Source organism: Pseudorca crassidens, unplaced genomic scaffold (genome assembly GCF_039906515.1).
Source record: "Pseudorca crassidens isolate mPseCra1 unplaced genomic scaffold, mPseCra1.hap1 Scaffold_46, whole genome shotgun sequence".
In the NCBI taxonomy this organism is placed as follows: domain Eukaryota; kingdom Metazoa; phylum Chordata; class Mammalia; order Artiodactyla; family Delphinidae; genus Pseudorca; species Pseudorca crassidens.
Genome location: NW_027136299.1, coordinates 6,765,159 through 6,837,247, shown reverse-complemented (window position 1 = coordinate 6,837,247; position 72,089 = coordinate 6,765,159).

Here is a 72,089-nt window from a genome sequence, read left to right as displayed (position 1 = left end):
CATATTGCATAGTACCCATTCCACGGGTTTCAACTACCCAGGTTTAAGGTATTCTACCTTCAGCGAAAACATGCATGTGGAAACTAGAGTATGATCAACCATGTGATCGGGAAACGTGTTCAAATATGTCTCAGTTTTCGTACCCTGGTACTCGGGTGCAACTTTCCAGACGCTTTACTAACACCCTCCCGACTTGGAGAGTCAGTCCCTTTAACCTCCTGTTTGGCCCAGTTTGCAATTTCTGCGGAAGATGAACAGGAATAGCGAGAACCAATGAGAGACTAGCTGGAGGTGTCTGGACGGGCAAATTTAACTCTCATTTCCCACCAGGAAGAGGAATTAACCAAAGGCTCAGCGTGCCGTGCCGGAACCAGATTAGGGCCTGAAGCCATCCTGCGGTGTTGCGGCCAGGTCACAAGAAAGCGAGTTGAAGAAAGGAGCTCAGGGGCACTGTAATTCACAAACCTGCAGAGTTATAAATGACAGCTATCGTCCAAAAATATACTGAAGTAAGGCTGCCAAGAGGACTTGAAAGCGGGGCAGAATTGCAGGAAACCGATTTCAGGAGGTAGACTGGAATTGCATTGAAAGCATAGGAAAAGAGGCAGAACGTCCACAATGATGCACTTGGCCAAAAAGGGCGTATGCGTTTTTTCCTGAATATATTCAGGAAAAACGCATACGCCCTTTTTGGCCAACCAAGCAAGCTTGCAAAGGAAATCTGCACTACAATGAAGTCTCACTTCCCCCCGGTCAAAAGGGCCATCTGAAAAAAGTGTAAAATCCAGAAAGGCAGGACAGGCCATGGAGAACTGGGAGCCTTGTTATGCTGATGGGCGGGATGTAAATTGCAAACAGCCACTCGGGAGAAGTGTATGGTGTTTCCTGAAACATCTAAAAAACAAAGCAACAGAGCCTAGGGCACTTCCACTTATGGTCCTATAGCTTAGGGAAATTAAAATCAAAAAGACACAGCCACCCCAAAGTTTGGGACGCCTCTGTTTACAAGAACCTCGTTTACAGTACAAGTTCAACATCGCAGAAAGTGAAAAATGGATAAAGAAGTTGTGGTATTTACTTACAAAGCAATATCACTCAGCAATGAAATCCATGTCATCAGGCCAATAGCAGCACAATGAGTGGATTCAGGTATGATGATTCTAACTGAAATAAGTCACACAGAAAAAGAAACATCATAAGATATCAGTAATACACGGAATGTAAACTTGGCTCCACAGGAACTGAATTACAGAACAGAACAGGGTCTCAAATTTAGAAAACCAACTTATGCTTGCTTAAGGGGAAAGGTGAGTTGGGGTGCTGCATAAAACCAGAGATTGAAATGAGCACAGATAAAGTTCCTTAAGCCAAATATGGAATAGATAAGAGCTACTCCTTGCTCAACGAAATGGACTCAACACCGCATATTAAACGCCTAAGAATGTACCTGACTAGTAAGTATCTTAAAACCTATGGATTGCTATGTCTCCGAAAGAGAATCAAGCATGTGTACAGGGGCATAAACGCAGCAGTGATAGGATTGGAGAGGTTCGGTGAGCAAATGAAGACCCTTTGAAGTCATATTGCATAGTACCCATTCCACGGGTTTCAACTACCCAGGTTTAAGGTATTCTTCCTTCAGCTAAAACATGCATGTGGAACCTAGAGTACGATCAACCTTGTGATCGGGAAACGTGTTCAAATATGTCTCAGTTTTCGTACCCTGGTACTCGGGTGCAACATTCCAGACGCTTTACTTACACCCTCCCGACTTGGAGAGTCAGTCCCTTTAACCTCCTGTTTGGCCCAGTTTGCAATTTCTGCGGAAGATGAACAGGAATAGCGAGAACCAATGAGAGACTAGCTGGAGGTGTCTGGACGGGCAAATTTAACTCTCATTTCCCACCAGGAAGAGGAATTAACCAAAGGCTCAGTGTGCCATGCCAGAACCAGATTAGGGCCTGAAGCCATCCTGCGGTGTTGCGGCCAGGTCACAAGAAAGCGAGTTGAGGAAAGGAGCTCAGGGGCACTGTAATTCACAAACCTGCAGAGATATAAATGACAGCTATCGTCCAAAAATATACTGAAGTAAGGCTGCCAAGAGGACTTGAAAGCGGGGTAGAATTGCAGGAAACAGATTTCAGGAGGTAGACTGGAATTGCATTGAAAGCATAGGAAAAGAGGCAGAACGTCCACAATGATGCACTTGGCCAAAAAGGGCGTATGCGTTTTTTCCTGAATATATTCAGGAAAAAACGCATACGCCCTTTTTGGCCAACCAAGCAAGCTTGCAAAGGAAATCTGCACTACAATGAAGTCTCACTTCCCCCGGTCAAAAGGGCCATCTGAAAAAAGTGTAAAATCCAGAAAGGCAGGACAGGCCATGGAGAACTGGGAGCCTTGTTATGCTGATGGGCGGGATGTAAATTGCCAACAGCCACTCGGGAGAAGTGTATGGTGTTTCCTGAAACATCTAAAAAACAAAGCAACAGAGCCTAGGGCACTTCCACTTATGGTCCTATAGCTTAGGGAAATTAAAATCAAAAAGACACAGCCACCCCAAAGTTTGGGACGCCTCTGTTTACAAGAACCTCGTTTACAGTACAAGTTCAACATCGCAGAAAGTGAAAAATGGATAAAGAAGTTGTGGTATTTACTTACAAAGCAATATCACTCAGCAATGAAATCTATGTCATCAGGCCCTTAGCAGCACAATGAGTGGATTCAGGTATGATGATTCTAACTGAAATAAGTCACACAGAAAAAGAAACATCATAAGATATCAGTAATACACGGAATGTAAACTTGGCTCCACAGGAACTGAATTACAGAACAGAACAGGGTCTCAAATTTAGAAAACCAACTTATGCTTTCTTAAGGGTAAAGGTGAGTTGGGGTGCTGCATAAAACCAGAGATTGAAATGAGCACAGATAAAGTTCCTTAAGCCAAATATGGAATAGACAAGAGCTACCTCTTGCTCAACGAAATGGACTCAACACCGCATATTAAATGCCTAAGAATGTACCTGACTAGTAAGTATCTTAAAACCTATGGATTGCTATGTCTCCGAAAGAGAATCAAGCATGTGTACAGGGGCATAAACGCAGCAGTGATAGGATTGGAGAGGTTCGGTGAGCAAATGAAGACCCTTTGAAGTCATATTGCATGGTACCCATTCCACGGGTTTCAACTACCCAGGTTTAAGGTATTCTTCCTTCAGCTAAAACATGCATGTGGAACCTAGAGTATGATCAACCATGTGATCGGGAGACGTGTTCAAATATGTCTCAGTTTTCGTACCCTGGTACTCGGGTGCAACATTCCAGACGCTTTACTAACACCCTCCCGACTTGGAGAGTCAGTCCCTTTAACCTCCTGTTTGGCCCAGTTTGCAATTTCTGCGGAAGATGAACAGGAATAGCGAGAACCAATGAGAGACTAGCTGGAGGTGTCTGGACGGGCAAATTTAACTCTCATTTCCCACCAGGAAGAGGAATTAACCAAAGGCTCAGCGTGCCGTGCCGGAACCAGATTAGGGCCTGAAGCCATCCTGCGGTGTTGCGGCCAGCTCAAAAGAAAGCGAGTTGAAGAAAGGAGCTCAGGGGCACTGTAATTCACAAACCTGCAGAGTTATAAATGACAGCTATCGTCCAAAAATATACTGAAGTAAGGCTGCCAAGAGGACTTGAAAGCGGGGCAGAATTGCAGGAAACCGATTTCAGGAGGCAGACTGGAATTGCATTGAAAGCATAGGAAAAGAGGCAGAACGTCCACAATGATGCACTTGGCCAAAAAGGGCGTATGCGTTTTTTCCTGAATATATTCAGGAAAAAACGCATACGCCCTTTTTGGCCAACCAAGCAAGCTTGCAAAGGAAATCTGCACTACAATGAAGTCTCACTTCCCCCCGGTCAAAAGGGCCATCTGAAAAAAGTGTAAAATCCAGAAAGGCAGGACAGGCCATGGAGAACTGGGAGCCTTGTTATGCTGATGGGCGGGATGTAAATTGCCAACAGACACTCGGGAGAAGTGTATGGTGTTTCCTGAAACATCTAAAAAACAAAGCAACAGAGCCTAGGGCACTTCCACTTATGGTCCTATAGCTTAGGGAAATTAAAATCAAAAAGACACAGCCACCCCAAAGTTTGGGATGCCTCTGTTTACAAGAACCTCGTTTACAGTACAAGTTCAACATCGCAGAAAGTGAAAAATGGATAAAGAAGTTGTGGTATTTACTTACAAAGCAATATCACTCAGCAATGAAATCTATGTCATCAGGCCCTTAGCAGCACAATGAGTGGATTCAGGTATGATGATTCTAACTGAAATAAGTCACACAGAAAAAGAAACATCATAAGATATCAGTAATACACGGAATGTAAACTTGGCTCCACAGGAACTGAATTACAGAACAGAACAGGGTCTCAAATTTAGAAAACCAACTTATGCTTGCTTAAGGGTAAAGGTGAGTTGGGGTGCTGCATAAAACCAGAGATTGAAATGAGCACAGATAAAGTTCCTTAAGCCAAATATGGAATAGACAAGAGCTACTCCTTGCTCAACGAAATGGACTCAACACCGCATATTAAATGCCTAAGAATGTACCTGACTAGTAAGTATCTTAAAACCTATGGATTGCTATGTCTCCGAAAGAGAATCAAGCATGTGTACAGGGGCATAAACGCAGCAGTGATAGGATTGGAGAGGTTCGGTGAGCAAATGAAGACCCTTTGAAGTCATATTGCATGGTACCCATTCCACGGGTTTCAACTACCCAGTTTTAAGGTATTCTTCCTTCAGGTAAAACATGCATGTGGAACCTAGAGTATGATCAACCATGTGATCGGGAGACGTGTTCAAATATGTCTCAGTTTTTGTACCCTGGTACTCGGGTGCAACATTCCAGACGCTTTACTAACACCCTCCCGACTTGGAGAGTCAGTCCCTTTAACCTCCTGTTTGGCCCAGTTTGCAATTTCTGCGGAAGATGAACAGGAATAGCGAGAACCAATGAGAGACTAGCTGGAGGTGTCTGGACGGGCAAATTTAACTCTCATTTCCCACCAGGAAGAGGAATTAACCAAAGGCTCAGCGTGCCGTGCCGGAACCAGATTAGGGCCTGAAGCCATCCTGCGGTGTTGCGGCCAGCTCAAAAGAAAGCGAGTTGAAGAAAGGAGCTCAGGGGCACTGTAATTCACAAACCTGCAGAGTAATAAATGACAGCTATCGTCCAAAAATATACTGAAGTAAGGCTGCCAAGAGGACTTGAAAGCGGGGCAGAATTGCAGGAAACCGATTTCAGGAGGTAGACTGGAATTGCATTGAAAGCATAGGAAAAGAGGCAGAACGTCCACAATGATGCACTTGGCCAAAAAGGGCGTATGCGTTTTTTCCTGAATATATTCAGGAAAAAACACATACGCCCTTTTTGGCCAACCAAGCAAGCTTGCAAAGGAAATCTGCACTACAATGAAGTCTCACTTCCCCCCGGTCAAAAGGGCCATCTGAAAAAAGTGTAAAATCCAGAAAAGCAGGACAGGCCATGGAGAACTGGGAGCCTTGTTATGCTGATGGGCGGGATGTAAATTGCCAACAGACACTCGGGAGAAGTGTATGGTGTTTCCTGAAACATCTAAAAAACAAAGCAACAGAGCCTAGGGCACTTCCACTTATGGTCCTATAGCTTAGGGAAATTAAAATCAAAAAGACACAGCCACCCCAAAGTTTGGGACGCCTCTGTTTACAAGAACCTCGTTTACAGTACAAGTTCAACATCGCAGAAAGTGAAAAATGGATAAAGAAGTTGTGGTATTTACTTACAAAGCAATATCACTCAGCAATGAAATCTATGTCATCAGGCCCTTAGCAGCACAATGAGTGGATTCAGGTATGATGATTCTAACTGAAATAAGTCACACAGAAAAAGAAACATCATAAGATATCAGTAATACACGGAATGTAAACTTGGCTACACAGGAACTGAATTACAGAACAGAACAGGGTCTCAAATTTAGAAAACCAACTTATGCTTGCTTAAGGGTAAAGGTGAGTTGGGGTGCTGCATAAAACCAGAGATTGAAATGAGCACAGATAAAGTTCCTTAAGCCAAATATGGAATAGACAAGAGCTACTCCTTGCTCAACGAAATGGACTCAACACCGCATATTAAATGCCTAAGAATGTACCTGACTAGTCAGTATCTTAAAACCTATGGATTGCTATGTCTCCGAAAGAGAATCAAGCATGTGTACAGGGGCATAAACGCAGCAGTGATAGGATTGGAGAGGTTCGGTGAGCAAATGAAGACCCTTTGAAGTCATATTGCATGGTACCCATTCCACGGGTTTCAACTACCAAGTTTTAAGTTATTCTTCCTTCAGCTAAAACATGCATGTGGAACCTAGAGTATGATCAACCATGTGATCGGGAGACGTGTTCAAATATGTCTCAGTTTTCGTCCCCTGGTACTCGGGTGCAACATTCCAGACGCTTTACTAACACCCTCCCGACTTGGAGAGTCAGTCCCTTTAACCTCCTGTTTGGCCCAGTTTGCAATTTCTGCAGAAGATGAACAGGAATAGTGAGAACCAATGAGAGACTAGCTGGAGGTGTCTGGACGGGCAAATTTAACTCTCATTTCCCACCAGGAAGAGGAATTAACCAAAGGCTCAGCGTGCCGTGCCGGAACCAGATTAGGGCCTGAAGCCATCCTGCGGTGTTGCGGCCAGCTAAAAAGAAAGCGAGTTGAAGAAAGGAGCTCAGGGGCACTGTAATTCACAAACCTGCAGAGTTATAAATGACAGCTATCGTCCAAAAATATACTGAAGTAAGGCTGCCAAGAGGACTTGAAAGCGGGGCAGAATTGCAGGAAACCGATTTCAGGAGGTAGACTGGAATTGCATTGAAAGCATAGGAAAAGAGGCAGAACGTCCACAATGATGCACTTGGCCAAAAAGGGCGTACGCGTTTTTTCCTGAATATATTCAGGAAAAAACGCATACGCCCTTTTTGGCCAACCAAACAAACTTGCAAAGGAAATCTGCACTACAATGAAGTCTCACTTCCCCCGGTCAAAAGGGCCATCTGAAAAAAGTGTAAAATCCAGAAAGGCAGGACAGGCCATGGAGAACTGGGAGCCTTGTTATGCTGATGGGCGGGATGTAAATTGCCAACAGACACTCGGGAGAAGTGTATGGTGTTTCCTGAAACATCTAAAAAACAAAGCAACAGAGCCTAGGGCACTTCCACTTATGGTCCTATAGATTAGGGAAATTAAAATCAAAAAGACACAGCCACCCCAAAGTTTGGGACGCCTCTGTTTACAAGAACCTCGTTTACAGTACAAGTTCAACATCGCAGAAAGTGAAAAATGGATAAAGAAGTTGTGGTATTTACTTACAAAGCAATATCACTCAGCAATGAAATCTATGTCATCAGGCCCTTAGCAGCACAATGAGTGGATTCAGGTATGATGATTCTAACTGAAATAAGTCACACAGAAAAAGAAACATCATAAGATATCAGTAATACACGGAATGTAAACTTGGCTACACAGGAACTGAATTACAGAACAGAACAGGGTCTCAAATTTAGAAAACCAACTTATGCTTGCTTAAGGGTAAAGGTGAGTTGGGGTGCTGCATAAAACCAGAGATTGAAATGAGCACAGATAAAGTTCCTTAAGCCAAATATGGAATAGACAAGAGCTACTCCTTGCTCAACGAAATGGACTCAACACCGCATATTAAACGCCTAAGAATGTACCTGACTAGTAAGTATCTTAAAACCTATGGATTGCTATGTCTCCGAAAGAGAATCAAGCATGTGTACAGGGGCATAAACGCAGCAGTGATAGGATTGGAGAGGTTCGGTGAGCAAATGAAGACCCTTTGAAGTCATATTGCATGGTACCCATTCCACGGGTTTCAACTACCCAGTTTTAAGGTATTCTACCTTCATCTAAAACATGCATGTGGAAACTAGAGTATGATCAACCATGTGATCGGGAAACGTGTTCAAATATGTCTCAGTTTTCGTACCCTGGTACTCGGGTGCAACATTCCAGACGCTTTACTAACACTCTCCCCACTTGGAGAGTCAGCGCCTTTAACCTCCTGTTTGGCCCAGTTTGCAATTTCTGCGGAAGATGAACAGGAATAGGGAGAACCAATGAGAGACTAGCTGGAGGTGTCTGGACGGGCAAATTTAACTCTCATTTCCCACCAGGAGGAGGAAATAACCAAAGGCTCAGCGTGCCGTGCCGGAACCAGATTAGGGCCTGAAGCCATCCTGCGGTGTTGCGGCCAGCTCAAAAGAAAGCGAGTTGAAGAAAGGAGCTCAGGGGCACTGTAATTCACAATCCTGCAGAGTTATAAATGACAGCTATCGTCCAAAAATATACTGAAGTAAGGCTGCCAAGAGGACTTGAAAGCGGGGCAGAATTGCAGGAAACCGATTTCAGGAGGTAGACTGGAATTGCATTGAAAGCATAGGAAAAGAGGCAGAACGTCCACAATGATGCACTTGGCCAAAAAGGGCGTATGCGTTTTTTCCTGAATATATTCAGGAAAAAACGCATACGCCCTTTTTGGCCAACCAAGCAAGCTTGCAAAGGAAATCTGCAGTACAATGAAGTCTCACTTCCCCCCGGTCAAAAGGGCCATCTGAAAAAAGTGTAAAATCCAGAAAGGCAGGACAGGCCATGGAGAACTGGGAGCCTTGTTATGCTGATGGGCGGGATGTAAATTGCAAACAGACACTCGGGAGAAGTGTACGGTGTTTCCTGAAACATCTAAAAAACAAAGCAACAGAGCCTAGGGCACTTCCACTTATGGTCCTATAGCTTAGGGAAATTAAAATCAAAAAGACAGCCACCCCAAAGTTTGGGAAGCCTCTGTTTACAAGAACCTCGTTTACAGTACAAGTTCAACATCGCAGAAAGTGAAAAATGGATAAAGAAGTTGTGGTATTTACTTACAAAGCAATATCACTCAGCAATGAAATCTATGTCATCAGGCCCTTAGCAGCACAATGAGTGGATTCAGGTATGATGATTCTAACTGAAATAAGTCACACAGAAAAAGAAACATCATAAGATATCAGTAATACACGGAATGAAAACTTGGCTACACAGGAACTGAATTACAGAACAGAACAGGGTCTCAAATTTAGAAAACCAACTTATGCTTGCTTAAGGGTAAAGGTGAGTTGGGGTGCTGCATAAAACCAGAGATTGAAATGAGCACAGATAAAGTTCCTTAAGCCAAATATGGAATAGACAAGAGCTACTCCTTGCTCAACGAAATGGACTCAACACCGCATATTAAACGCCTAAGAATGTACCTGACTAGTAAGTATCTTAAAACCTATGGATTGCTATGTCTCCGAAAGAGAATCAAGCATGTGTACAGGGGCATAAACGCAGCAGTGATAGGATTGGAGAGGTTCAGTGAGCAAATGAAGACCCTTTGAAGTCATATTGCATGGTACCCATTCCATGGGTTTCAACTACCCAGGTTTAAGGTATTCTACCTTCAGCTAAAACATGCATGTGGAAACTAGAGTATGATCAACCATGTGATCGGGAAACGTGTTCAAATATGTCTCAGTTTTCGTACCCTGGTACTCGGGTGCAACATTCCAGACGCTTTACTAACACCCTCCCGACTTGGAGAGTCAGTCCCTTTAACCTCCTGTTTGGCCCAGTTTGCAATTTCTGTGGAAGATGAACAGGAATAGCGAGAACCAATGAGAGACTAGCTGGAGGTGTCTGGACGGGCAAATTTAACTCTCATTTCCCACCAGGAAGAGGAATTAACCAAAGGCTCAGCTTGCCGTGCCGGAACCAGATTAGGGCCTGAAGCCATCCTGCGGTGTTGCGGCCAGCTCAAAAGAAAGCGAGTTGAAGAAAGGAGCTCAGGGGCACTGTAATTCACAAACCTGCAGAGTTATAAATGACAGCTATCGTCCAAAAATATACTGAAGTAAGGCTGCCAAGAGGACTTGAAAGCGGGGCAGAATTGCAGGAAACCGATTTCAGGAGGTAGACTGGAATTGCATTGAAAGCATAGGAAAAGAGGCAGAACGTCCACAATGATGCACTTGGCCAAAAAGGGCGTATGCGTTTTTTCCTGAATATATTCAGGAAAAAACGCATACGCCCTTTTTGGCCAACCAAGCAAGCTTGCAAAGGAAATCTGCACTACAATGAAGTCTCACTTCCCCCCGGTCAAAAGGGCCATCTGAAAAAAGTGTAAAATCCAGAAAGGCAGGACAGGCCATGGAGAACTGGGAGCCTTGTTATGCTGATGGGCGGGATGTAAATTGCCAACAGACACTCGGGAGAAGTGTATGGTGTTTCCTGAAACATCTAAAAAACAAAGCAACAGAGCCTAGGGCACTTCCACTTATGGTCCTATAGCTTAGGGAAATTAAAATCAAAAAGACACAGCCACCCCAAAGTTTGGGACGCCTCTGTTTACAAGAACCTCGTTTACAGTACAAGTTCAACATCGCAGAAAGTGAAAAATGGATAAAGAAGTTGTGGTATTTACTTACAACAATATCACTCAGCAATGAAATCTATGTCATCAGGCCCTTAGCAGCACAATGAGTGGATTCAGGTATGATGATTCTAACTGAAATAAGTCACACAGAAAAAGAAACATCATAAGATATCAGTAATACATGGAATGTAAACTTGGCTACACAGGAACTGAATTACAGAACAGAACAGGGTCTCAAATTTAGAAAACCAACTTATGCTTGCTTAAGGGGAAAGGTGAGTTGGGGTGCTGCATAAAACCAGAGACTGAAATGAGCACAGATAAAGTTCCTTAAGCCAAATATGGAATAGACAAGAGCTACTCCTTGCTCAACGAAATGGACTCAACACCGCATATTAAACGCCTAAGAATGTACCTGACTAGTAAGTATCTTAAAACCTATGGATTGCTATGTCTCCGAAAGAGAATCAAGCATGTGTACAGGGGCATAAACGCAGCAGTGATAGGATTGGAGAGGTTCGGTGAGCAAATGAAGACCCTTTGAAGTCATATTGCATAGTACCCATTCCACGGGTTTCAACTACCCAGGTTTAAGGTATTCTTCCTTCAGCTAAAACATGCATGTGGAACCAAGAGTACGATCAACCATGTGATCGGGAAACGTGTTCAAATATGTCTCAGTTTTCGTACCCTGGTACTCGGGTGCAACATTCCAGACGCTTTACTTACACCCTGCCGACTTGGAGAGTCAGTCCCTTTAACCTCCTGTTTGGCCCAGTTTGCAATTTCTGCGGAAGATGAACAGGAATAGCGAGAACCAATGAGAGACTAGCTGGAGGTGTCTGGACGGGCAAATTTAACTCTCATTTCCCACCAGGAAGAGGAATTAACCAAAGGCTCAGTGTGCCGTGCCAGAACCAGATTAGGGCCTGAAGCCATCCTGCGGTGTTGCGGGCAGGTCACAAGAAAGCGAGTTGAAGAAAGGAGCTCAGGGGCACTGTAATTCACAAACCTGCAGAGTTATAAATGACAGCTATCGTCCAAAAATATACTGAAGTAAGGCTGCCAAGAGGACTTGAAAGCGGGGCAGAATTGCAGGAATCCGATTTCAGGAGGTAGACTGGAATTTCATTGAAAGCATAGGAAAAGAGGCAGAACGTCCACAATGATGCACTTGGCCAAAAAGGGCGTATGCGTTTTTTCCTGAATATATTCAGGAAAAAACGCATACGCCCTTTTTGGCCAACCAAGCAAGCTTGCAAAGGAAATCTGCACTACAATGAAGTCTCACTTCCCCCCGGTCAAAAGGGCCATCTGAAAAAAGTGTAAAATCCAGAAAGGCAGGACAGGCCATGGAGAACTGGGAGCCTTGTTATGCTGATGGGAGGGATGTAAATTGCCAACAGCCACTCGGGAGAAGTGTATGGTGTTTCCTGAAACATCTAAAAAACAAAGCAACAGAGCCTAGGGCACTTCCACTTATGGTCCTATAGCTTAGGGAAATTAAAATCAAAAAGACACAGCCACCCCAAAGTTTGGGACGCCTCTGTTTACAAGAACCTCATTTACCGTACAAGTTCAATATCACAGAAAGTGAAAAATGGATAAAGAAGTTGTGGTACTTACGTACAATGCAGTATCACTCAACAATGAAATCTATGTCATCAGGCCCGTAGCAGCATAATGAGTGGATTCAGGTACGATGATTCTAACTGAAATAAGTCACACAGAAAAAGAAACATCATAAGATATCACTAATACACAGAATGTAAACTTGTCTACACAGGAACTGAATTCCAAAACAGAACAGGGTCTCAAATTTAGAAAACCAACTTATGCTTGCTTAAGGGGAAAGGTGAGTTGGGGTGCTGCATAAAACCAGAGATTGAAATGAGCACAGATAAAGTTCCTTAAGCCAAATATGGAATAGACAAGAGCTACTCCTTGCTCAACGAAATGGACTCAACACCCCATATTAAATGCCTAAGAATGTACCTGACTAGTAAGTATCTTAAAACCTATGGATTGCTATGTCTCCAAAAGAGAATCAAGCGTCTGTACAGGGGGATAAACGCAGCAGTGATAGGATTGGAGAAGTTCGGTGAGCAAATGAAGACCCTTTGAAGTCATATTGCATGGTACCCATTACACGGGTCTCAACTCTCCAGGTTTAAGGTATTCTTCCTTCAGCTAAAATATGCATGTGGAACCCAGAGTATGATCAACCGTGTGAACGGGAGACGTGTTCAAATATGTCTCAGTTTTTGTACCCTGGTACTCGGGTGCAACATTCCAGACGCTTTACTAACACCCTCCCGACTTGGAGAGTCAGTCCCTTTAACCTCCTGTTTGGCCCAGTTTGCAATTTCTGCGGAAGATGAACAGGAATAGCGAGAACCAATGAGAGACTAGCTGGAGGTGTCTGGACGGGCAAATTTAACTCTCATTTCCCACCAGGAAGAGGAATTAACCAAAGGCTCAGCGTGCCGTGCCGGAACCAGATTAAGGCCTGAAGCCATCCTGCGGTGTTGCGGCCAGCTCAAAAGAAAGCGAGTTGAAGAAAGGAGCTCAGGGGCACTGTAATTCACAAACCTGCAGAGTTATAAATGACAGCTATCGTCCAAAAATATACTGAAGTAAGGCTGCCAAGAGGACTTGAAAGCGGGGCAGAATTGCAGGAAACCGATTTCAGGAGGTAGACTGGAATTGCATTGAAAGCATAGGAAAAGAGGCAGAACGTCCACAATGATGCACTTGGCCAAAAAGGGCGTATGCGTTTTTTCCTGAATATATTCAGGAAAAACGCATACGCCCTTTTTGGCCAACCAAGCAAGCTTGCAAAGGAAATCTGCACTACAATGAAGTCTCACTTCCCCCCGGTCAAAAGGGCCATCTGAAAAAAGTGTAAAATCCAGAAAGGCAGGACAGGCCATGGAGAACTGGGAGCCTTTTTATGCTGATGGGAGGGATGTAAATTGCCAACAGCCACTAGGGAGAAGTGTATGGTGTTTCCTGAAACATCTAAAAAACAAAGCAACAGAGCCTAGGGCACTTCCACTTATGGTCCTATAGCTTAGGGAAATTAAAATCAAAAAGACACAGCCACCCCAAAGTTTGGGACGCCTCTGTTTACAAGAACCTCATTTACCGTACAAGTTCAATATCACAGAAAGTGAAAAATGGATAAAGAAGTTGTGGTACTTACGTACAATGCAGTATCACTCAACAATGAAATCTATGTCATCAGGCCCTTAGCAGCATAATGAGTGGATTCAGGTACGATGATTCTAACTGAAATAAGTCACACAGAAAAAGAAACATCATAAGATATCACTAATACACAGAATGTAAACTTGGCTACACAGGAACTGAATTCCAAAACAGAACAGGGTCTCAAATTTAGAAAACCAACTTATGCTTGCTTAAGGGTAAAGGTGAGTTGGGGTGCTGCATAAAACCAGAGATTGAAATGAGCACAGATAAAGTTCCTTAAGCCAAATATGGAATAGACAAGAGCTACTCCTTCCTCAACGAAATGGACTCAACACCCCATATTAAACGCCTAAGAATGTACCTGACTAGTAAGTATCTTAAAACCTATGGATTGCTATGTCTCCAAAAGAAAATCAAGCGTCTGTACAGGGGGATAAACGCAGCAGTGATAGGATTGGAGAAGTTCGGTGAGCAAATGAAGACACTTTGAAGTCATATTGCATAGTACCCATTCCACGGGTTTCAACTACCCAGGTTTAAGGTATTCTACCTTCAGCTAAAACATGCATGTGGAAACTAGAGTATGATCAACCATGTGATCGGGAAACGTGTTCAAATATGTCTCAGTTTTCGTACCCTGGTACTCGGGTGCAACATTCCAGACGCTTTACTAACACCCTCCCGACTTGGAGAGTCAGTCCCTTTAACCTCCTGTTTGGCCCAGTTTGCAATTTCTGTGGAAGATGAACAGGAATAGCGAGAACCAATGAGAGACTAGCTGGAGGTGTCTGGACGGGCAAATTTAACTCTCATTTCCCACCAGGAAGAGGAATTAACCAAAGGCTCAGCTTGCCGTGCCGGAACCAGATTAGGGCCTGAAGCCATCCTGCGGTGTTGCGGCCAGCTCAAAAGAAAGCGAGTTGAAGAAAGGAGCTCAGGGGCACTGTAATTCACAAACCTGCAGAGTTATAAATGACAGCTATCGTCCAAAAATATACTGAAGTAAGGCTGCCAAGAGGACTTGAAAGCGGGGCAGAATTGCAGGAAACCGATTTCAGGAGGTAGACTGGAATTGCATTGAAAGCATAGGAAAAGAGGCAGAACGTCCACAATGATGCACTTGGCCAAAAAGGGCGTATGCGTTTTTTCCTGAATATATTCAGGAAAAAACGCATACGCCCTTTTTGGCCAACCAAGCAAGCTTGCAAAGGAAATCTGCACTACAATGAAGTCTCACTTCCCCCCGTCAAAAGGGCCATCTGAAAAAAGTGTAAAATCCAGAAAGGCAGGACAGGCCATGGAGAACTGGGAGCCTTGTTATGCTGATGGGTGGGATGTAAATTGCCAACAGACACTCGGGAGAAGTGTATGGTGTTTCCTGAAACATCTAAAAAACAAAGCAACAGAGCCTAGGGCACTTCCACTTATGGTCCTATAGCTTAGGGAAATTAAAATCAAAAAGACACAGCCACCCCAAAGTTTGGGACGCCTCTGTTTACAAGAACCTCATTTACCGTACAAGTTCAATATCACAGAAAGTGAAAAATGGATAAAGAAGTTGTGGTACTTACGTACAATGCAGTATCACTCAACAATGAAATCTATGTCATCAGGCCCGTAGCAGCATAATGAGTGGATTCAGGTACGATGATTCAAACTGAAATAAGTCACACAGAAAAAGAAACATCATAAGATATCACTAATACACAGAATGTAAACTTGGCTACACAGGAACTGAATTCCAAAACAGAACAGGGTCTCAAATTTAGAAAACCAACTTATGCTTGCTTAAGGGTAAAGGTGAGTTGGGGTGCTGCATAAAACCAGAGATTGAAATGAGCACAGATAAAGTTCCTTAAGCCAAATATGGAATAGACAAGAGCTACTCCTTCCTCAACGAAATGGACTCAACACCCCATATTAAACGCCTAAGAATGTACATGATTAGTAAGTATCTTAAAACCTATGGATTGCTATGTCTCCAAAAGAAAATCAAGCGTCTGTACAGGGGGATAAATGCAGCAGTGATAGGATTGGAGAAGTTCGGTGAGCAAATGAAGACACTTTGAAGTCATATTGCATAGTACCCATTCCACGGGTTTCAACTACCCAGGTTTAAGGTATTCTACCTTCAGCGAAAACATGCATGTGGAAACTAGAGTATGATCAACCATGTGATCGGGAAACGTGTTCAAATATGTCTCAGTTTTCGTACCCTGGTACTCGGGTGCAACTTTCCAGACGCTTTACTAACACCCTCCCGACTTGGAGAGTCAGTCCCTTTAACCTCCTGTTTGGCCCAGTTTGCAATTTCTGCGGAAGATGAACAGGAATAGCAAGAACCAATGAGAGACTAGCTGGAGGTGTCTGGACGGGCAAATTTAACTCTCATTTCCCACCAGGAAGAGGAATTAACCAAAGGCTCAGCGTGCCATGCCGGAACCAGATTAGGGCCTGAAGCCATCCTGCGGTGTTGCGGCCAGGTCACAAGAAAGCGAGTTGAAGAAAGGAGCTCAGGGGCACTGTAATTCACAAACCTGCAGAGTTATAAATAACAGCTATCGTCCAAAAATATACTGAAGTAAGGCTGCCAAGAGGACTTGAAAGCGGGGCAGAATTGCAGGAAACCGATTTCAGGAGGTAGACTGGAATTGCATTGAAAGCATAGGAAAAGAGGCAGAACGTCCACAATGATGCACTTGGCCAAAAAGGGCGTATGCGTTTTTTCCTGAATATATTCAGGAAAAAACGCATACGCCCTTTTTGGCCAACCAAGCAAGCTTGCAAAGGAAATCTGCACTACAATGAAGTCTCACTTCCCCCCGGTCAAAAGGGCCATCTGAAAAAAGTGTAAAATCCAGAAAGGCAGGACAGGCCATGGAGAACTGGGAGCCTTGTTATGCTGATGGGCGGGATGTAAATTGCCAACAGACACTCGGGAGAAGTGTATGGTGTTTCCTGAAACATCTAAAAAACAAAGCAACAGAGCCTAGGGCACTTCCACTTATGGTCCTATAGCTTAGGGAAATTAAAATGAAAAAGACACAGCCACCCCAAAGTTTGGGACGCCTCTGTTTACAAGAACCTCGTTTACAGTACAAGTTCAACATCGCAGAAAGTGAAAAATGGATAAAGAAGTTGTGGTATTTACTTACAAAGCAATATCACTCAGCAATGAAATCTATGTCATCAGGCCATTAGCAGCACAATGAGTGGATTCAGGTATGATGATTCTAACTGAAATAAGTCACACAGAAAAAGAAACATCATAAGATATCAGTAATACACGGAATGTAAACTTGGCTACACAGGAACTGAATTACAGAACAGAACAGGGTCTCAAATTTAGAAAACCAACTTATGCTTGTTTAAGGGTAAAGGTGAGTTGGGGTGCTGCATAAAACCAGAGATTGAAATGAGCACAGATAAAGTTCCTTAAGCCAAATATGGAATAGACAAGAGCTACTCCTTGCTCAACGAAATGGACTCAACACCGCATATTAAACGCCTAAGAATGTACCTGACTAGTAAGTATCTTAAAACCTATGGATTGCTATGTCTCCGAAAGAGAATCAAGCATGTGTACAGGGGCATAAACGCAGCAGTGATAGGATTGGAGAGGTTCAGTGAGCAAATGAAGACCCTTTGAAGTCATATTGCATGGTACTCATTCCACGGGTTTCAACTACCCAGGTTTAAGGTGTTCTACCTTCAGCTAAAACATGCATGTGGAAACTAGAGTATGATGAACCATGTGATCGGGAAACGTGTTCAAATATGTCTCAGTTTTCGTACCCTGGTACTCGGGTGCAACATTCCAGACGCTTTACTAACACCCTCCCGACTTGGAGAGTCAGTCCCTTTAACCTCCTGTTTGGCCCAGTTTGCAATTTCTGTGGAAGATGAACAGGAATAGCGAGAACCAATGAGAGACTAGCTGGAGGTGTCTGGACGGGCAAATTTAACTCTCATTTCCCACCAGGAAGAGGAATTAACCAAAGGCTCAGCTTGCCGTGCCGGAACCAGATTAGGGCCTGAAGCCATCCTGCGGTGTTGCGGCCAGCTCAAAAGAAAGCGAGTTGAAGAAAGGAGCTCAGGGGCACTGTAATTCACAAACCTGCAGAGTTATAAATGACAGCTATCGTCCAAAAATATACTGAAGTAAGGCTGCCAAGAGGACTTGAAAGCGGGGCAGAATTGCAGGAAACCGATTTCAGGAGGTAGACTGGAATTGCATTGAAAGCATAGGAAAAGAGGCAGAACGTCCACAATGATGCACTTGGCCAAAAAGGGCGTATGCGTTTTTTCCTGAATATATTCAGGAAAAAACGCATACGCCCTTTTTGGCCAACCAAGCAAGCTTGCAAAGGAAATCTGCACTACAATGAAGTCTCACTTCCCCCCGGTCAAAAGGGCCATCTGAAAAAAGTGTAAAATCCAGAAAGGCAGGACAGGCCATGGAGAACTGGGAGCCTTGTTATGCTGATGGGCGGGATGTAAATTGCCAACAGACACTCGGGAGAAGTGTATGGTGTTTCCTGAAACATCTAAAAAACAAAGCAACAGAGCCTAGGGCACTTCCACTTATGGTCCTATAGCTTAGGGAAATTAAAATCAAAAAGACACAGCCACCCCAAAGTTTGGGACGCCTCTGTTTACAAGAACCTCATTTACCGTACAAGTTCAATATCACAGAAAGTGAAAAATGGATAAAGAAGTTGTGGTACTTACGTACAATGCAGTATCACTCAACAATGAAATCTATGTCATCAGGCCCGTAGCAGCATAATGAGTGGATTCAGGTACGATGATTCTAACTGAAATAAGTCACACAGAAAAAGAAACATCATAAGATATCACTAATACACAGAATGTAAACTTGGCTACACAGGAACTGAATTCCAAAACAGAACAGGGTCTCAAATTTAGAAAACCAACTTATGCTTGCTTAAGGGTAAAGGTGAGTTGGGGTGCTGCATAAAACCAGAGATTGAAATGAGCACAGATAAAGTTCCTTAAGCCAAATATGGAATAGACAAGAGCTACTCCTTCCTCAACGAAATGGACTCAACACCCCATATTAAACGCCTAAGAATGTACATGATTAGTAAGTATCTTAAAACCTATGGATTGCTATGTCTCCAAAAGAAAATCAAGCGTCTGTACAGGGGGATAAACGCAGCAGTGATAGGATTGGAGAAGTTCGGTGAGCAAATGAAGACACTTTGAAGTCATATTGCATAGTACCCATTCCACGGGTTTCAACTACCCAGGTTTAAGGTATTCTACCTTCAGCGAAAACATGCATGTGGAAACTAGAGTATGATCAACCATGTGATCGGGAAACGTGTTCAAATATGTCTCAGTTTTCGTACCCTGGTACTCGGGTGCAACTTTCCAGACGCTTTACTAACACCCTCCCGACTTGGAGAGTCAGTCCCTTTAACCTCCTGTTTGGCCCAGTTTGCAATTTCTGCGGAAGATGAACAGGAATAGCGAGAACCAATGAGAGACTAGCTGGAGGTGTCTGGACAGGCAAATTTAACTCTCATTTCCCACCAGGAAGAGGAATTAACCAAAGGCTCAGCGTGCCGTGCCGGAACCAGATTAAGGCCTGAAGCCATCATGCGGTGTTGCGGCCAGCTCAAAAGAAAGCGAGTTGAAGAAAGGAGCTCAGGGGCACTGTAATTCACAAACCTGCAGAGTTATAAATGACAGCTATCGTCCAAAAATATACTGAAGTAAGGCTGCCAAGAGGACTTGAAAGCGGGGCAGAATTGCAGGAAACCGATTTCAGGAGGTAGACTGGAATTGCATTGAAAGCATAGGAAAAGAGGCAGAACGTCCACAATGATGCACTTGGCCAAAAAGGACGTATGCGTTTTTTCCTGAATATATTCAGGAAAAAACGCATACGCCCTTTTTGGCCAACCAAGCAAGCTTGCAAAAGAAATCTGCACTACAATGAAGTCTCACTTCCCCCCGGTCAAAAGGGCCATCTGAAAAAAGTGTAAAATCCAGAAAGGCAGGACAGGCCATGGAGAACTGGGAGCCTTGTTATGCTGATGGGCGGGATGTAAATTGCCAACAGACACTCGGGAGAAGTGTATGGTGTTTCCTGAAACATCTAAAAAACAAAGCAACAGAGCCTAGGGCACTTCCACTTATGGTCCTATAGCTTAGGGAAATTAAAATCAAAAAGACACAGCCACCCCAAAGTTTGGGACGCCTCTGTTTACAAGAACCTCGTGTACAGTAGAAGTTCAACATCGCAGAAAGTGAAAAATGGATAAAGAAGTTGTGGTATTTACTTACAAAGCAATATCACTCAGCAATGAAATCTATGTCATCAGGCCCTTAGCAGCACAATGAGTGGATTCAGGTATGATGATTCTAACTGAAATAAGTCACACAGAAAAAGAAACATCATAAGTTATCAGTAATACACGGAATGTAAACTTGGCTACACAGGAACTGAATTACAGAACAGAACAGGGTCTCAAATTTAGAAAACCAACTTATGCTTGCTTAAGGGGAAAGGTGAGTTGGGGTGCTGCATAAAACCAGAGATTGAAATGAGCACAGATAAAGTTCCTTAAGCCAAATATGGAATAGACAAGAGCTACTCCTTGCTCAACAAAATGGACTCAACACCGCATATTAAACGCCTAAGAATGTACCTGACTAGTAAGTATCTTAAAACCTATGGATTGCTATGTCTCCGAAAGAGAATCAAGCATGTGTACAGGGGCATAAACGCAGCAGTGATAGGATTGGAGAGGTTCGGTGAGCAAATGAAGACCTTTTGAAGTCATATTGCATGGTACCCATTCCACGGGTTTCAACTACCCAGGTTTAAGGTATTCTACCTTCAGCTAAAACATGCATGTGGAAACTAGAGTATGATCAACCATGTGATCGGGAAACGTGTTCAAATATGTCTCAGTTTTCGTACCCTGGTACTCGGGTGCAACATTTCAGACGCTTTACTAACACCCTCCCGACTTGGAGAGTCAGTCCCTTTAACCTCCTGTTTGGCCCAGTTTGCAATTTCTGTGGAAGATGAACAGGAATAGTGAGAACCAATGAGAGACTAGCTGGAGGTGTCTGGACGGGCAAATTTAACTCTCATTTCCCACCAGGAAGAGGAATTAACCAAAGGCTCAGCTTGCCGTTCCAGAACCAGATTAGGGCCTGAAGCCATCCTGCGGTGTTGCGGCCAGCTCAAAAGAAAGCGAGTTGAAGAAAGGAGCTCAGGGGCACTGTAATTCACAAACCTGCAGAGTTATAAATGACAGCTATCGTCCAAAAATATACTGAAGTAAGGCTGCCAAGAGGACTTGAAAGCGGGGCAGAATTGCAGGAAACAGATTTCAGGAGGTAGACTGGAATTGCATTGAAAGCATAGGAAAAGAGGCAGAACGTCCACAATGATGCACTTGGCCAAAAAGGGCGTATGCGTTTTTTCCTGAATATATTCAGGAAAAAACGCATACGCCCTTTTTGGCCAACCAAGCAAGCTTGCAAAGGAAATCTGCACTACAATGAAGTCTCACTTCCCCCCGGTCAAAAGGGCCATCTGAAAAAAGTGTAAAATCCAGAAAGGCAGGACAGGCCATGGAGAACTGGGAGCCTTGTTATGCTGATGGGCGGGATGTAAATTGCCAACAGCCACTCGGGAGAAGTGTATGGTGTTTCCTGAAACATCTAAAAAACAAAGCAACAGAGCCTAGGGCACTTCCACTTATGGTCCTATAGCTTAGGGAAATTAAAATCAAAAAGACACAGCCACCCCAAAGTTTGGGACGCCTCTGTTTACAAGAACCTCATTTACCGTACAAGTTCAATATCACAGAAAGTGAAAAATGGATAAAGAAGTTGTGGTACTTACGTACAATGCAGTATCACTCAACAATGAAATCTATGTCATCAGGCCCGTAGCAGCATAATGAGTGGATTCAGGTACGATGATTCTAACTGAAATAAGTCACACAGAAAAAGAAACATCATAAGATATCACTAATACACAGAATGTAAACTTGGCTACACAGGAACTGAATTCCAAAACAGAACAGGGTCTCAAATTTAGAAAACCAACTTATGCTTGCTTAAGCGGAAAGGTGAGTTGGGGTGCTGCATAAAACCAGAGATTGAAATGAGCACAGATAAAGTTCCTTAAGCCAAATATGGAATAGACAAGAGCTACTCCTTGCTCAACGAAATGGACTCAACACCCCATATTAAATGCCTAAGAATGTACCTGACTAGTAAGTATCTTAAAACCTATGGATTGCTATGTCTCCAAAAGAGAATCAAGCGTCTGTACAGGGGGATAAACGCAGCAGTGATAGGATTGGAGAAGTTTGGTGAGCAAATGAAGACCCTTTGAAGTCATATTGCATGGTACCCATTACACGGGTCTCAACTCTCCAGGTTTAAGGTATTCTTCCTTCAGCTAAAACATGCATGTGGAACCCAGAGTATGATCAACCGTGTGAACGGGAGACGTGTTCAAATATGTCTCAGTTTTCCTCCCCTGGTACTCGGGTGCAACATTCCAGACGGTTTACTAACACCCTCCCGACTTGGAGAGTCAGTCCCTTTAACCTCCTGTTTGGCCCAGTTTGCAATTTCTGCGGAAGATGAACAGGAATAGCGAGAACCAATGAGAGACTAGCTGGAGGTGTCTGGACGGGCAAATTTAACTCTCATTTCCCACCAGGAAGAGGAATTAACCAAAGGCTCAGCTTGCCGTGCCGGAACCAGATTAGGGCCTGAAGCCATCCTGCGGTGTTGCGGCCAGCTCAAAAGAAAGCGAGTTGAAGAAAGGAGCTCAGGGGCACTGTAATTCACAAACCTGCAGAGTTATAAATGACAGCTACTGTCCAAAAATATACTGAAGTAAGGCTGCCAAGAGGACTTGAAAGCGGGGCAGAATTGCAGGAAACAGATTTCAGGAGGTAGACTGGAATTGCATTGAAAGCATAGGAAAAGAGGCAGAACGTCCACAATGATGCACTTGGCCAAAAAGGGCGTATGCGTTTTTTCCTGAATATATTCAGGAAAAAACGCATACGCCCTTTTTGGCCAACCAAGCAAGCTTGCAAAGGAAATCTGCACTACAATGAAGTCTCACTTCCCCCCGGTCAAAAGGGCCATCTGAAAAAAGTGTAAAATCCAGAAAGGCAGGACAGGCCATGGAGAACTGGGAGCCTTGTTATGCTGATGGGAGGGATGTAAATTGCCAACAGCCACTCGGGAGAAGTGTATGGTGTTTCCTGAAACATCTAAAAAACAAAGCAACAGAGCCTAGGGCACTTCCACTTATGGTCCTATAGCTTAGGGAAATTAAAATCAAAAAGACACAGCCACCCCAAAGTTTGGGACGCCTCTGTTTACAAGAACCTCGTTTACAGTACAAGTTCAACATCGCAGAAAGTGAAAAATGGATAAAGAAGTTGTGGTATTTACTTACAAAGCAATATCACTCAGCAATGAAATCTATGTCATCAGGCCCTTAGCAGCACAATGAGTGGATTCAGGTATGATGATTCTAACTGAAATAAGTCACACAGAAAAAGAAACATCATAAGATATCAGTAATACACGGAATGTAAACTTGGCTACACAGGAACTGAATTACAGAACAGAACAGGGTCTCAAATTTAGAAAACCAACTTATGCTTGCTTAAGGGTAAAGGTGAGTTGGGGTGCTGCATAAAACCAGAGATTGAAATGAGCACAGATAAAGTTCCTTAAGCCAAATATGGAATAGACAAGAGCTACTCCTTGCTCAACGAAATGGACTCAACACCCCATATTAAACGCCTAACAATGTACCTGACTAGTAAGTATCTTAAAACCTATGGATTGCTATGTCTCCGAAAGAGAATCAAGCATGTGTACAGGGGCATAAACGCAGCAGTGATAGGATTGGAGAGGTTCGGTGAGCAAATGAAGACCCTTTGAAGTCATATTGCATGGTACCCATTCCACGGGTTTCAACTACCCAGGTTTAAGGTATTCTACCTTCAGCTAAAACATGCATGTGGAAACTAGAGTATGATCAACCATGTGATCGGGAAACGTGTTCAAATATGTCTCAGTTTTCGTACCCTGGTACTCGGGTGCAACATTCCAGACGCTTTACTAACACCCTCCCGACTTGGAGAGTCAGTCCCTTTAACCTCCTGTTTGGCCCAGTTTGCAATTTCTGTGGAAGATGAACAGGAATAGCGAGAACCAATGAGAGACTAGCTGGAGGTATCTGGACGGGCAAATTTAACTCTCATTTCCCACCAGGAAGAGGAATTAACCAAAGGCTCAGCGTGCCGTGCCGGAACCAGATTAGGGCCTGAAGCCATCCTGCGGTGTTGCGGCCAGCTCAAAAGAAAGCGAGTTGAAGAAAGGAGCTCAGGGGCACTGTAATTCACAAACCTGCAGAGTTATAAATGACAGCTATCGTCCAAAAATATAACTGAAGTAAGGCTGCCAAGAGGACTTGAAAGCGGGGCAGAATTGCAGGAAACCGATTTCAGGAGGTAGACTGGAATTGCATTGAAAGCATAGGAAAAGAGGCAGAACGTCCACAATGATGCACTTGGCCAAAAAGGGCGTATGCGTTTTTTCCTGAATATATTCAGGAAAAAACGCATACGCCCTTTTTGGCCAACCAAGCAAGCTTGCAAAGGAAATCTGCACTACAATGAAGTCTCACTTCCCCCCGGTCAAAAGGGCCATCTGAAAAAAGTGTAAAATCCAGAAAGGCAGGCCAGGCCATGGAGAACTGGGAGCCTTGTTATGCTGATGGGCGGGATGTAAATTGCCAACAGCCACTCGGGAGAAGTGTATGGTGTTTCCTGAAACATCTAAAAAACAAAGCAACAGAGCCTAGGGCACTTCCACTTATGGTCCTATAGCTTAGGGAAATTAAAATCAAAAAGACACAGCCACCCCAAAGTTTGGGACGCCTCTGTTTACAAGAACCTCATTTACCGTACAAGTTCAATATCACAGAAAGTGAAAAATGGATAAAGAAGTTGTGGTACTTACGTACAATGCAGTATCACTCAACAATGAAATCTATGTCATCAGGCCCGTAGCAGCATAATGAGTGGATTCAGGTATGATGATTCTAACTGAAATAAGTCACACAGAAAAAGAAACATCATAAGATATCACTAATACACAGAATGTAAACTTGGCTACACAGGAACTGAATTCCAAAACAGAACAGGGTCTCAAATTTAGAAAACCAACTTATGCTTGCTTAAGGGGAAAGGTGAGTTGGGGTGCTGCATAAAACCAGAGATTGAAATGAGCACAGATAAAGTTCCTTAAGCCAAATATGGAATAGACAAGAGCTACTCCTTGCTCAACGAAATGGACTCAACACCGCATATTAAACGCCTAAGAATGTACCTGACTAGTAAGTATCTTAAAACCTATGGATTGCTATGTCTCCAAAAGAGAATCAAGCGTCTGTACAGGGGGATAAACGCAGCAGTGATCGGATTGGAGAAGTTCGGTGAGCAAATGAAGACCCTTTGAAGTCATATTGCATGGTACCCATTACACGGGTCTCAACTCTCCAGGTTTAAGGTATTCTTCCTTCAGCTAAAACATGCATGTGGAACCCAGAGTATGATCAACCGTGTGAACGGGAGACGTGTTCAAATATGTCTCAGTTTTCCTCCCCTGGTACTCGGGTGCAACATTCCAGACGCTTTACTAACACCCTCCCGACTTGGAGAGTCAGTCCCTTTAACCTCCTGTTTGGCCCAGTTTGCAATTTCTGCGGAAGATGAACAGGAATAGCGAGAACCAATGAGAGACTAGCTGGAGGTGTCTGGACGGGCAAATTTAACTTTCATTTCCCACCAGGAAGAGGAATTAACCAAAGGCTCAGCGTGCCGTGCCGGAACCAGATTAGAGCCTGAAGCCATCCTGCGGTGTTGCGGCCAGGTCACAAGAAAGCGAGTTGAAGAAAGGAGCTCAGGGGCACTGTAATTCACAAACCTGCAGAGTTATAAATGACAGCTATCGTCCAAAAATATACTGAAGTAAGGCTGCCAAGAGGACTTGAAAGCGGTGCAGAATTGCAGGAAACCGATTTCAGGAGGTAGACTGGAATTGCATTGAAAGCATAGGAAAAGAGGCAGAACGTCCACAATGATGCACTTGGCCAAAAAGGGCGTATGCGTTTTTTCCTGAATATATTCAGGAAAAAACGCATACGCCCTTTTTGGCCAACCAAGCAAGCTTGCAAAGGAAATCTGCACTACAATGAAGTCTCACTTCCCCCCGGTCAAAAGGGCCATCTGAAAAAAGTGTAAAATCCAGAAAGGCAGGACAGGCCATGGAGAACTGGGAGCCTTGTTATGCTGATGGGCGGGATGTAAATTGCCAACAGACACTCTGGAAAAGTGTATGGTGTTTCCTGAAACATCTAAAAAACAAAGCAACAGAGCCTAGGGCACTTCCACTTATGGTCCTATAGCTTAGGGAAATTAAAATCAAAAAGACACAGCCACCCCAAAGTTTGGGACGCCTCTGTTTACAAGAACCTCGTTTACAGTACAAGTTCAACATCGCAGAAAGTGAAAAATGGATAAAGAAGTTGTGGTATTTACTTACAAAGCAATATCACTCAGCAATGAAATCTATGTCATCAGGCCCTTAGCAGCACAATGAGTGGATTCAGGTATGATGATTCTAACTGAAATAAGTCACACAGAAAAAGAAACATCATAAGATATCAGTAATACACGGAATGTAAACTTGGCTACACAGGAACTGAATTACAGAACAGAACAGGGTCTCAAATTTAGAAAACCAACTTATGCTTGCTTAAGGGTAAAGGTGAGTTGGGGTGCTGCATAAAACCAGAGATTGAAATGAGCACAGATAAAGTTCCTTAAGCCAAATATGGAATAGACAAGAGCTACTCCTTGCTCAACGAAATGGACTCAACACCGCATATTAAACGCCTAAGAATGTAACTGACTAGTAAGTATCTTAAAACCTATGGATTGCTATGTCTCCAAAAGAGAATCAAGCATGTGTACAGGGACATAAACGCAGCAGTGATAGGATTGGAGAGGTTCGGTGAGCAAATGAAGACCCTTTGAAGTCATATTGCATGGTACCCATTCCACGGGTTTCAACTACCCAGGTTTAAGGTATTCTACCTTCAGCTAAAACATGCATGTGGAAACTAGAGTATGATGAACCATGTGATCGGGAAACGTGTTCAAATATGTCTCAGTTTTCGTACCCTGGTACTCGGGTGCAACATTCCAGACGCTTTACTAACACCCTCCCGACTTGGAGAGTCAGTCCCTTTAACCTCCTGTTTGGCCCAGTTTGCAATTTCTGCGGAAGATGAACAGGAATAGCGAGAACCAATGAGAGACTAGCTGGAGGTGTCTGGACGGGCAAATTTAACTCTCATTTCCCACCAGGAAGTGGAATTAACCAAAGGCTCAGCGTGCCGTGCCGGAACCAGATTAGGGCCTGAAGCCATCCTGCGGTGTTGCGGCCAGCTCAAAAGAAAGCGAGTTGAAGAAAGGAGCTCAGGGGCACTGTAATTCACAAACCTGCAGAGTTATAAATGACAGCTATCGTCCAAAAATATACTGAAGTAAGGCTGCCAAGAGGACTTGAAAGCGGGGCAGAATTGCAGGAAACCGATTTCAGGAGGTAGACTGGAATTGCATTGGAAGCATAGGAAAAGAGGCAGAACGTCCACAATGATGCACTTGGCCAAAAAGGGCGTATGCGTTTTTTCCTGAATATATTCAGGAAAAAACGCATACGCCCTTTTTGGCCAACCAAGCAAGCTTGCAAAGGAAATCTGCACTACAATGAAGTCTCACTTCCCCCCGGTCAAAAGGGCCATCTGAAAAAAGTGTAAAATCCAGAAAGGCAGGACAGGCCATGGAGAACTGGGAGCCTTGTTATGCTGATGGGCAGGATGTAAATTGCCAACAGCCACTCGGGAGAAGTGTATGGTGTTTCCTGAAACATCTAAAAAACAAAGCAACAGAGCCTAGGGCACTTCCACTTATGGTCCTATAGCTTAGGGAAATTAAAATAAAAAAGACACAGCCACCCCAAAGTTTGGGACGCCTCTGTTTACAAGAACCTCGTTTACAGTACAAGTTCAACATCGCAGAAAGTGAAAAATGGATAAAGAAGTTGTGGTATTTACTTACAAAGCAATATCACTCAGCAATGAAATCTATGTCATCAGGCCCTTAGCAGCACAATGAGTGGATTCAGGTATGATGATTCTAACTGATATAAGTCACACAGAAAAAGAAACATCATAAGATATCAGTAATACACGGAATGTAAACTTGGCTACACAGGAACTGAATTACAGAACAGAACAGGGTCTCAAATTTAGAAAACCAACTTATGCTTGCTTAAGGGTAAAGGTGAGTTGGGGTGCTGCATAAAACCAGAGATTGAAATGAGCACAGATAAAGTTCCTTAAGCCAAATATGGAATAGACAAGAGCTACTCCTTGCTCAACGAAATGGACTCAACACCGCATATTAAACGCCTAAGAATGTACCTGACTAGTAAGTATCTTAAAACCTATGGATTGCTATGTCTCCAAAAGAGAATCAAGCGTCTGTACAGGGGGATAAACGCAGCAGTGATAGGATTGGAGAAGTTCGGTGAGCAAATGAAGACCCTTTGAAGTCATATTGCATGGTACCCATTACACGGGTCTCAACTCTCCAGGTTTAAGGGATTCTTCCTTCAGCTAAAACATGCATGTGGAACCCAGAGTATGATCAACCGTGTGAACGGGAGACGTGTTCAAATATGTCTCAGTTTTCCTCCCCTGGTACTCGGGTGCAACATTCCAGACGCTTTACTAACACCCTCCCGACTTGGAGAGTCAGTCCCTTTAACCTCCTGTTTGGCCCAGTTTGCAATTTCTGCGGAAGATGAACAGGAATAGCGAGAACCAATGAGAGACTAGCTGGAGGTGTCTGGACGGGCAAATTTAACTCTCATTTCCCACCAGGAAGAGGAATTAACCAAAGGCTCAGCGTGCCGTGCCGGAACCAGATTAGGGCCTGAAGCCATCCTGCGGTGTTGCGGCCAGGTCACAAGAAACCGAGTTGAAGAAAGGAGCTCAGGGGCACTGTAATTCACAAACCTGCAGAGTTATAAATGACAGCTATCGTCCAAAAATATACTGAAGTAAGGCTGCCAAGAGGACTTGAAAGCGGGGCAGAATTGCAGGAAACCGATTTCAGGAGGTAGACTGGAATTGCATTGAAAGCATAGGAAAAGAGGCAGAACGTCCACAATGATGCACTTGGCCAAAAAGGGCGTATGCGTTTTTTCCTGAATATATTCAGGAAAAAACGCATACGCCCTTTTTGGCCAACCAAGCAAGCTTGCAAAGGAAATCTGCACTACAATGAAGTCTCACTTCCCCCCGGTCAAAAGGGCCATCTGAAAAAAGTGTAAAATCCAGAAAGGCAGGACAGGCCATGGAGAACTGGGAGCCTTGTTATGCTGATGGGCGGGATGTAAATTGCCAACAGCCACTCGGGAGAAGTGTATGGTGTTTCCTGAAACATCTAAAAAACAAAGCAACAGAGCCTAGGGCACTTCCACTTATGGTCCTATAGCTTAGGGAAATTAAAATCAAAAAGACACAGCCACCCCAAAGTTTGGGACGCCTCTGTTTACAAGAACCTCGTTTACAGTACAAGTTCAACATCGCAGAAAGTGAAAAATGGATAAAGAAGTTGTGGTATTTACTTACAAAGCAATATCACTCAGCAATGAAATCTATGTCATCAGGCCCTTAGCAGCACAATGAGTGGATTCAGGTATGATGATTCTAACTGAAATAAGTCACACAGAAAAAGAAACATCATAAGATATCAGTAATACACGGAATGTAAACTTGGCTACACAGGAACTGAATTACAGAACAGAACAGGGTCTCAAATTTAGAAAACCAACTTATGCTTGCTTAAGGGGAAAGGTGAGTTGGGGTGCTGCATAAAACCAGAGATTGAAATGAGCACAGATAAAGTTCCTTAAGCCAAATATGGAATAGACAAGAGCTACTCCTTGCTCAACGAAATGGACTCAACACCGCATATTAAACGCCTAAGAATGTACCTGACTAGTAAGTATCTTAAAACCTATGGATTGCTATGTCTCCAAAAGAGAATCAAGCATGTGTACAGGGACATAAACGCAGCAGTGATAGGATTGGAGAGGTTCGGTGAGCAAATGAAGACCCTTTGAAGTCATATTGCATGGTACCCATTCCACGGGTTTCAACTACCCAGGTTTAAGGTATTCTACCTTCAGCTAAAACATGCATGTGGAAACTAGAGTATGATGAACCATGTGATCGGGAAACGTGTTCAAATATGTCTCAGTTTTCGTACCCTGGTACTCGGGTGCAACATTCCAGACGCTTTACTAACACCCTCCCGACTTGGAGAGTCAGTCCCTTTAACCTCCTGTTTGGCCCAGTTTGCAATTTCTGTGGAAGATGAACAGGAATAGCGAGAACCAATGAGAGACTAGCTGGAGGTGTCTGGACGGGCAAATTTAACTCTCATTTCCCACCAGGAAGAGGAATTAACCAAAGGCTCAGCTTGCCGTGCCGGAACCAGATTAGGGCCTGAAGCCATCCTGCGGTGTTGCGGCCAGCTCAAAAGAAAGCGAGTTGAAGAAAGGAGCTCAGGGGCACTGTAATTCACAAACCTGCAGAGTTATAAATGACAGCTATCGTCCAAAAATATACTGAAGTAAGGCTGCCAAGAGGACTTGAAAGCGGGGCAGAATTGCAGGAAACCGATTTCAGGAGGTAGACTGGAATTGCATTGAAAGCATAGGAAAAGAGGCAGAACGTCCACAATGATGCACTTGGCCAAAAAGGGCGTATGCGTTTTTTCCTGAATATATTCAGGAAAAAACGCATACGCCCTTTTTGGCCAACCAAGCAAGCTTGCAAAGGAAATCTGCACTACAATGAAGTCTCACTTCCCCCCGGTCAAAAGGGCCATCTGAAAAAAGTGTAAAATCCAGAAAGGCAGGACAGGCCATGGAGAACTGGGAGCCTTGTTATGCTGATGGGCGGGATGTAAATTGCCAACAGACACTCGGGAGAAGTGTATGGTGTTTCCTGAAACATCTAAAAAACAAAGCAACAGAGCCTAGGGCACTTCCACTTATGGTCCTATAGCTTAGGGAAATTAAAATCAAAAAGACACAGCCACCCCAAAGTTTGGGACGCCTCTGTTTACAAGAACCTCGTTTACAGTACAAGTTCAACATCGCAGAAAGTGAAAAATGGATAAAGAAGTTGTGGTATTTACTTACAAAGCAATATCACTCAGCAATGAAATCTATGTCATCAGGCCCTTAGCAGCACAATGAGTGGATTCAGGTATGATGATTCTAACTGATATAAGTCACACAGAAAAAGAAACATCATAAGATATCAGTAATACACGGAATGTAAACTTGGCTACACAGGAACTGAATTACAGAACAGAACAGGGTCTCAAATTTAGAAAACCAACTTATGCTTGCTTAAGGGTAAAGGTGAGTTGGGGTGCTGCATAAAACCAGAGATTGAAATGAGCACAGATAAAGTTCCTTAAGCCAAATATGGAATAGACAAGAGCTACTCCTTGCTCAACGAAATGGACTCAACACCCCATATTAAACGCCTAAGAATGAACCTGACTAGTAAGTATCTTAAAACCTATGGATTGCTATGTCTCCAAAAGAGAATCAAGCATGTGTACAGGGGCATAAACGCAGCAGTGATAGGATTGGAGAGGTTCGGTGAGCAAATGAAGACCCTTTGAAGTCATATTGCATGGTACCCATTCCACGGGTTTCAACTACCCAGGTTTAAGGTATTCTACCTTCAGCTAAAACATGCATGTGGAAACTAGAGTATGATCAACCATGTGATCGGGAAACGTGTTCAAATATGTCTCAGTTTTCGTACCCTCTTACTCAGGTGCAACATTCCAGACGCTTTACTAACAACCTCCCGACTTGGAGAGTCAGTCCCTTTAACCTCCTGTTTGGCCCAGTTTGCAATTTCTGTGGAAGATGAACAGGAATAGCGAGAACCAATGAGAGACTAGCTGGAGGTGTCTGGACGGGCAAATTTAACTCTCATTTCCCACCAGGAAGAGGAATTAACCAAAGGCTCAGCTTGCCGTGCCGGAACCAGATTAGGGCCTGAAGCCATCCTGTGGTGTTGCGGCCAGCTCAAAAGAAAGCGAGTTGAAGAAAGGAGCTCAGGGGCACTGTAATTCACAAAACTGCAGAGTTATAAATGACAGCTATCGTCCAAAAATATACTGAAGTAAGGCTGCCAAGAGGACTTGAAAGCGGGGCAGAATTGCAGGAAACCGATTTCAGGAGGTAGACTGGAATTGCATTGAAAGCATAGGAAAAGAGGCAGAACGTCCACAATGATGCACTTGGCCAAAAAGGGCGTATGCGTTTTTTCCTGAATATATTCAGGAAAAAACGCATACGCCCTTTTTGGCCAACCAAGCAAGCTTGCAAAGGAAATCTGCACTACAATGAAGTCTCACTTCCCCCCGGTCAAAAGGGCCATCTGAAAAAAGTGTAAAATCCAGAAAGGCAGGACAGGCCATGGAGAACTGGGAGCCTTGTTATGCTGATGGGCGGGATGTAAATTGCCAACAGACACTCGGGAGAAGTGTATGGTGTTTCCTGAAACATCTAAAAAACAAAGCAACAGAGCCTAGGGCACTTCCACTTATGGTCCTATAGCTTAGGGAAATTAAAATCAAAAAGACACAGCCACCCCAAAGTTTGGGATGCCTCTGTTTACAAGAACCTCATTTACCGTACAAGTTCAATATCACAGAAAGTGAAAAATGGATAAAGAAGTTGTGGTACTTACGTACAATGCAGTATCACTCAACAATGAAATCTATGTCATCAGGCCCGTAGCAGCATAATGAGTGGATTCAGGTACGATGATTCTAACTGAAATAAGTCACACAGAAAAAGAAACATCATAAGATATCAGTAATACACAGAATGTAAACTTGGCTACACAGGAACTGAATTCCAAAACAGAACAGGGTCTCAAATTTAGAAAACCAACTTATGCTTGCTTAAGGGGAAAGGTGAGTTGGGGTGCTGCATAAAACCAGAGATTGAAATGAGCACAGATAAAGTTCCTTAAGCCAAATATGGAATAGACAAGAGCTACTCCTTGCTCAACGAAATGGACCCAACACCCCATATTAAACGCCTAAGAATGTACCTGACTAGTAAGTATCTTAAAACCTATGGATTCTTATGTCTCCGAAAGAGAATCAAGCATGTGTACAGGGGCATAAACGCAGCAGTGATAGGATTGGAGAGATTCGGTGAGCAAATGAAGACCCTTTGAAGTCATATTGCATGGTACCCATTCCACGGGTCTCAACTCTCCAGGTTTAAGGTATTCTTCCTTCAGCTAAAACATGCATGTGGAACCCAGAGTATGATCAACCGTGTGAACGGGAGACGTGTTCAAATATGTCTCAGTTTTCCTCCCCTGGTACTCGGGTGCAACATTCCAGACGCTTTACTAACACTCTCCCCACTTGGAGAGTCAGCGCCTTTAACCTCCTGTTTGGCCCAGTTTGCAATTTCTGCGGAAGATGAACAGGAATAGCGAGAACCAATGAGAGACTACCTGGAGGTGTCTGGACGGGCAAATTTAACTCTCATTTCCCACCAGGAAGAGGAAATAACCAAAGGCTCATCGTGCCGTGACGGAACCAGATTAGGGCCTGAAGCCATCCTGCGGTGTTGCGGCCAGCTCAAAAGAAAGCGAGTTGAAGAAAGGAGCTCAGGGGCACTGTAATTCACAAACCTGCAGAGTTATAAATGACAGCTATCGTCCAAAAATATACTAAAGTAAGGCTGCCAAGAGGACTTGAAAGCGGGGCAGAATTGCAGGAAACCGATTTCAGGAGGTAGACTGGAATTGCATTGAAAGCATAGGAAAAGAGGCAGAACATCCACAATGATGGACTTGGCCAAAAAGGATGTATGCATTTTTTCCTGAATATATTCAGGAAAAAACACATACGTCCTTTTTGGCCAACTAAGCAAACTTGCAAAGGAAATCTGCACTACAATGAAGTCTCACTTCCCCCCGGTCAAAAGGGCCATCTGAAAAAAGTGTAAAATCCAGAAAGGCAGGACAGGCCATGGAGAACTGGGAGCCTTGTTATGCTGATGGGAGGGATGTAAATTGCCAACAGACACTCGGGAGAAGTGTATGGTGTTTCCTGAAACATCTAAAAAACAAAGCAACAGAGCCTAGGGCACTTCCACTTATGGTCCTATAGATTAGGGAAATTAAAATCAAAAAGACACAGCCACCCCAAAGTTTGGGACACCTCTGTTTACAAGAACCTCGTTTACAGTACAAGTTCAACATCGCAGAAAGTGAAAAATGGATAAAGAAGTTGTGGTATTTACTTACAAAGCAATATCACTCAGCAATGAAATCTATGTCATCAGGCCCTTAGAATCACAATGAGTGGATTCAGGTATGATGATTCTAACTGAAATAAGTCACACAGAAAAGAAACATCATAAGATATCAGTAATACACGGAATGTAATCTTCGCTCCACAGGAACTGAATTACAGAACAGAACAGGGTCTCAAATTTAGAAAACCAACTTATGCTTGCTTAAGCGGAAAGGTGAGTTGGGGTGCTGCATAAAACCAGAGATTGAAATGAGCACAGATAAAGTTCCTTAAGCCAAATATGGAATAGACAAGAGCTACTCCTTGCTCAACGAAATGGACTCAACACCCCATATTAAATGCCTAAGTATGTACCTGACTAGTAAGTATCTTAAAACCTATAGATTGCTATGTCTCCAAAAGAGAATCAAGCGTCTGTACAGGGGGATAAACGCAGCAGTGATAGGATTGGAGAAGTTCGGTGAGCAAATGAAGACCCTTTGAAGTCATATTGCATGGTACCCGTTACACGGGTCTCAACTCTCCAGGTTTAAGGTATTCTTCCTTCAGCTAAAACATGCATGTGGAACCCAGAGTATGATCAACCGTGTGAACGGGAGACGTGTTCAAATATTTCTGAGTTTTCCTCCCCTGGTACTCGGGTGCAACATTCCAGACGCTTTACTAACACCCTCCCGACTTGGAGAGTCAGTCCCTTTAACCTCCTGTTTGGCCCAGTTTGCAATTTCTGCGGAAGATGAACAGGAATAGCGAGAACCAATGAGAGACTAGCTGGAGGTGTCTGGACGGGCAAATTTAACTCTCATTTCCCACCAGGAAGAGGAATTAACCAAAGGCTCAGCGTGCCGTGCCGGAACCAGATTAGGGCCTGAAGCCATCCTGCGGTGTTGCGGCCAGCTCAAAAGAAAGCGAGTTGAAGAAAGGAGCTCAGGGGCACTGTAATTCACAAACCTGCAGAGTTATAAATGACAGCTATCGTCCAAAAATATACTGAAGTAAGGCTGCCAAGAGGACTTGAAAGCGGGGCAGAATTGCAGGAAACCGATTTCAGGAGGTAGACTGGAATTGCATTGAAAGCATAGGAAAAGAGGCAGAACGTCCACAATGATGCACTTGGCCAAAAAGGGCGTATGCGTTTTTTCCTGAATATATTCAGGAAAAAACGCATACGCCCTTTTTGGCCAACCAAGCAAGCTTGCAAAGGAAATCTGCACTACAATGAAGTCTCACTTCCCCCCGGTCAAAAGGGCCATCTGAAAAAAGTGTAAAATCCAGAAAGGCAGGACAGGCCATGGAGAACTGGGAGCCTTGTTATGCTGATGGGCGGGATGTAAATTGCCAACAGACACTCGGGAGAAGTGTATGGTGTTTCCTGAAACATCTAAAAAACAAAGCAACAGAGCCTAGGGCACTTCCACTTATGGTCCTATAGCTTAGGGAAATTAAAATCAAAAAGACACAGCCACCCCAAAGTTTGGGACGCCTCTGTTTACAAGAACCTCGTTTACAGTACAAGTTCAACATCGCAGAAAGTGAAAAATGGATAAAGAAGTTGTGGTATTTACTTACAAAGCAATATCACTCAGCAATGAAATCTATGTCATCAGGCCCTTAGCAGCACAATGAGTGGATTCAGGTATGATGATTCTAACTGATATAAGTCACACAGAAAAAGAAACATCATAAGATATCAGTAATACACGGAATGTAAACTTGGCTACACAGGAACTGAATTACAGAACAGAACAGGGTCTCAAATTTAGAAAACCAACTTATGCTTGCTTAAGGGTAAAGGTGAGTTGGGGTGCTGCATAAAACCAGAGATTGAAATGAGCACAGATAAAGTTCCTTAAGCCAAATATGGAATAGACAAGAGCTACTCCTTGCTCAACGAAATGGACTCAACACCCCATATTAAACGCCTAAGAATGAACCTGACTAGTAAGTATCTTAAAACCTATGGATTGCTATGTCTCCAAAAGAGAATCAAGCATGTGTACAGGGGCATAAACGCAGCAGTGATAGGATTGGAGAGGTTCGGTGAGCAAATGAAGACCCTTTGAAGTCATATTGCATGGTACCCATTCCACGGGTTTCAACTACCCAGGTTTAAGGTATTCTACCTTCAGCTAAAACATGCATGTGGAAACTAGAGTATGATCAACCATGTGATCGGGAAACGTGTTCAAATATGTCTCAGTTTTCGTACCCTCTTACTCAGGTGCAACATTCCAGACGCTTTACTAACAACCTCCCGACTTGGAGAGTCAGTCCCTTTAACCTCCTGTTTGGCCCAGTTTGCAATTTCTGTGGAAGATGAACAGGAATAGCGAGAACCAATGAGAGACTAGCTGGAGGTGTCTGGACGGGCAAATTTAACTCTCATTTCCCACCAGGAAGAGGAATTAACCAAAGGCTCAGCTTGCCGTGCCGGAACCAGATTAGGGCCTGAAGCCATCCTGTGGTGTTGCGGCCAGCTCAAAAGAAAGCGAGTTGAAGAAAGGAGCTCAGGGGCACTGTAATTCACAAAACTGCAGAGTTATAAATGACAGCTATCGTCCAAAAATATACTGAAGTAAGGCTGCCAAGAGGACTTGAAAGCGGGGCAGAATTGCAGGAAACCGATTTCAGGAGGTAGACTGGAATTGCATTGAAAGCATAGGAAAAGAGGCAGAACGTCCACAATGATGCACTTGGCCAAAAAGGGCGTATGCGTTTTTTCCTGAATATATTCAGGAAAAAACGCATACGCCCTTTTTGGCCAACCAAGCAAGCTTGCAAAGGAAATCTGCACTACAATGAAGTCTCACTTCCCCCCGGTCAAAAGGGCCATCTGAAAAAAGTGTAAAATCCAGAAAGGCAGGACAGGCCATGGAGAACTGGGAGCCTTGTTATGCTGATGGGCGGGATGTAAATTGCCAACAGACACTCGGGAGAAGTGTATGGTGTTTCCTGAAACATCTAAAAAACAAAGCAACAGAGCCTAGGGCACTTCCACTTATGGTCCTATAGCTTAGGGAAATTAAAATCAAAAAGACACAGCCACCCCAAAGTTTGGGATGCCTCTGTTTACAAGAACCTCATTTACCGTACAAGTTCAATATCACAGAAAGTGAAAAATGGATAAAGAAGTTGTGGTACTTACGTACAATGCAGTATCACTCAACAATGAAATCTATGTCATCAGGCCCGTAGCAGCATAATGAGTGGATTCAGGTACGATGATTCTAACTGAAATAAGTCACACAGAAAAAGAAACATCATAAGATATCAGTAATACACAGAATGTAAACTTGGCTACACAGGAACTGAATTCCAAAACAGAACAGGGTCTCAAATTTAGAAAACCAACTTATGCTTGCTTAAGGGGAAAGGTGAGTTGGGGTGCTGCATAAAACCAGAGATTGAAATGAGCACAGATAAAGTTCCTTAAGCCAAATATGGAATAGACAAGAGCTACTCCTTGCTCAACGAAATGGACCCAACACCCCATATTAAACGCCTAAGAATGTACCTGACTAGTAAGTATCTTAAAACCTATGGATTCTTATGTCTCCGAAAGAGAATCAAGCATGTGTACAGGGGCATAAACGCAGCAGTGATAGGATTGGAGAGATTCGGTGAGCAAATGAAGACCCTTTGAAGTCATATTGCATGGTACCCATTCCACGGGTCTCAACTCTCCAGGTTTAAGGTATTCTTCCTTCAGCTAAAACATGCATGTGGAACCCAGAGTATGATCAACCGTGTGAACGGGAGACGTGTTCAAATATGTCTCAGTTTTCCTCCCCTGGTACTCGGGTGCAACATTCCAGACGCTTTACTAACACTCTCCCCACTTGGAGAGTCAGCGCCTTTAACCTCCTGTTTGGCCCAGTTTGCAATTTCTGCGGAAGATGAACAGGAATAGCGAGAACCAATGAGAGACTACCTGGAGGTGTCTGGACGGGCAAATTTAACTCTCATTTCCCACCAGGAAGAGGAAATAACCAAAGGCTCATCGTGCCGTGACGGAACCAGATTAGGGCCTGAAGCCATCCTGCGGTGTTGCGGCCAGCTCAAAAGAAAGCGAGTTGAAGAAAGGAGCTCAGGGGCACTGTAATTCACAAACCTGCAGAGTTATAAATGACAGCTATCGTCCAAAAATATACTAAAGTAAGGCTGCCAAGAGGACTTGAAAGCGGGGCAGAATTGCAGGAAACCGATTTCAGGAGGTAGACTGGAATTGCATTGAAAGCATAGGAAAAGAGGCAGAACATCCACAATGATGGACTTGGCCAAAAAGGATGTATGCATTTTTTCCTGAATATATTCAGGAAAAAACACATACGTCCTTTTTGGCCAACTAAGCAAACTTGCAAAGGAAATCTGCACTACAATGAAGTCTCACTTCCCCCCGGTCAAAAGGGCCATCTGAAAAAAGTGTAAAATCCAGAAAGGCAGGACAGGCCATGGAGAACTGGGAGCCTTGTTATGCTGATGGGAGGGATGTAAATTGCCAACAGACACTCGGGAGAAGTGTATGGTGTTTCCTGAAACATCTAAAAAACAAAGCAACAGAGCCTAGGGCACTTCCACTTATGGTCCTATAGATTAGGGAAATTAAAATCAAAAAGACACAGCCACCCCAAAGTTTGGGACACCTCTGTTTACAAGAACCTCGTTTACAGTACAAGTTCAACATCGCAGAAAGTGAAAAATGGATAAAGAAGTTGTGGTATTTACTTACAAAGCAATATCACTCAGCAATGAAATCTATGTCATCAGGCCCTTAGAATCACAATGAGTGGATTCAGGTATGATGATTCTAACTGAAATAAGTCACACAGAAAAAGAAACATCATAAGATATCAGTAATACACGGAATGTAATCTTCGCTCCACAGGAACTGAATTACAGAACAGAACAGGGTCTCAAATTTAGAAAACCAACTTATGCTTGCTTAAGCGGAAAGGTGAGTTGGGGTGCTGCATAAAACCAGAGATTGAAATGAGCACAGATAAAGTTCCTTAAGCCAAATATGGAATAGACAAGAGCTACTCCTTGCTCAACGAAATGGACTCAACACCCCATATTAAATGCCTAAGAATGTACCTGACTAGTAAGTATCTTAAAACCTATGGATTGCTATGTCTCCAAAAGAGAATCAAGCGTCTGTACAGGGGGATAAACGCAGCAGTGATAGGATTGGAGAAGTTCGGTGAGCAAATGAAGACCCTTTGAAGTCATATTGCATGGTACCCGTTACACGGGTCTCAACTCTCCAGGTTTAAGGTATTCTTCCTTCAGCTAAAACATGCATGTGGAACCCAGAGTATGATCAACCGTGTGAACGGGAGACGTGTTCAAATATTTCTGAGTTTTCCTCCCCTGGTACTCGGGTGCAACATTCCAGACGCTTTACTAACACCCTCCCGACTTGGAGAGTCAGTCCCTTTAACCTCCTGTTTGGCCCAGTTTGCAATTTCTGCGGAAGATGAACAGGAATAGCGAGAACCAATGAGAGACTAGCTGGAGGTGTCTGGACGGGCAAATTTAACTCTCATTTCCCACCAGGAAGAGGAATTAACCAAAGGCTCAGCGTGCCGTGCCGGAACCAGATTAGGGCCTGAAGCCATCCTGCGGTGTTGCGGCCAGGTCACAAGAAAGCGAGTTGAAGAAAGGAGCTCAGGGGCACTGTAATTCACAAACCTGCAGAGTTATAAATGACAGCTATCTTCCAAAAATATACTGAAGTACGGCTGCCAAGAGGACTTGAAAGCGGGGCAGAATTGCAGGAGACCGATTTCAGGAGGTAGACTGGAATTGCATTGAAAGCATAGGAAAAGAGGCAGAACGTCCACAATGATGCACTTGGCCAAAAAGGGCGTATGCGTTTTTTCCTGAATATATTCAGGAAAAAACGCATAAGCCCTTTTTGGCCAACCAAGCAAGCTTGCAAAGGAAATCTGCACTACAATGAAGTCTCACTTCCCCCCGGTCAAAAGGGCCATCTGAAAAAAGTGTAAAATCCAGAAAGGCAGGACAGGCCATGGAGAACTGGGAGCCTTGTTATGCTGATGGGCGGGATGTAAATTGCCAACAGACACTCGGGAGACGTGTATGGTGTTTCCTGAAACATCTAAAAAACAAAGAAACAGAGCCTAGGGCACTTCCACTTATGGTCCTATAGCTTAGGGAAATTAAAATGAAAAAGACACAGCCACCCCAAAGTTTGGGACGCCTCTGTTTACAAGAACCTCGTTTACCGTACAAGTTCAATATCACAGAAAGTGAAAAATGGATAAAGAAGTTGTGGTACTTACGTACAATGCAGTATCACTCAACAATGAAATCTATGTCATCAGGCCCGTAGCAGCATAATGAGTGGATTCAGGTACGATGATTCTAACTGAAATAAGTCACACAGAAAAAGAAACATCATAAGATATCACTAATACACAGAATGTAAACTTGGCTACACAGGAACTGAATTCCAAAACAGAACAGGGTCTCAAATTTAGAAAACCAACTTATGCTTGCTTAAGGGGAAAGGTGAGTTGGGGTGCTGCATAAAACCAGAGATTGAAATGAGCACAGATAAAGTTCCTTAAGCCAAATATGGAATAGACAAGAGCTACTCCTTGCTCAACGAAATGGACTCAACACCGCATATTAAACGACTAAGAATGTACCTGACTAGTAAGTATCTTAAAACCTATGGATTGCTATGTCTCCGAAAGAGAATCAAGCATGTGTACAGGGGCATAAACGCAGCAGTGATAGGATTGGAGAGGTTCGGTGAGCAAATGAAGACCCTTTGAAGTCATATTGCATGGTACCCATTCCACAGGTTTCAACTACCCAGGTTTAAGGTATTCTACCTTCAGCTAAAACATGCATGTGGAAACTAGAGTATGATCAACAATGTGATCGGGAGACGTGTTCAAATATGTCTCAGTTTTCGTACCCTGGTACTCGGGTGCAACATTCCAGACGCTTTACTAACACCCTCCCGACTTGGAGAGTCAGTCCCTTTAACCTCCTGTTTGGCCCAGTTTGCAATTTCTGTGGAAGATGAACAGGAATAGCGAGAACCAATGAGAGACTAGCTGGAGGTGTCTGGACGGGCAAATTTAACTCTCATTTCCCACCAGGAAGAGGAATTAACCAAAGGCTCAGCTTGCCGTGCCGGAACCAGATTAGGGCCTGAAGCCATCCTGCGGTGTTGCGGCCAGCTCAAAAGAAAGCGAGTTGAAGAAAGGAGCTCAGGGGCACTGTAATTCACAAACCTGCAGAGTTATAAATGACAGCTATCGTCCAAAAATATACTGAAGTAAGGCTGCCAAGAGGACTTGAAAGCGGGGCAGAATTGCAGGAAACCGATTTCAGGAGGTAGACTGGAATTGCATTGAAAGCATAGGAAAAGAGGCAGAACGTCCACAATGATGCACTTGGCCAAAAAGGGCGTATGCGTTTTTTCCTGAATATATTCAGGAAAAAACGCATACGTCCTTGTTGGCCAACCAAGCAAGCTTGCAAAGGAAATCTGCACTACAATGAAGTCTCACTTCCCCCCGGTCAAAAGGGCCATCTGAAAAAAGTGTAAAATCCAGAAAGGCAGGACAGGCCATGGAGAACTGGGAGCCTTGTTATGCTGATGGGCGGGATGTAAATTGCCAACAGACACTCGGGAGAAGTGTATGGTGTTTCCTGAAACATCTAAAAAACAAAGCAACAGAGCCTAGGGCACTTCCACTTATGGTCCTATAGCTTAGGGAAATTAAAATCAAAAAGACACAGCCACCCCAAAGTTTGGGACGCCTCTGTTTACAAGAACCTCATTTACCGTACAAGTTCAATATCACAGAAAGTGAAAAATGGATAAAGAAGTTGTGGTACTTACGTACAATGCAGTATCACTCAACAATGAAATCTATGTCATCAGGCCCGTAGCAGCATAATGAGTGGATTCAGGTACGATGATTCTAACTGAAATAAGTCACACAGAAAAAGAAACATCATAAGATATCAGTAATACACAGAATGTAAACTTGGCTACACAGGAACTGAATTCCAAAACAGAACAGGGTCTCAAATTTAGAAAACCAACTTATGCTTGCTTAAGGGGAAAGGTGAGTTGGGGTGCTGCATAAAACCAGAGATTGAAATGAGCACAGATAAAGTTCCTTAAGCCAAATATGGAATAGACAAGAGCTACTCCTTGCTCAACGAAATGGACCCAACACCCCATATTAAACGCCTAAGAATGTACCTGACTAGTAAGTATCTTAAAGCCTATGGATTCTTATGTCTCCGAAAGAGAATCAAGCATGTGTACAGGGGCGTAAACGCAGCAGTGATAGGATTGGAGAGGTTCGGTGAGCAAATGAAGACCCTTTGAAGTCATATTGCATGGTACCCATTCCACGGGTCTCAACTCTCCAGGTTTAAGGTATTCTTCCTTCAGCTAAAACATGCATGTGGAACCCAGAGTATGATCAACCGTGTGAACGGGAGACGTGTTCAAATATGTCTCAGTTTTCCTCCCCTGGTACTCGGGTGCAACATTCCAGACGCTTTACTAACACTCTCCCCACTTGGAGAGTCAGCGCCTTTAACCTCCTGTTTGGCCCAGTTTGCAATTTCTGCGGAAGATGAACAGGAATAGCGAGAACCAATGAGAGACTACCTGGAGGTGTCTGGACGGGCAAATTTAACTCTCATTTCCCACCAGGAAGAGGAAATAACCAAAGGCTCATCGTGCCGTGACGGAACCAGATTAGGGCCTGAAGCCATCCTGCGGTGTTGCGGCCAGCTCAAAAGAAAGCGAGTTGAAGAAAGGAGCTCAGGGGCACTGTAATTCACAAACCTGCAGAGTTATAAATGACAGCTATCGTCCAAAAATATACTAAAGTAAGGCTGCCAAGAGGACTTGAAAGCGGGGCAGAATTGCAGGAAACCGATTTCAGGAGGTAGACTGGAATTGCATTGAAAGCATAGGAAAAGAGGCAGAACATCCACAATGATGGACTTGGCCAAAAAGGACGTATGCATTTTTTCCTGAATATATTCAGGAAAAAACACATACGTCCTTTTTGGCCAACTAAGCAAACTTGCAAAGGAAATCTGCACTACAATGAAGTCTCACTTCCCCCCGGTCAAAAGGGCCATCTGAAAAAAGTGTAAAATCCAGAAAGGCAGGAGAGGCCATGGAGAACTGGGAGCCTTGTTATGCTGATGGGAGGGATGTAAATTGCCAACAGACACTCGGGAGAAGTGTATGGTGTTTCCTGAAACATCTAAAAAACAAAGCAACAGAGCCTAGGGCACTTCCACTTATGGTCCTATAGATTAGGGAAATTAAAATCAAAAAGACACAGCCACCCCAAAGTTTGGGACACCTCTGTTTACAAGAACCTCGTTTACAGTACAAGTTCAACATCGCAGAAAGTGAAAAATGGATAAAGAAGTTGTGGTATTTACTTACAAAGCAATATCACTCAGCAATGAAATCTATGTCATCAGGCCCTTAGAATCACAATGAGTGGATTCAGGTATGATGATTCTAACTGAAATAAGTCACACAGAAAAAGAAACATCATAAGATATCAGTAATACACGGAATGTAATCTTGGCTCCACAGGAACTGAATTACAGAACAGAACAGGGTCTCAAATTTAGAAAACCAACTTATGCTTGCTTAAGGGTAAAGGTGAGTTGGGGTGCTGCATAAAACCAGAGATTGAAATGAGCACAGATAAAGTTCCTTAAGCCAAATATGGAATAGACAAGAGCTACTCCTTGCTCAACGAAATGGACTCAACACCCCATATTAAACGCCTAAGAATGTACCTGACTAGTAAGTATCTTAAAACCTATGGATTGCTATTTCTCCGAAAGAGAATCAAGCATGTGTACAGGGACATAAACGCAGCAGTGATAGGATTGGAGAGGTTCGGTGAGCCAATGAAGACCCTTTGAAGTCATATTGCATGGTACCCATTCCACGGGTTTCAACTACCCAGGTTTAAGGTATTCTTCCTTCAGCTAAAACATGCATGTGGAACCTAGAGTATGATCAACCATGTGATCGGGAGACGTGTTTAAATATGTCTCAGTTTTCGTACCCTGGGACTCGGGTGCAACATTCCAGACGCTTTACTAACACCCTCCCGACTTGGAGAGTCAGTCCCTTTAACCTCCTGTTTGGCCCAGTTTGCAATTTCTGTGGAAGATGAACAGGAATAGCTAGAACCAATGAGAGACTAGCTGGAGGTGTCTGGACGGGCAAATTTAACTCTCATTTCCCACCAGGAAGAGGAATTAACCAAAGGCTCAGCGTGCCGTGCCGGAACCAGATTAGGGCCTGAAGCCATCCTGCGGTGTTGCGGCCAGGTCACAAGAAAGCGAGTTGAAGAAAGGAGCTCAGGGGCACTGTAATTCACAAACCTGCAGAGTTATCAATGACAGCTATCGTCCAAAAATATACTGAAGTAAGGCTGCCAAGAGGACTTGAAAGCGGGGCAGAATTGCAGGAAACCGATTTCAGGAGGTAGACTGGAATTGCATTTAAAGCACAGGAAAATAGGCAGAACGTCCACCATGATGCACTTGGCCAAAAAGGGCGTATGCATTTTTTCCTGAATATATTCAGGAAAAAACGCATACGCTCTTTTTGGCCAACCAAGCAAGCTTGCAAAGGAAATCTGCACTACAATGAAGTCTCACTTCCCCCCGGTCAAAAGGGCCATCTGAAAAAAGTGTAAAATCCAGAAAGGCAGGACAGGCCATGGAGAACTGGGAGCCTTGTTATGCTGATGGGCGGGATGTAAATTGCCAACAGCCACTCGGGAGAAGTGTATGGTGTTTCCTGAAACATCTAAAAAACAAAGCAACAGAGCCTAGGGCACTTCCACTTATGGTCCTATAGCTTAGGGAAATTAAAATCAAAAAGACACAGCCACCCCAAAGTTTGGGACGCCTCTGTTTACAAGAACCTCGTTTACATTACAAGTTCAACATCGCAGAAAGTGAAAAATGGATAAAGAAGTTGTGGTATTTACTTACAAAGCAATATCACTCAGCAATGAAATCTATGTCATCAGGCCTTTAGCAGCACAATGAGTGGATTCAGGTATGATGATTCTAACTGAAATAAGTCACACAGAAAAAGAAACATCATAAGATATCAGTAATACACAGAATGTAAACTTGGCTACACAGGAACTCAATTACAGAACAGAACAGGGTCTCAAATTTAGAAAACCAACTTATGCTTGCTTAAGGGTAAAGGTGAGTTGGGGTGCTGCATAAAACCAGAGATTGAAATGAGCACAGATAAAGTTCCTTAAGCCAAATATGGAATAGACAAGAGCTACTCCTTGCTCAACGAAATGGACTCAACACCGCATATTAAACGCCTAAGAATGTACCTGACTAGTAAGTATCTTAAAACCTATGGATTGCTATGTCTCCGAAAGAGAATCAAGCATGTGTACAGGGGCATAAACGCAGCAGTGATAGGATTGGAGAGGTTCGGTGAGCAAATGAAGACCCTTTGAAGTCATATTGCATGGTACCCATTCCACGGGTTTCAACTACCCAGGTTTAAGGTATTCTTCCTTCAGCTAAAACGTGCATGTGGAACCTAGAGTATGATCAACCATGTGATCGGGAGACGTGTTCAAATATGTCTCAGTTTTCGTACCCTGGTACTCGGGTGCAACATTCCAGACGCTTTACTAACACTCTCCCGACTTGGAGAGTCAGTCCCTTTAACCTCCTGTTTGGCCCAGTTTGCAATTTCTGTGGAAGATGAACAGGAATAGCGAGAACCAATGAGAGACTAGCTGGAGGTGTCTGGACGGGCAAATTTAACTCTCATTTCCCACCAGGAAGAGTAATTAACCAAAGGTTCAGCGTGCCGTGCCGGAACCAGATTAGGGCCTGAAGCCATCCTGCGGTGTTGCGGCCAGGTCAAAAGAAAGCGAGTTGAAGAAAGGAGCTCAGGGGCACTGTAATTCACAAACCTGCAGAGTTATAAATGACAGCTATCGTCCAAAAATATACTAAAGTAAGGCTGCCAAGAGGACTTGAAAGCGGGGCAGAATTGCAGGAAACCGATTTCAGGAGGTAGACTGGAATTGCATTGAAAGCATAGGAAAAGAGGCAGAACGTCCACAATGATGCACTTGGCCAAAAAGGGCGTATGCGTTTTTTCCTGAATATATTCAGGAAAAAACGCATACGCCCTTTTTGGCCAACCAAGCAAGCTTGCAAAGGAAATCTGCACTACAATGAAGTCTCACTTCCCCCCGGTCAAAAGGGCCATCTGAAAAAAGTGTAAAATCCAGAAAGGCAGGACAGGCCATGGAGAACTGGGAGCCTTGTTATGCTGATGGGCGGGATGTAAATTGCCAACAGACACTCGGGAGAAGTGTATGGTGTTTCCTGAAACATCTAAAAAACAAAGCAACAGAGCCTAGGGCACTTCCACTTATGGTCCTATAGCTTAGGGAAATTAAAATCAAAAAGACACAGCCACCCCAAAGTTTGGGATGCCTCTGTTTACAAGAACCTCATTTACCGTACAAGTTCAATATCACAGAAAGTGAAAAATGGATAAAGAAGTTGTGGTACTTACGTACAATGCAGTATCACTCAACAATGAAATCTATGTCATCAGGCCCGTAGCAGCATAATGAGTGGATTCAGGTACGATGATTCTAACTGAAATAAGTCACACAGAAAAAGAAACATCATAAGATATCAGTAATACACAGAATGTAAACTTGGCTACACAGGAACTGAATTCCAAAACAGAACAGGGTCTCAAATTTAGAAAACCAACTTATGCTTGCTTAAGGGGAAAGGTGAGTTGGGGTGCTGCATAAAACCAGAGATTGAAATGAGCACAGATAAAGTTCCTTAAGCCAAATATGGAATAGACAAGAGCTACTCCTTGCTCAACGAAATGGACCCAACACCCCATATTAAACGCCTAAGAATGTACCTGACTAGTAAGTATCTTAAAACCTATGGATTCTTATGTCTCCGAAAGAGAATCAAGCATGTGTACAGGGACATAAACGCAGCAGTGATAGGATTGGAGAGATTCGGTGAGCAAATGAAGACCCTTTGAAGTCATATTGCATGGTACCCATTCCACGGGTCTCAACTCTCCAGGTTTAAGGTATTCTTCCTTCAGCTAAAACATGCATGTGGAACCCAGAGTATGATCAACCGTGTGAACGGGAGACGTGTTCAAATATGTCTCAGTTTTCCTCCCCTGGTACTCGGGTGCAACATTCCAGACGCTTTACTAACACTCTCCCCACTTGGAGAGTCAGCGCCTTTAACCTCCTGTTTGGCCCAGTTTGCAATTTCTGCGGAAGATGAACAGGAATAGCGAGAACCAATGAGAGACTACCTGGAGGTGTCTGGACGGGCAAATTTAACTCTCATTTCCCACCAGGAAGAGGAAATAACCAAAGGCTCATCGTGCCGTGACGGAACCAGATTAGGGCCTGAAGCCATCCTGCGGTGTTGCGGCCAGCTCAAAAGAAAGCGAGTTGAAGAAAGGAGCTCAGGGGCACTGTAATTCACAAACCTGCAGAGTTATAAATGACAGCTATCGTCCAAAAATATACTAAAGTAAGGCTGCCAAGAGGACTTGAAAGCGGGGCAGAATTGCAGGAAACCGATTTCAGGAGGTAGACTGGAATTGCATTGAAAGCATAGGAAAAGAGGCAGAACATCCACAATGATGGACTTGGCCAAAAAGGATGTATGCATTTTTTCCTGAATATATTCAGGAAAAAACACATACGTCCTTTTTGGCCAACTAAGCAAACTTGCAAAGGAAATCTGCACTACAATGAAGTCTCACTTCCCCCCGGTCAAAAGGGCCATCTGAAAAAAGTGTAAAATCCAGAAAGGCAGGACAGGCCATGGAGAACTGGGAGCCTTGTTATGCTGATGGGAGGGATGTAAATTGCCAACAGACACTCGGGAGAAGTGTATGGTGTTTCCTGAAACATCTAAAAAACAAAGCAACAGAGCCTAGGGCACTTCCACTTATGGTCCTATAGATTAGGGAAATTAAAATCAAAAAGACACAGCCACCCCAAAGTTTGGGACACCTCTGTTTACAAGAACCTCGTTTACAGTACAAGTTCAACATCGCAGAAAGTGAAAAATGGATAAAGAAGTTGTGGTATTTACTTACAAAGCAATATCACTCAGCAATGAAATCTATGTCATCAGGCCCTTAGAATCACAATGAGTGGATTCAGGTATGATGATTCTAACTGAAATAAGTCACACAGAAAAAGAAACATCATAAGATATCAGTAATACACGGAATGTAATCTTCGCTCCACAGGAACTGAATTACAGAACAGAACAGGGTCTCAAATTTAGAAAACCAACTTATGCTTGCTTAAGCGGAAAGGTGAGTTGGGGTGCTGCATAAAACCAGAGATTGAAATGAGCACAGATAAAGTTCCTTAAGCCAAATATGGAATAGACAAGAGCTACTCCTTGCTCAACGAAATGGACTCAACACCCCATATTAAATGCCTAAGAATGTACCTGACTAGTAAGTATCTTAAAACCTATGGATTGCTATGTCTCCAAAAGAGAATCAAGCGTCTGTACAGGGGGATAAACGCAGCAGTGATAGGATTGGAGAAGTTCGGTGAGCAAATGAAGACCCTTTGAAGTCATATTGCATGGTACCCGTTACACGGGTCTCAACTCTCCAGGTTTAAGGTATTCTTCCTTCAGCTAAAACATGCATGTGGAACCCAGAGTATGATCAACCGTGTGAACGGGAGACGTGTTCAAATATTTCTGAGTTTTCCTCCCCTGGTACTCGGGTGCAACATTCCAGACGCTTTACTAACACCCTCCCGACTTGGAGAGTCAGTCCCTTTAACCTCCTGTTTGGCCCAGTTTGCAATTTCTGCGGAAGATGAACAGGAATAGCGAGAACCAATGAGAGACTAGCTGGAGGTGTCTGGACGGGCAAATTTAACTCTCATTTCCCACCAGGAAGAGGAATTAACCAAAGGCTCAGCGTGCCGTGCCGGAACCAGATTAGGGCCTGAAGCCATCCTGCGGTGTTGCGGCCAGGTCACAAGAAAGCGAGTTGAAGAAAGGAGCTCAGGGGCACTGTAATTCACAAACCTGCAGAGTTATAAATGACAGCTATCTTCCAAAAATATACTGAAGTAAGGCTGCCAAGAGGACTTGAAAGCGGGGCAGAATTGCAGGAGACCGATTTCAGGAGGTAGACTGGAATTGCATTGAAAGCATAGGAAAAGAGGCAGAACGTCCACAATGATGCACTTGGCCAAAAAGGGCGTATGCGTTTTTTCCTGAATATATTCAGGAAAAAACGCATACGCCCTTTTTGGCCAACCAAGCAAGCTTGCAAAGGAAATCTGCACTACAATGAAGTCTCACTTCCCCCCGGTCAAAAGGGCCATCTGAAAAAAGTGTAAAATCCAGAAAGGCAGGACAGGCCATGGAGAACTGGGAGCCTTGTTATGCTGATGGGCGGGATGTAAATTGCCAACAGACACTCGGGAGACGTGTATGGTGTTTCCTGAAACATCTAAAAAACAAAGAAACAGAGCCTAGGGCACTTCCACTTATGGTCCTATAGCTTAGGGAAATTAAAATGAAAAAGACACAGCCACCCCAAAGTTTGGGACGCCTCTGTTTACAAGAACCTCGTTTACCGTACAAGTTCAATATCACAGAAAGTGAAAAATGGATAAAGAAGTTGTGGTACTTACGTACAATGCAGTATCACTCAACAATGAAATCTATGTCATCAGGCCCGTAGCAGCATAATGAGTGGATTCAGGTACGATGATTCTAACTGAAATAAGTCACACAGAAAAAGAAACATCATAAGATATCACTAATACACAGAATGTAAACTTGGCTACACAGGAACTGAATTCCAAAACAGAACAGGGTCTCAAATTTAGAAAACCAACTTATGCTTGCTTAAGGGGAAAGGTGAGTTGGGGTGCTGCATAAAACCAGAGATTGAAATGAGCACAGATAAAGTTCCTTAAGCCAAATATGGAATAGACAAGAGCTACTCCTTGCTCAACGAAATGGACTCAACACCGCATATTAAACGACTAAGAATGTACCTGACTAGTAAGTATCTTAAAACCTATGGATTGCTATGTCTCCGAAAGAGAATCAAGCATGTGTACAGGGGCATAAACGCAGCAGTGATAGGATTGGAGAGGTTCGGTGAGCAAATGAAGACCCTTTGAAGTCATATTGCATGGTACCCATTCCACAGGTTTCAACTACCCAGGTTTAAGGTATTCTACCTTCAGCTAAAACATGCATGTGGAAACTAGAGTATGATCAACAATGTGATCGGGAGACGTGTTCAAATATGTCTCAGTTTTCGTACCCTGGTACTCGGGTGCAACATTCCAGACGCTTTACTAACACCCTCCCGACTTGGAGAGTCAGTCCCTTTAACCTCCTGTTTGGCCCAGTTTGCAATTTCTGTGGAAGATGAACAGGAATAGCGAGAACCAATGAGAGACTAGCTGGAGGTGTCTGGACGGGCAAATTTAACTCTCATTTCCCACCAGGAAGAGGAATTAACCAAAGGCTCAGCTTGCCGTGCCGGAACCAGATTAGGGCCTGAAGCCATCCTGCGGTGTTGCGGCCAGCTCAAAAGAAAGCGAGTTGAAGAAAGGAGCTCAGGGGCACTGTAATTCACAAACCTGCAGAGTTATAAATGACAGCTATCGTCCAAAAATATACTGAAGTAAGGCTGCCAAGAGGACTTGAAAGCGGGGCAGAATTGCAGGAAACCGATTTCAGGAGGTAGACTGGAATTGCATTGAAAGCATAGGAAAAGAGGCAGAACGTCCACAATGATGCACTTGGCCAAAAAGGGCGTATGCGTTTTTTCCTGAATATATTCAGGAAAAAACGCATACGTCCTTGTTGGCCAACCAAGCAAGCTTGCAAAGGAAATCTGCACTACAATGAAGTCTCACTTCCCCCCGGTCAAAAGGGCCATCTGAAAAAAGTGTAAAATCCAGAAAGGCAGGACAGGCCATGGAGAACTGGGAGCCTTGTTATGCTGATGGGCGGGATGTAAATTGCCAACAGACACTCGGGAGAAGTGTATGGTGTTTCCTGAAACATCTAAAAAACAAAGCAACAGAGCCTAGGGCACTTCCACTTATGGTCCTATAGCTTAGGGAAATTAAAATCAAAAAGACACAGCCACCCCAAAGTTTGGGACGCCTCTGTTTACAAGAACCTCATTTACCGTACAAGTTCAATATCACAGAAAGTGAAAAATGGATAAAGAAGTTGTGGTACTTACGTACAATGCAGTATCACTCAACAATGAAATCTATGTCATCAGGCCCGTAGCAGCATAATGAGTGGATTCAGGTACGATGATTCTAACTGAAATAAGTCACACAGAAAAAGAAACATCATAAGATATCAGTAATACACAGAATGTAAACTTGGCTACACAGGAACTGAATTCCAAAACAGAACAGGGTCTCAAATTTAGAAAACCAACTTATGCTTGCTTAAGGGGAAAGGTGAGTTGGGGTGCTGCATAAAACCAGAGATTGAAATGAGCACAGATAAAGTTCCTTAAGCCAAATATGGAATAGACAAGAGCTACTCCTTGCTCAACGAAATGGACCCAACACCCCATATTAAACGCCTAAGAATGTACCTGACTAGTAAGTATCTTAAAGCCTATGGATTCTTATGTCTCCGAAAGAGAATCAAGCATGTGTACAGGGGCGTAAACGCAGCAGTGATAGGATTGGAGAGGTTCGGTGAGCAAATGAAGACCCTTTGAAGTCATATTGCATGGTACCCATTACACGGGTCTCAACTCTCCAGGTTTAAGGTATTCTTCCTTCAGCTAAAACATGCATGTGGAACCCAGAGTATGATCAACCGTGTGAACGGGAGACGTGTTCAAATATGTCTCAGTTTTCCTCCCCTGGTACTCGGGTGCAACATTCCAGACGCTTTACTAACACTCTCCCCACTTGGAGAGTCAGCGCCTTTAACCTCCTGTTTGGCCCAGTTTGCAATTTCTGCGGAAGATGAACAGGAATAGCGAGAACCAATGAGAGACTACCTGGAGGTGTCTGGACGGGCAAATTTAACTCTCATTTCCCACCAGGAAGAGGAAATAACCAAAGGCTCATCGTGCCGTGACGGAACCAGATTAGGGCCTGAAGCCATCCTGCGGTGTTGCGGCCAGCTTAAAAGAAAGCGAGTTGAAGAAAGGAGCTCAGGGGCACTGTAATTCACAAACCTGCAGAGTTATAAATGACAGCTATCGTCCAAAAATATACTAAAGTAAGGCTGCCAAGAGGACTTGAAAGCGGGGCAGAATTGCAGGAAACCGATTTCAGGAGGTAGACTGGAATTGCATTGAAAGCATAGGAAAAGAGGCAGAACATCCACAATGATGGACTTGGCCAAAAAGGACGTATGCATTTTTTCCTGAATATATTCAGGAAAAAACACATACGTCCTTTTTGGCCAACTAAGCAAACTTGCAAAGGAAATCTGCACTACAATGAAGTCTCACTTCCCCCCGGTCAAAAGGGCCATCTGAAAAAAGTGTAAAATCCAGAAAGGCAGGAGAGGCCATGGAGAACTGGGAGCCTTGTTATGCTGATGGGAGGGATGTAAATTGCCAACAGACACTCGGGAGAAGTGTATGGTGTTTCCTGAAACATCTAAAAAACAAAGCAACAGAGCCTAGGGCACTTCCACTTATGGTCCTATAGATTAGGGAAATTAAAATCAAAAAGACACAGCCACCCCAAAGTTTGGGACACCTCTGTTTACAAGAACCTCGTTTACAGTACAAGTTCAACATCGCAGAAAGTGAAAAATGGATAAAGAAGTTGTGGTATTTACTTACAAAGCAATATCACTCAGCAATGAAATCTATGTCATCAGGCCCTTAGAATCACAATGAGTGGATTCAGGTATGATGATTCTAACTGAAATAAGTCACACAGAAAAAGAAACATCATAAGATATCAGTAATACACGGAATGTAATCTTGGCTCCACAGGAACTGAATTACAGAACAGAACAGGGTCTCAAATTTAGAAAACCAACTTATGCTTGCTTAAGGGTAAAGGTGAGTTGGGGTGCTGCATAAAACCAGAGATTGAAATGAGCACAGATAAAGTTCCTTAAGCCAAATATGGAATAGACAAGAGCTACTCCTTGCTCAACGAAATGGACTCAACACCCCATATTAAACGCCTAAGAATGTACCTGACTAGTAAGTATCTTAAAACCTATGGATTGCTATTTCTCCGAAAGAGAATCAAGCATGTGTACAGGGACATAAACGCAGCAGTGATAGGATTGGAGAGGTTCGGTGAGCCAATGAAGACCCTTTGAAGTCATATTGCATGGTACCCATTCCACGGGTTTCAACTACCCAGGTTTAAGGTATTCTTCCTTCAGCTAAAACATGCATGTGGAACCTAGAGTATGATCAACCATGTGATCGGGAGACGTGTTTAAATATGTCTCAGTTTTCGTACCCTGGGACTCGGGTGCAACATTCCAGACGCTTTACTAACACCCTCCCGACTTGGAGAGTCAGTCCCTTTAACCTCCTGTTTGGCCCAGTTTGCAATTTCTGTGGAAGATGAACAGGAATAGCTAGAACCAATGAGAGACTAGCTGGAGGTGTCTGGACGGGCAAATTTAACTCTCATTTCCCACCAGGAAGAGGAATTAACCAAAGGCTCAGCGTGCCGTGCCGGAACCAGATTAGGGCCTGAAGCCATCCTGCGGTGTTGCGGCCAGGTCACAAGAAAGCGAGTTGAAGAAAGGAGCTCAGGGGCACTGTAATTCACAAACCTGCAGAGTTATCAATGACAGCTATCGTCCAAAAATATACTGAAGTAAGGCTGCCAAGAGGACTTGAAAGCGGGGCAGAATTGCAGGAAACCGATTTCAGGAGGTAGACTGGAATTGCATTTAAAGCACAGGAAAATAGGCAGAACGTCCACCATGATGCACTTGGCCAAAAAGGGCGTATGCATTTTTTCCTGAATATATTCAGGAAAAAACGCATACGCCCTTTTTGGCCAACCAAGCAAGCTTGCAAAGGAAATCTGCACTACAATGAAGTCTCACTTCCCCCCGGTCAAAAGGGCCATCTGAAAAAAGTGTAAAATCCAGAAAGGCAGGACAGGCCATGGAGAACTGGGAGCCTTGTTATGCTGATGGGCGGGATGTAAATTGCCAACAGCCACTCGGGAGAAGTGTATGGTGTTTCCTGAAACATCTAAAAAACAAAGCAACAGAGCCTAGGGCACTTCCACTTATGGTCCTATAGCTTAGGGAAATTAAAATCAAAAAGACACAGCCACCCCAAAGTTTGGGACGCCTCTGTTTACAAGAACCTCGTTTACAGTACAAGTTCAACATCGCAGAAAGTGAAAAATGGATAAAGAAGTTGTGGTATTTACTTACAAAGCAATATCACTCAGCAATGAAATCTATGTCATCAGGCCTTTAGCAGCACAATGAGTGGATTCAGGTATGATGATTCTAACTGAAATAAGTCACACAGAAAAAGAAACATCATAAGATATCAGTAATACACAGAATGTAAACTTGGCTACACAGGAACTCAATTACAGAACAGAACAGGGTCTCAAATTTAGAAAACCAACTTATGCTTGCTTAAGGGTAAAGGTGAGTTGGGGTGCTGCATAAAACCAGAGATTGAAATGAGCACAGATAAAGTTCCTTAAGCCAAATATGGAATAGACAAGAGCTACTCCTTGCTCAACGAAATGGACTCAACACCGCATATTAAACGCCTAAGAATGTACCTGACTAGTAAGTATCTTAAAACCTATGGATTGCTATGTCTCCGAAAGAGAATCAAGCATGTGTACAGGGGCATAAACGCAGCAGTGATAGGATTGGAGAGGTTCGGTGAGCAAATGAAGACCCTTTGAAGTCATATTGCATGGTACCCATTCCACGGGTTTCAACTACCCAGGTTTAAGGTATTCTTCCTTCAGCTAAAACGTGCATGTGGAACCTAGAGTATGATCAACCATGTGATCGGGAGACGTGTTCAAATATGTCTCAGTTTTCGTACCCTGGTACTCGGGTGCAACATTCCAGACGCTTTACTAACACTCTCCCGACTTGGAGAGTCAGTCCCTTTAACCTCCTGTTTGGCCCAGTTTGCAATTTCTGTGGAAGATGAACAGGAATAGCGAGAACCAATGAGAGACTAGCTGGAGGTGTCTGGACGGGCAAATTTAACTCTCATTTCCCACCAGGAAGAGTAATTAACCAAAGGTTCAGCGTGCCGTGCCGGAACCAGATTAGGGCCTGAAGCCATCCTGCGGTGTTGCGGCCAGGTCAAAAGAAAGCGAGTTGAAGAAAGGAGCTCAGGGGCACTGTAATTCACAAACCTGCAGAGTTATAAATGACAGCTATCGTCCAAAAATATACTAAAGTAAGGCTGCCAAGAGGACTTGAAAGCGGGGCAGAATTGCAGGAAACCGATTTCAGGAGGTAGACTGGAATTGCATTGAAAGCATAGGAAAAGAGGCAGAACATCCACAATGATGCACTTGGCCAAAAAGGACGTATGCATTTTTTCCTGAATATATTCAGGAAAAAACGCATACGTCCTTTTTGGCCAACTAAGCAAACTTGCAAAGGAAATCTGCACTACAATGAAGTCTCACTTCCCCCCGGTCAAAAGGGCCATCTGAAAAAAGTGTAAAATCCAGAAAGGCAGGACAGGCCATGGAGAACTGGGAGCCTTGTTATGCTGATGGGAGGGATGTAAATTGCCAACAGACACTCGGGAGAAGTGTATGGTGTTTCCTGAAACATCTAAAAAACAAAGCAACAGAGCCTAGGGCACTTCCACTTATGGTCCTATAGCTTAGGGAAATTAAAATCAAAAAGACACAGCCACCCCAAAGTTTGGGACGCCTCTGTTTACAAGAACCTCGTTTACAGTACAAGTTCAACATCGCAGAAAGTGAAAAATGGATAAAGAAGTTGTGGTATTTACTTACAAAGCAATATCACTCAGCAATGAAATCTATGTCATCAGGCCCTTAGCAGCACAATGAGTGGATTCAGGTATAATGATTCTAACTGAAATAAGTCACACAGAAAAAGAAACATCATAAGATATCAGTAATACACGGAATGTAAACTTGGCTACACAGGAACTGAATTACAGAACAGAACAGGGTCTCAAATTTAGAAAACCAACTTATGCTTGCTTAGGGGTAAAGGTGAGTTGGGGTGCTGCATAAAACCAGAGATTGAAATGAGCACAGATAAAGTTCCTTAAGCCAAATATGGAATAGACAAGAGCTACTCCTTGCTCAACGAAATGGACTCAACACCCCATATTAAACGCCTAAGAATGTACCTGACTAGTAAGTATCTTAAAACCTATGGATTGCTATTTCTCCGAAAGAGAATCAAGCATGTGTACAGGGACATAAACGCAGCAGTGATAGGATTGGAGAGGTTCGGTGAGCCAATGAAGACCCTTTGAAGTCATATTGCATGGTACCCATTCCACGGGTTTCAACTACCCAGGTTTAAGGTATTCTTCCTTCAGCTAAAACATGCATGTGGAACCTAGAGTATGATCAACCATGTGATCGGGAGACGTGTTTAAATATGTCTCAGTTTTCGTACCCTGGGACTCGGGTGCAACATTCCAGACGCTTTACTAACACCCTCCCGACTTGGAGAGTCAGTCCCTTTAACCTCCTGTTTGGCCCAGTTTGCAATTTCTGTGGAAGATGAACAGGAATAGCGAGAACCAATGAGAGACTAGCTGGAGGTGTCTGGACGGGCAAATTTAACTCTCATTTCCCACCAGGAAGAGGAATTAACCAAAGGCTCAGCTTGCCGTGCCGGAACCAGATTAGGGCCTGAAGCCATCCTGCGGTGTTGCGGCCAGCTCAAAAGAAAGCGAGTTGAAGAAAGGAGCTCAGGGGCACTGTAATTCACAAACCTGCAGAGTTATAAATGACAGCTATCGTCCAAAAATATACTGAAGTAAGGCTGCCAAGAGGACTTGAAAGCGGGGCAGAATTGCAGGAAACCGATTTCAGGAGGTAGACTGGAATTGCATTGAAAGCATAGGAAAAGACGCAGAACGTCCACAAGGATGCACTTGGCCAAAAAGGGCGTATGCGTTTTTTCCTGAATATATTCAGGAAAAAACGCATACGCTCTTTTTGGCCAACCAAGCAAGCTTGCAAAGGAAATCTGCACTACAATGAAGTCTCACTTCCCCCCGGTCAAAAGGGCCATCTGAAAAAAGTGTAAAATCCAGAAAGGCAGGACAGGCCATGGAGAACTGGGAGCCTTGTTATGCTGATGGGCGGGATGTAAATTGCCAACAGACACTCGGGAGAAGTGTATGGTGTTTCCTGAAACATCTAAAAAACAAAGCAACAGAGCCTAGGGCACTTCCACTTATGGTCCTATAGCTTAGGGAAATTAAAATCAAAAAGACACAGCCACCCCAAAGTTTGGGACGCCTCTGTTTACAAGAACCTCGTTTACAGTACAAGTTCAACATCGCAGAAAGTGAAAAATGGATAAAGAAGTTGTGGTATTTACTTACAAAGCAATATCACTCAGCAATGAAATCTATGTCATCAGGCCCTTAGCAGCACAATGAGTGGATTCAGGTATGATGATTCTAACTGAAATAAGTCACACAGAAAAAGAAACATCATAAGATATCAGTAATACACGGAATGTAAACTTGGCTACACAGGAACTGAATTACAGAACAGAACAGGGTCTCAAATTTAGAAAACCAACTTATGCTTGCTTAAGGGTAAAGGTGAGTTGGGGTGCTGCATAAAACCAGAGATTGAAATGAGCACAGATAAAGTTCCTTAAGCCAAATATGGAATAGACAAGAGCTACTCCTTGCTCAACGAAATGGACTCAACACCGCATATTAAACGCCTAAGAATGTACCTGACTAGTAAGTATCTTAAAACCTATGGATTGCTATGTCTCCGAAAGAGAATCAAGCATGTGTACAGGGACATAAACGCAGCAGTGATAGGATTGGAGAGGTTCGGTGAGCAAATGAAGACCCTTTGAAGTCATATTGCATGGTACCCATTCCACGGGTTTCAACTACCCAGGTTTAAGGTATTCTACCTTCAGCTAAAACATGCATGTGGAAACTAGAGTATGATGAACCATGTGATCGGGAAACGTGTTCAAATATGTCTCAGTTTTCGTACCCTGGTACTCGGGTGCAACATTCCAGACACTTTACTAACACCCTCCCGACTTGGAGAGTCAGTCCCTTTAACCTCCTGTTTGGCCCAGTTTGCAATTTCTGTGGAAGATGAACAGGAATAGCGAGAACCAATGAGAGACTAGCTGGAGGTGTCTGGACGGGCAAATTTAACTCTCATTTCCCACCAAGAAGAGGAATTAACCAAAGGCTCAGCTTGCCGTGCCGGAACCAGATTAGGGCCTGAAGCCATCCTGCGGTGTTGCGGCCAGCTCAAAAGAAAGCGAGTTGAAGAAAGGAGCTCAGGGGCACTGTAATTCACAAACCTGCAGAGTTATAAATGACAGCTATCGTCCAAAAATATACTGAAGTAAGGCTGCCAAGAGGACTTGAAAGCGGGGCAGAATTGCAGGAGACCGATTTCAGGAGGTAGACTGGAATTGCATTGAAAGCATAGGAAAAGAGGCAGAACGTCCACAATGATGCACTTGGCCAAAAAGGGCGTATGCGTTTTTTCCTGAATATATTCAGGAAAAAAACGCATAAGCCCTTTTTGGCCAACCAAGCAAGCTTGCAAAGGAAATCTGCACTACAATGAAGTCTCACTTCCCCCCGGTCAAAAGGGCCATCTGAAAAAAGTGTAAAATCCAGAAAGGCAGGACAGGCCATGGAGAACTGGGAGCCTTGTTATGCTGATGGGCGGGATGTAAATTGCCAACAGACACTCGGGAGAAGTGTATGGTGTTTCCTGAAACATCTAAAAAACAAAGCAACAGAGCCTAGGGCACTTCCACTTATGGTCCTATAGCTTAGGGAAATTAAAATCAAAAAGACACAGCCACCCCAAAGTTTGGGACGCCTCTGTTTACAAGAACCTCGTTTACCGTACAAGTTCAATATCACAGAAAGTGAAAAATGGATAAAGAAGTTGTGGTACTTACGTACAATGCAGTATCACTCAACAATGAAATCTATGTCATCAGGCCCGTAGCAGCATAATGAGTGGATTCAGGTACGATGATTCTAACTGAAATAAGTCACACAGAAAAAGAAACATCATAAGATATCACTAATACACAGAATGTAAACTTGGCTACACAGGAACTGAATTCCAAAACAGAACAGGGTCTCAAATTTAGAAAACCAACTTATGCTTGCTTAAGGGGAAAGGTGAGTTGGGGTGCTGCATAAAACCAGAGATTGAAATGAGCACAGATAAAGTTCCTTAAGCCAAATATGGAATAGACAAGAGCTACTCCTTGCTCAACGAAATGGACTCAACACCGCATATTAAACGACTAAGAATGTACCTGACTAGTAAGTATCTTAAAACCTATGGATTGCTATGTCTCCGAAAGAGAATCAAGCATGTGTACAGGGGCATAAACGCAGCAGTGATAGGATTGGAGAGGTTCGGTGAGCAAATGAAGACCCTTTGAAGTCATATTGCATGGTACCCATTCCACGGGTTTCAACTACCCAGGTTTAAGGTATTCTACCTTCAGCTAAAACATGCATGTGGAAACTAGAGTATGATCAACAATGTGATCGGGAGACGTGTTCAAATATGTCTCAGTTTTCGTCCCCTGGTACTCGGGTGCAACATTCCAGACGCTTTACTAACACCCTCCCGACTTGGAGAGTCAGTCCCTTTAACCTCCTGTTTGGCCCAGTTTGCAATTTCTGTGGAAGATGAACAGGAATAGCGAGAACCAATGAGAGACTAGCTGGAGGTGTCTGGACGGGCAAATTTAACTCTCATTTCCCACCAGGAAGAGGAATTAATCAAAGGCTCAGCTTGTCGTGCCGGAACCAGATTAGGGCCTGAAGCCATCCTGCGGTGTTGCGGCCAGCTCAAAAGAAAGCGAGTTGAAGAAAGGAGCTCAGGGGCACTGTAATTCACAAACCTGCAGAGTTATAAATGACAGCTATCGTCCAAAAATATACTGAAGTAAGGCTGCCAAGAGGACTTGAAAGCGGGGCAGAATTGCAGGAAACCGATTTCAGGAGGTAGACTGGAATTGCATTGAAAGCATAGGAAAAGAGGCAGAACGTCCACAATGATGCACTTGGCCAAAAAGGGCGTATGCGTTTTTTCCTGAATATATTCAGGAAAAAACGCATACGCCCTTTTTGGCCAACCAAGCAAGCTTGCAAAGGAAATCTGCACTACAATGAAGTCTCACTTCCCCCCGGTCAAAAGGGCCATCTGAAAAAAGTGTAAAATCCAGAAAGGCAGGACAGGCCATGGAGAACTGGGAGCCTTGTTATGCTGATGGGCGGGATGTAAATTGCCAACAGCCACTCGGGAGAAGTGTATGGTGTTTCCTGAAACATCTAAAAAACAAAGCAACAGAGCCTAGGGCACTTCCACTTATGGTCCTATAGCTTAGGGAAATTAAAATCAAAAAGACACAGCCACCCCAAAGTTTGGGACGCCTCTGTTTACAAGAACCTCATTTACCGTACAATTTCAATATCACAGAAAGTGAAAAATGGATAAAGAAGTTGTGGTACTTACATACAATGCAGTATCACTCAACAATGAAATCTATGTCATCAGGCCCGTAGCAGCATAATGAGTGGATTCAGGTACGATGATTCTAACTGAAATAAGTCACACAGAAAAAGAAACATCATAAGATATCACTAATACACAGAATGTAAACTTGGCTACACAGGAACTGAATTCCAAAACAGAACAGGGTCTCAAATTTAGAAAACCAACTTATGCTTGCTTAAGGGGAAAGGTGAGTTGGGGTGCTGCATAAAACCAGAGATTGAAATGAGCACAGATAAAGTTCCTTAAGCCAAATATGGAATAGACAAGAGCTACTCCTTGCTCAGCGAAATGGACCCAACACCCCATATTAAACGCCTAAGAATGTACCTGACTAGTAAGTATCTTAAAACCTATGGATTGCTATGTCTCCGAAAGAGAATCAAGCATGTGTACAGGGGCATAAACGCAGCAGTGATAGGATTGGAGAGGTTCGGTGAGCAAATGAAGACCCTTTGAAGTCATATTGCATGGTACCCATTCCACGGGTCTCAACTCTCCAGGTTTAAGGTATTCTTCCTTCAGCTAAAACATGCATGTGGAACCCAGAGTATGATCAACCGTGTGAACGGGAGACGTGTTCAAATATGTCTCAGTTTTCCTCCCCTGGTACTCGGGTGCAACATTCCAGACGCTTTACTAACACTCTCCCCACTTGGAGAGTCAGCGCCTTTAACCTCCTGTTTGGCCCAGTTTGCAATTTCTGCGGAAGATGAACAGGAATAGCGAGAACCAATGAGAGACTAGCTGGAGGTGTCTGGACGGGCAAATTTAACTCTCATTTCCCACCAGGAAGAGGAAATAACCAAAGGCTCATCGTGCCGTGACGGAACCAGATTAGGGCCTGAAGCCATCCTGCGGTGTTGCGACCAGCTCAAAAGAAAGCGAGTTGAAGAAAGGAGCTCAGGGGCACTGTAATTCACAAACCTGCAGAGTTATAAATGACAGCTATCGTCCAAAAATATACTAAAGTAAGGCTGCCAAGAGGACTTGAAAGCGGGGCAGAATTGCAGGAAACCGATTTCAGGAGGTAGACTGGAATTGCATTGAAAGCATAGGAAAAGAGGCAGAACATCCACAATGATGCACTTGGCCAAAAAGGACGTATGCATTTTTTCCTGAATATATTCAGGAAAAAACGCATACGTCCTTTTTGGCCAACTAAGCAAACTTGCAAAGGAAATCTGCACTACAATGAAGTCTCACTTCCCCCCGGTCAAAAGGGCCATCTGAAAAAAGTGTAAAATCCAGAAAGGCAGGACAGGCCATGGAGAACTGGGAGCCTTGTTATGCTGATGGGAGGGATGTAAATTGCCAACAGACACTCGGGAGAAGTGTATGGTGTTTCCTGAAACATCTAAAAAACAAAGCAACAGAGCCTAGGGCACTTCCACTTATGGTCCTATAGATTAGGGAAATTAAAATCAAAAAGACACAGCCACCCCAAAGTTTGGGACACCTCTGTTTACAAGAACCTCGTTTACAGTACAAGTTCAACATCGCAGAAAGTGAAAAATGGATAAAGAAGTTGTGGTATTTACTTACAAAGCAATATCACTCAGCAATGAAATCTATGTCATCAGGCCCTTAGCAGCACAATGAGTGGATTCAGGTATGATGATTCTAACTGATATAAGTCACACAGAAAAAGAAACATCATAAGATATCAGTAATACACGGAATGTAAACTTGGCTACACAGGAACTGAATTACAGAACAGAACAGGGTCTCAAATTTAGAAAACCAACTTATGCTTGCTTAAGGGTAAAGGTGAGTTGGGGTGCTGCATAAAACCAGAGATTGAAATGAGCACAGATAAAGTTCCTTAAGCCAAATATGGAATAGACAAGAGCTACTCCTTGCTCAACGAAATGGACTCAACACCGCATATTAAACGCCTAAGAATGTACCTGACTAGTAAGTATCTTAAAACCTATGGATTGCTATGTCTCCGAAAGAGAATCAAGCATGTGTACAGGGGGATAAACGCAGCAGTGATAGGATTGGAGAAGTTCGGTGAGCAAATGAAGACCCTTTGAAGTCATATTGCATGGTACCCGTTACACGGGTCTCAACTCTCCAGGTTTAAGGTATTCTTCCTTCAGCTAAAACATGCATGTGGAACCCAGAGTATGATCAACCGTGTGAACGGGAGACGTGTTCAAATATGTCTCAGTTTTCGTCCCCTGGTACTCGGGTGCAACATTCCAGACGCTTTACTAACACCCTCCCGACTTGGAGAGTCAGTCCCTTTAACCTCCTGTTTGGCCCAGTTTGCAATTTCTGTGGAAGATGAACAGGAATAGCGAGAACCAATGAGAGACTAGCTGGAGGTGTCTGGACGGGCAAATTTAACTCTCATTTCCCACCAGGAAGAGGAATTAACCAAAGGCTCAACGTGCCGTGCCGGAACCAGATTAGGGCCTGAAGCCATCCTGCGGTGTTGCGGCCAGGTCACAAGAAAGCGAGTTGAAGAAAGGAGCTCAGGGGCACTGTAATTCACAAACCTGCAGAGTTATAAATGACAGCTATCGTCCAAAAATATACTGAAGTAAGGCTGCCAAGAGGACTTGAAAGCGGGGCAGAATTGCAGGAGACCGATTTCAGGAGGTAGACTGGAATTGCATTGAAAGCATAGGAAAAGAGGCAGAACGTCCACAATGATGCACTTGGCCAAAAAGGGCTTATGCGTTTTTTCCTGAATATATTCAGGAAAAAACGCATAAGCCCTTTTTGGCCAACCAAGCAAGCTTGCAAAGGAAATCTGCACTACAATGAAGTCTCACTTCCCCCCGGTCAAAAGGGCCATCTGAAAAAAGTGTAAAATCCAGAAAGGCAGGACAGGCCATGGAGAACTGGGAGCCTTGTTATGCTGATGGGCGGGATGTAAATTGCCAACAGACACTCGGGAGAAGTGTATGGTGTTTCCTGAAACATCTAAAAAACAAAGCAACAGAGCCTAGGGCACTTCCACTTATGGTCCTATAGATTAGGGAAATTAAAATCAAAAAGACACAGCCACCCCAAAGTTTGGGACGCCTCTGTTTACAAGAACCTCATTTACCGTACAAGTTCAATATCACAGAAAGTGAAAAATGGATAAAGAAGTTGTGGTACTTACATACAATGCAGTATCACTCAACAATGAAATCTATGTCATCAGGCCCGTAGCAGCATAATGAGTGGATTCAGGTACGATGATTCTAACTGAAATAAGTCACACAGAAAAAGAAACATCATAAGATATCACTAATACACAGAATGTAAACTTGGCTACACAGGAACTGAATTCCAAAACAGAACAGGGTCTCAAATTTAGAAAACCAACTTATGCTTGCTTAAGGGGAAAGGTGAGTTGGGGTGCTGCATAAAACCAGAGATTGAAATGAGCACAGATAAAGTTCCTTAAGCCAAATATGGAATAGACAAGAGCTACTCCTTGCTCAACGAAATGGACTCAACACCGCATATTAAACGACTAAGAATGTACCTGACTAGTAAGTATCTTAAAACCTATGGATTGCTATGTCTCCGAAAGAGAATCAAGCATGTGTACAGGGGCATAAATGCAGCAGTGATAGGATTGGAGAGGTTCGGTGAGCAAATGAAGACCCTTTGAAGTCATATTGCATGGTACCCATTCCACGGGTTTCAACTACCCAGGTTTAAGGTATTCTACCTTCAGCTAAAACATGCATGTGGAAACTAGAGTATGATCAACAATGTGATCGGGAGACGTGTTCAAATATGTCTCAGTTTTCGTACCCTGGTACTCGGGTGCAACATTCCAGACGCTTTACTAACACCCTCCCGACTTGGAGAGTCAGTCCCTTTAACCTCCTGTTTGGCCCAGTTTGCAATTTCTGTGGAAGATGAACAGGAATAGCGAGAACCAATGAGAGACTAGCTGGAGGTGTCTGGACGGGCAAATTTAACTCTCATTTCCCACCAGGAAGAGGAATTAACCAAAGGCTCAGCTTGCCGTGCCGGAACCAGATTAGGGCCTGAAGCCATCCTGCGGTGTTGCGGCCAGCTCAAAAGAAAGCGAGTTGAAGAAAGGAGCTCAGGGGCACTGTAATTCACAAACCTGCAGAGTTATAAATGACAGCTATCGTCCAAAAATATACTGAAGTAAGGCTGCCAAGAGGACTTGAAAGCGGGGCAGAATTGCAGGAAACCGATTTCAGGAGGTAGACTGGAATTGCATTGAAAGCATAGGAAAAGAGGCAGAACGTCCACAATGATGCACTTGGCCAAAAAGGGCGTATGCGTTTTTTCCTGAATATATTCAGGAAAAAACGCATACGCCCTTTTTGGCCAACCAAGCAAGCTTGCAAAGGAAATCTGCACTACAATGAAGTCTCACTTCCCCCCGGTCAAAAGGGCCATCTGAAAAAAGTGTAAAATCCAGAAAGGCAGGACAGGCCATGGAGAACTGGGAGCCTTGTTATGCTGATGGGCGGGATGTAAATTGCCAACAGACACTCGGGAGAAGTGTATGGTGTTTCCTGAAACATCTAAAAAACAAAGCAACAGAGCCTAGGGCACTTCCACTTATGGTCCTATAGCTTAGGGAAATTAAAATCAAAAAGACACAGCCACCCCAAAGTTTGGGACGCCTCTGTTTACAAGAACCTCATTTACCGTACAAGTTCAATATCACAGAAAGTGAAAAATGGATAAAGAAGTTGTGGTACTTACATACAATGCAGTATCACTCAACAATGAAATCTATGTCATCAGGCCCGTAGCAGCATAATGAGTGGATTCAGGTACGATGATTCTAACTGAAATAAGTCACACAGAAAAAGAAACATCATAAGATATCACTAATACACAGAATGTAAACTTGGCTACACAGGAACTGAATTCCAAAACAGAACAGGGTCTCAAATTTAGAAAACCAACTTATGCTTGCTTAAGGGGAAAGGTGAGTTGGGGTGCTGCATAAAACCAGAGATTGAAATGAGCACAGATAAAGTTCCTTAAGCCAAATATGGAATAGACAAGAGCTACTCCTTGCTCAACGAAATGGACCCAACACCCCATATTAAACGCCTAAGAATGTACCTGACTAGTAAGTATCTTAAAACCTATGGATTCTTATGTCTCCGAAAGAGAATCAAGCATGTATACAGGGGCATAAACGCAACAGTGATAGGATTGGAGAGGTTCAGTGAGCAAATGAAGACCCTTTGAAGTCATATTGCATGGTACCCATTCCACGGGTCTCAACTCTCCAGGTTTAAGGTATTCTTCCTTCAGCTAAAACATGCATGTGGAACCCAGAGTATGATCAACCGTGTGAACGGGAGACGTGTTCAAATATGTCTCAGTTTTCCTCCCCTGGTACTCGGGTGCAACATTCCAGACGCTTTACTAACACTCTCCCCACTTGGAGAGTCAGCGCCTTTAACCTCCTGTTTGGCCCAGTTTGCAATTTCTGCGGAAGATGAACAGGAATAGCGAGAACCAATGAGAGACTAGCTGGAGGTGTCTGGACGGGCAAATTTAACTCTCATTTCCCACCATGAAGAGGAAATAACCAAAGGCTCATCGTGCCGTGACGGAACCAGATTAGGGCCTGAAGCCATCCTGCGGTGTTGCGGCCAGCTCAAAAGAAAGCGAGTTGAAGAAAGGAGCTCAGGGGCACTGTAATTCACAAACCTGCAGAGTTATAAATGACAGCTATCGTCCAAAAATATACTAAAGTAAGGCTGCCAAGAGGACTTGAAAGCGGGGCAGAATTGCAGGAAACCGATTTCAGGAGGTAGACTGGAATTGCATTGAAAGCATAGGAAAAGAGGCAGAACATCCACAATGATGGACTTGGCCAAAAAGGACGTATGCATTTTTTCCTGAATATATTCAGGAAAAAACACATACGTCCTTTTTGGCCAACTAAGCAAACTTGCAAAGGAAATCTGCACTACAATGAAGTCTCACTTCCCCCCGGTCAAAAGGGCCATCTGAAAAAAGTGTAAAATCCAGAAAGGCAGGACAGGCCATGGAGAACTGGGAGCCTTGTTATGCTGATGGGAGGGATGTAAATTGCCAACAGACACTCGGGAGAAGTGTATGGTGTTTCCTGAAACATCTAAAAAACAAAGCAACAGAGCCTAGGGCACTTCCACTTATGGTCCTATAGATTAGGGAAATTAAAATCAAAAAGACACAGCCACCCCAAAGTTTGGGACACCTCTGTTTACAAGAACCTCGTTTACAGTACAAGTTCAACACCGCAGAAAGTGAAAAATGGATAAAGAAGTTGTGGTATTTACTTACAAAGCAATATCACTCAGCAATGAAATCTATGTCATCAGGCCCTTAGCAGCACAATGAGTGGATTCAGGTATGATGATTCTAACTGAAATAAGTCACACAGAAAAAGAAACATCATAAGATATCAGTAATACACGGAATGTAATCTTGGCTCCACAGGAACTGAATTACAGAACAGAACAGGGTCTCAAATTTAGAAAACCAACTTATGCTTGCTTAAGGGTAAAGGTGAGTTGGGGTGCTGCATAAAACCAGAGATTGAAATGAGCACAGATAAAGTTCCTTAAGCCAAATATGGAATAGACAAGAGCTACTCCTTGCTCAACGAAATGGACTCAACACCCCATATTAAACGCCTAAGAATGTACCTGACTAGTAAGTATCTTAAAACCTATGGATTGCTATTTCTCCGAAAGAGAATCAAGCATGTGTACAGGGACATAAACGCAGCAGTGATAGGATTGGAGAGGTTCGGTGAGCCAATGAAGACCCTTTGAAGTCATATTGCATGGTACCCATTCCACGGGTTTCAACTACCCAGGTTTAAGGTATTCTTCCTTCAGCTAAAACATGCATGTGGAACCTAGAGTATGATCAACCATGTGATCGGGAGACGTGTTTAAATATGTCTCAGTTTTCGTACCCTGGGACTCGGGTGCAACATTCCAGACGCTTTACTAACACCCTCCCGACTTGGAGAGTCAGTCCCTTTAACCTCCTGTTTGGCCCAGTTTGCAATTTCTGTGGAAGATGAACAGGAATAGCTAGAACCAATGAGAGACTAGCTGGAGGTGTCTGGACGGGCAAATTTAACTCTCATTTCCCACCAGGAAGAGTAATTAACCAAAGGTTCAGCGTGCCGTGCCGGAACCAGATTAGGGCCTGAAGCCATCCTGCGGTGTTGCGGCCAGGTCACAAGAAAGCGAGTTGAAGAAAGGAGCTCAGGGGCACTGTAATTCACAAACCTGCAGAGTTATAAATGACAGCTATCGTCCAAAAATATACTGAAGTAAGGCTGCCAAGAGGACTTGAAAGCGGGGCAGAATTGCAGGAAACCGATTTCAGGAGGTAGACTGGAATTGCATTTAAAGCACAGGAAAAGAGGCAGAACGTCCACCATGATGCACTTGGCCGAAAAGGGCGTATGCATTTTTTCCTGAATATATTCAGGAAAAAACGCATACGCCCTTTTTGGCCAACCAAGCAAGCTTGCAAAGGAAATCTGCACTACAATGAAGTCTCACTTCCCCCCGGTCAAAAGGGCCATCTGAAAAAAGTGTAAAATCCAGAAAGGCAGGACAGGCCATGGAGAACTGGGAGCCTTGTTATGCTGATGGGCGGGATGTAAATTGCCAACAGTCACTCGGGAGAAGTGTATGGTGTTTCCTGAAACATCTAAAAAACAAAGCAACAGAGCCTAGGGCACTTCCACTTATGGTCCTATAGCTTAGGGAAATTAAAATCAAAAAGACACAGCCACCCCAAAGTTTGGGACGCCTCTGTTTACAAGAACCTCGTTTACAGTACAAGTTCAACATCGCAGAAAGTGAAAAATGGATAAAGAAGTTGTGGTATTTACTTACAAAGCAATATCACTCAGCAATGAAATCTATGTCATCAGGCCCTTAGCAGCACAATGAGTGGATTCAGGTATGATGATTCTAACTGAAATAAGTCACACAGAAAAAGAAACATCATAAGATATCAGTAATACACAGAATGTAAACTTAGCTACACAGGAACTCAATTACAGAACAGAACAGGGTCTCAAATTTAGAAAACCAACTTATGCTTGCTTAAGGGGAAAGGTGAGTTGGGGTGCTGCATAAAACCAGAGATTGAAATGAGCACAGATAAAGTTCCTTAAGCCAAATATGGAATAGACAAGAGCTACTCCTTGCTCAACGAAATGGACTCAACACCGCATATTAAACGCCTAAGAATGTACCTGACTAGTAAGTATCTTAAAACCTATGGATTGCTATGTCTCCGAAAGAGAATCAAGCATGTGTACAGGGGCATAAACGCAGCAGTGATAGGATTGGAGAGGTTCGGTGAGCAAATGAAGACCCTTTGAAGTCATATTGCATGGTACCCATTCCACGGGTTTCAACTACCCAGGTTTAAGGTATTCTTCCTTCAGCTAAAACATGCATGTGGAACCTAGAGTATGATCAACCATGTGATCGGGAGACGTGTTCAAATATGTCTCAGTTTTCGTACCCTGGTACTCGGGTGCAACATTCCAGACGCTTTACTAACACTCTCCCGACTTGGAGAGTCAGTCCCTTTAACCTCCTGTTTGGCCCAGTTTGCAATTTCTGTGGAAGATGAACAGGAATAGCGAGAACCAATGAGAGACTAGCTGGAGGTGTCTGGACGGGCAAATTTAACTCTCATTTCCCACCAGGAAGAGTAATTAACCAAAGGTTCAGCGTGCCGTGCCGGAACCAGATTAGGGCCTGAAGCCATCCTGCGGTGTTGCGGCCAGCTCAAAAGAAAGCGAGTTGAAGAAAGGAGCTCAGGGGCACTGTAATTCACAAACCTGCAGAGTTATAAATGACAGCTATCGTCCAAAAATATACTAAAGTAAGGCTGCCAAGAGGACTTGAAAGCGGGGCAGAATTGCAGGAAACCGATTTCAGGAGGTAGACTGGAATTGCATTGAAAGCATAGGAAAAGAGGCAGAACATCCACAATGATGCACTTGGCCAAAAAGGACGTATGCATTTTTTCCTGAATATATTCAGGAAAAAACGCATACGTCCTTTTTGGCCAACTAAGCAAACTTGCAAAGGAAATCTGCACTACAATGAAGTCTCACTTCCCCCCGGTCAAAAGGGCCATCTGAAAAAAGTGTAAAATCCAGAAAGGCAGGACAGGCCATGGAGAACTGGGAGCCTTGTTATGCTGATGGGAGGGATGTAAATTGCCAACAGACACTCGGGAGAAGTGTATGGTGTTTCCTGAAACATCTAAAAAACAAAGCAACAGAGCCTAGGGCACTTCCACTTATGGTCCTATAGCTTAGGGAAATTAAAATCAAAAAGACACAGCCACCCCAAAGTTTGGGACGCCTCTGTTTACAAGAACCTCGTTTACAGTACAAGTTCAACATCGCAGAAAGTGAAAAATGGATAAAGAAGTTGTGGTATTTACTTACAAAGCAATATCACTCAGCAATGAAATCTATGTCATCAGGCCCTTAGCAGCACAATGAGTGGATTCAGGTATGATGATTCTAACTGAAATAAGTCACACAGAAAAAGAAACATCATAAGATATCAGTAATACACGGAATGTAAACTTGGCTACACAGGAACTGAATTACAGAACAGAACAGGGTCTCAAATTTAGAAAACCAACTTATGCTTGCTTAAGGGTAAAGGTGAGTTGGGGTGCTGCATAAAACCAGAGATTGAAATGAGCACAGATAAAGTTCCTTAAGCCAAATATGGAATAGACAAGAGCTACTCCTTGCTCAACGAAATGGACTCAACACCCCATATTAAACGCCTAAGAATGTACCTGACTAGTAAGTATCTTAAAACCTATGGATTGCTATTTCTCCGAAAGAGAATCAAGCATGTGTACAGGGACATAAACGCAGCAGTGATAGGATTGGAGAGGTTCGGTGAGCCAATGAAGACCCTTTGAAGTCATATTGCATGGTACCCATTCCACGGGTTTCAACTACCCAGGTTTAAGGTATTCTTCCTTCAGCTAAAACATGCATGTGGAACCTAGAGTATGATCAACCATGTGATCGGGAGACGTGTTCAAATATGTCTCAGTTTTCGTACCCTGGGACTCGGGTGCAACATTCCAGACGCTTTACTAACACCCTCCCGACTTGGAGAGTCAGTCCCTTTAACCTCCTGTTTGGCCCAGTTTGCAATTTCTGTGGAAGATGAACAGGAATAGCGAGAACCAATGAGAGACTAGCTGGAGGTGTCTGGACGGGCAAATTTAACTCTCATTTCCCACCAGGAAGAGGAATTAACCAAAGGCTCAGCTTGCCGTGCCGGAACCAGATTAGGGCCTGAAGCCATCCTGCGGTGTTGCGGCCAGCTCAAAAGAAAGCGAGTTGAAGAAAGGAGCTCAGGGGCACTGTAATTCACAAACCTGCAGAGTTATAAATGACAGCTATCGTCCAAAAATATACTGAAGTAAGGCTGCCAAGAGGACTTGAAAGCGGGGCAGAATTGCAGGAAACCGATTTCAGGAGGTAGACTGGAATTGCATTGAAAGCATAGGAAAAGACGCAGAATGTCCACAAGGATGCACTTGGCCAAAAAGGGCGTATGCGTTTTTTCCTGAATATATTCAGGAAAAAACGCATACGCCCTTTTTGGCCAACCAAGCAAGCTTGCAAAGGAAATCTGCACTACAATGAAGTCTCACTTCCCCCCAGTCAAAAGGGCCATCTGAAAAAAGTGTAAAATCCAGAAAGGCAGGACAGGCCATGGAGAACTGGGAGCCTTGTTATGCTGATGGGCGGGATGTAAATTGCCAACAGACACTCGGGAGAAGTGTATGGTGTTTCCTGAAACATCTAAAAAACAAAGCAACAGAGCCTAGGGCACTTCCACTTATGGTCCTATAGCTTAGGGAAATTAAAATCAAAAAGACACAGCCACCCCAAAGTTTGGAACGC